Raw genomic sequence first — 72,089 nt, forward strand, 5'->3', positions numbered from 1 at the left:
TTAATTGTCTTGTTTTTGTTTGTTTTTTAAATTGTCAACATCAAGCTAGAGTTATGTGGGAAGAGGAATCTCAATTTAAAAAAATGCCTCCATGAAATTCACTGTAGGAAAGTCTGTAGGACATTTTCTTTTTTAAATTAAATTATTTGTTTATTTATGTATTTATGTATGTATGTATGTATGTATGTGTGTGTGTATGTATGTATTTTACATATCGACCAGTTTCCCCTCCCTCTTCTCCTCCCATTCCTTACCCCAACCACTCCACCACCTGCCCAATCCACTCCTTCTCTGTTTCTGTTCAGAAAGGGGCAGGCCTTGCATGAATATCAACAATCATGGCATATCAAGTTTCTGTAAGGCTAAGCACCTCCCCTTATTAAGGCTAGGCAAGGCAACACAGTATGGGGAATAGGTTTCCAAAGCCAACCAAAGCATCAGGGACAGTCCCTGCTCCCACAAGTTGACCAAGCTACACAACTGTCATACACACACACACACACACACACACACACACACACACACACACACACACACACACAAAACCCAGGTCAGTCCCATGCAGACTCTCTTGTCGGTTCAGTCTCTGTGAACTCCTATGAGCCCAGATTAGTTGTTTCTGAGTTTATTTTGTGATGTCCTTGATGCCTCTGGCTCACACAGTCCTTCTTTCCTCTCATCAGCAGGATTCCCTGAGCTTGGCTTAATTGGCTGTGGGTCTGCATCTGTTTCCATCAGTCACTGGATGAAGGTTCCCTAATAAAAATTGGGGTAGTCACCAATCTATGAGCATAGCAGAATATCATTAGACAACATTACCTTGACATTTTTTTTTTCTCTAATCATGTTTGGTTCTATCCTAGGTCTCTGGGCATTCCATCCTATTTGTCCTAGCACCCTAGGCAGTTCCAAGGGTAGGCTCACTCTCATGGCTGGTCCAATCATTGGTTGGCCACTCCCACAATCTCTGTACCACCCTTAACCTAGCACATCCCACAGGTGGGATAGACTGTAGGTCAAAGGTTGTGTGGCTGGTTGGTTTCCCAATCCCTCCACTGGAAGTCTGCTTGTCACAGGAGATGGCCAATTCAGGCCATGTGTCCACTGTGTGAGTTAACTCAGACCCAGAAAGACAAACATGGTGTGTACTCACCTATAACTGGATATTAACTGTAAAGTAAAGGATAACCATGCTACAATCCACAGACCCAGAGAGCCTAGGTAACAAGGAGTTCCAAAGGGGGAATGAGTGACTCTCCCAGTAAAGGGAAAATTGAACTGTGTGAGGTTGGGGATGGGAAATGAAGGATTGGATTTGGGAGTGGACAGACAGGGATAGTACTAAAATGACTGGAAAGGAGTGTTGGGATAATATACAAGCCTAGTGCAAGGAAAACTCCCAGGAATATGTAAGGATGGCTCCAGCTAGGATATTTCTTGACTGATGATTAATGGGGAAAGGGCTGGATCATTGCGGGTGTTACCACCTATAGGTAGGTGGTCCTGGTTGGGTATATGAGAAAGAAAATTGAGTAAGCCAACGGGAGCAAGCCCATAAGCAGCATTACTCTGTGGCTTCTTTTTTTTAGTTTCTGCATCCTGGTTTCTGTTTTGGGTTCCTGTCCTAATTTCTCTCGGGCTTGATTTCTAAGAATCATAAGACTAAATAAACCCTTTCCCCGCCCCCCAGGTTGCTTTTGCTTGTGGTGCTTTATCAAAGCAAAAAGAGGGGAGAAGCTAAGACAATGCCTCTACTTATTCAGTGGAGTATGAGCTATCATAGTCTGAGAGTTTTGGAAGGTCTGCTCCCAGCATTCATGTTCCCAAAGAGACGTTAAAATGCTCATAGCCAGTTGTATTTTATGACTCATTTTTTATAAATAGTGTTTTTCTCTTTTTATCCAAATATTTTCATCTCTAAGACATCCTTTATTCTTACATCCATTCATACACGTTTTAGACAATTTCTTCATTGTCCACAAATTCTTATTTTTCTCATAACTTTTTCTCGGGTGAGGAAATTATTTTTTATATTTCTAATTTAGCAAGCTGTTTTACTACTTTACTATATAGTCCTTTATACTACAAATATTAGTCATGTTTTTCTGAGTATATGAATACAATCACCTCTCATGAGTCTTCCCTAAAATAAACTATATTCATATGAATTTGTTAGTAAATTATGAGAGTTAAGCTTTTTTCGTGAGATTCTCTTCTGAGATCATCTGTTTACAGCACTGATATACACTTACAAAATTGTATATCTATCAGGGTCTTCAGAAAGTTAAAATGCCACAACAGTTATATTTATAAGAAGAGACACGAATGTGTATTTTTAATTAAAATATGTAAATTCTCACCGGGTGGTGGTGGCGCACGCCTTTAATCCCAGCACTTGGGAGGCAGAGGCAGGCGGATCTCTGTGAGTTCGAGGCCAGCCTGGACTACCAAGTGAGTGCCAGGAAAGGCGCAAAGCTACACAGAGAAACCCTGTCTCGAAAAACCAAAAAAAAAAAAAATATGTAAATTCTCAATATGACAAAAAGTAATGAATTAAATTTTAAGGTAATTTAGTATATGTAGCCATTATCATATAACATGGACATTATTGTTTATTAATAACTGCTCAATCCTTGACTGTAGGAAAAGTCAACATGTACAGGAATTGCCAATATGCCAATTTTTATTGTTGATTATTTTTGAGATTGTAATTTAATAATAACATTTCTACCTTCAGTTTCCTCCCACCAACCCCTCCCATTTATTCCTCATTGCTCTCCTTCAAATTTGTGGCCTCTTTTTCATTAATTTGTTACTGCAGTCATATATGTAACATATATGTAAAACTTATATTCCTAAATATAACATTCTCAGTACACATAATATTACTTGTATTTGTGTTTTCAGGGCTGACCATTTGTGACTGGACAAACAATTGCTGTGCTCGTCACCAGGGAGGATCACTTCCCCAGCTCCCAGCTTTATGCACTTGCCTACAGTTCTTTGAGTTGGGTTTAGGCCATATGAGCTCTTCCACATCAGATCTGATATATTCATTGGTGTTGTCCTTGTTCAGTTCAGGTTTGGGTGGTTATATTAGTAAGATTCTGTGGGTGTAGCTTTTTATGTTATTAGGAGATGTAACCTCAGTGCAAACTCCCTGATCCTCTGACTCTTCCAATCTTTCCAGAACTTTACAAGTGTGTCTAATGACTGAAACAGTAACAAGAAATGACAAATTTCTTATGTAATAATTTAAATGGTCAGCCAATACAGGACATAGTTCTATTTATTGTCAGAGGGACTCACTACAGTTGTGATAGCCTCTTCTCTCTGTGATAATTGCAGTTAAACTGTTTCTCATGGCTTCTGTGCCAGTTTGCATACACAGCAGGGCATTATTCTGGACTTTCTTGGAAGTATATAATTTGAAGCCAAAAGAATTCTGACAGCATTATTTCAGCTAATGTGCTGTTTTAAAGAAATAATTTTATTTGTTGTATTTATGTAAACATTCAAACCTCTCTAAGCTAGTTGGTCTCCTAATTTCATGAGAACTGTTTCTTTAAGTTGGAAACAATATAGAAACATCTGAATGTTTATGTTCCTTCCTACAGGAAACCATAATGGGATTACATATAAATACATTCATATATATGTATATATATTCATATACTGAATATATTCAATATTCACCTATGTGAATGTATAGAAAATATATATTATATTCAGTAAACTTGTAATTACTCTGTGCTTTGCTCTCTCTGATATGCAGAGGAACTAATTGATCTGGAACACTGTGTTGGATGAAAAACCTAGGGAAATTGCTGTGGGCAGCAACATTTTTCAAAATGTTTCCAAGGATAAGGGAAGGACTAGGATTGTAAATTATCTGCTTAATAGCTACCTGGTATGAGCTGATATGCAGTACTCATCCCACAGATAATTTCCTCTTCACCTTCAGCAAGATGTTAGATGTTTTCAAATAGCAATTTTGTACTGTTTTATTGGTGTTAACAGAACTATTATGGCTGTTACTGGCTATCTTTATTGCCCTTTGATGGCTCACACACACAACATATATGTCTGGCTACCAAAAACACCATTGATCATAGTTTAAAGCATCATCTTTAGATGATAAAATTGGTGATATCATTGAATGACAGATTTGAAAGTATCTATCTTCAAAAGCCTCTCAAACAGATGGCAAATATACCACTGTTTACATTCCTTAAATGAACACTACAGATGGGAAGAAATTATTTCACCATGTTTAATAGGAAAATCCCACAGCATTTCTACAAAGGCACTTCTATTTTTATTGCAAGAAAATATATTCAGTAATTTAGCTACCAAGCATACTTTTGCTTTCCAAATTGTATATTGGAAGCATATGGGAAAGATATCTAAAGAGCACGTTTTCATTTTCCCCTTTATGTGGCCTTAAATTTATTGGGTAGTAAAAATAAATAAGAATGAGAAAAATGCATGAATGTGGGTTTTGTTAGGGAAAATCATAATAATTCTTTAAGGTATTTTAGACAACTTACTCATTTATTTAAAATATATTGTCAAAATTTTGGTTAAAAGAAAACTTTTGAGTGTCATGTTAACCTTCTAAAGAATATCACTTTAATATTTTACTATAATCCTTCTACTACATACTAAATTCATGCATATTGTAATAAAATGATGATACTTTTAACAGAATGTTATAAAAAATAAGAAAACATATAAATTAAACAAGATTTGAAGTGAAAATTTAAATATTTTATTTGATTTTGATTATATATCTGATCATAGTACCGTAGATTGTCAGGAAAGCACAATCCACTTAATTCTGTTCTTCTAATAGAAAACAGTTGCTGTTGGGCAACCACTAAGATGACTTAGTGGTTAAGAGCACTTGCTGCTCTTGACTAGGACCCAGTTTGGTTCAAAGCACACACTTGTGGTGGTTCACAGATGCATGTAACTCCATCTCCAGCGAGGCCTGACAGCTTCCTTTAGGCTCCATGGGAATTTTTAAATCTCAATTTAAAACTTAAGAATCAATGAATCAATGGGTTTCTCTATAATCAAACTCATTTTCCACACTTTTTTCTTAAAAATTTAATTCTTCTAGAAAGACTTCTGGTGGAATTTCAAATTAAATTTCTATTTTTCAGCCGGGCGGTGGTGGCGCATGCCTTTAATCCCAGCACTTGGGAGGCAGAGGCAGGTGGATCTTTGTGAGTTCGAGGCCAGCCTGGGCTACCAAGTGAGTTCCAGGAAAGGCGCAAAGCTACACAGAGAAACCCTGTCTCGAAAAACCAAAAAAAAAAAAAAAATTTCTATTTTTCTGGTTAATAATAACTCTCAGGCTGGTGAGACAGCTCAGTGGATAAACACGTCTGCAGTTAAGCTTGACCTGAGTTCAATCCCAGAGAAACCCATGGTTGGATGGAGAACCCACTCAGGCAAGCTGTTCTCTGACCTCACCATGTATTCTGTGGCATGCTTGAACCACTTATCCAAACAAGGAAATCAAATCATGTAATTAAAGTAAGAATAATGTTTTAAAATGTACAATGATTAGAGCTTTTTTTTTGAGATAGGGTTTCTCTGTGTAGTTTTGGTGCCTGTCCTAGATTTCACTCTGTAGACCAGGCTGGCCTCGAACTCATGGAGATCTGCCTGGCTCTGCCTCCCAAGTGCTGGGATTAAAGGCATGCTCCACTGCTGCCCGGCTAAAATGTGCAATTTTTAAAATTTAATAATAAATTTAGCCTACTTGAAAATATTCTTATTTTTTACATAGCCTTTGAACTGTTTATGACTTACGGGCTTAGGATTGTTCCATTTTGAAGGACAAGTGGTAACGATCATCCAGTTGTAGAATGAAAAATAGCCTATGACATTTGGGTTAGTTTCTAAGATGTGGTGCTTTCTTGATTTCTGGTTGTTTGTCTACATGATCTTGAATTTATATGACCTTCTGTGTATATAAAAACCAGTCAGAATTAAAAATCTATTATTTTTTGAAACAGTGTAGAAGTTGAAATATGTAGAATTAGAAAATTCTAAATATGATAAACCATATATATTGCAAAAAAATTAAACTAAGCAATTTATATTGTGACATAGTGTTTCCCAGTGGCTTACCAGAGATAACACAAGGCAACTGCCTCAGTGAATCCAAACTAAAATTTTCCAAACTTGAAAAAAAAAACTGGTCATTTTGCACATAAGCTTTCAGTCCTTTGTCTATTAATACTCTAAAGTGCCTCTAGTTTAATTAGACATTTTAGCTATTAGAAAACGTGCTTTAGTAACCTGAGAGTACAATTATATTTTGGTAGCTTTGATATTACATTCGCTTTGGCTACTACTGGATATTCACTACTATTGTTTAGTTAAACTCATATGGTGCCAGACTTCATTCTAATATTATGCATATACCCAGAGAATTTGAGGTAACTGGATGGAGCTAGGAAAGCTCATCCTGAGTGGTACAACTCAGACCTACAAAGACAAATATGGTATGTATTTACTTTTGTGCTGATGTTAGTTGTTAAGTCTTTGATTAAACAAGTTAGAATCTGTATAACCACATAAGTTGGGTATAAAGTAAGGTACTGGTGGGGAAGAATGGTGATGTATTAGGAAGGAGAAATAAAATAGAGAGATATGGATGGATGCGGAGCATGGGGAGTGGAAAGGGAGTACCAAATAGAGAGGCGGGGGGAGGGGGGAAGGATGAGGATAAAATAAAGAGAGAGATAGTTAAAACTAAGGGCCATTGGATGGGTCATATGAAAACCCAATTCAGTAGAAACTCCTGAATTATATTCATATATGAAGGTGATCTAAATGAAACCGACAGGGAAGACAGCCTCAACTGAACATCTCTTGTGACCAAATGAAACTTCCAGTTCCAGGAGTGGTTTACATCTAATTGAGTTGTTAGTTAAACATGCACCATGGAAATCCCCCACACACACACAAAAACAGGCTATTGCCAAGACTATTGGTTGCTCCTCCACAAACACATAGTAAGAGCCTATTGCTGAAGACATCTACACTACTCTCTGAATATGGAGAAATTAAACTGGTGCCTATCTAGAGCCTTTACCCTTACTGGCCAGTACTAATAGTACAGGAAGGTACTCTGCACACTACCAAGGAGAAAGGTAAATACCAACCTAGCTACAAACCCTTGGATCTGCAAGGATAGCTTGCCTGCAGATTGTGCTAGAACAATAGTAGCACAAGCTTGTGGGAGTAACCAACCAATGTCTGAATGGATTTAAAGCCCATCCCATGAGATATAATCCATCACTGACACTGCTCATGGGGCCAAGAGCCTAAGACCAGGTAGATCAGAGACTGCGGAAAACCAAGACTGTTCTGCTAAAGAAATATAGCCAAACAATGACTCCTAAAAACATTTTTCTATACTCATATGTCAGTGTTTTACTCCGGCATCACCGGAATTGCTACTTTCTGCTGAGGATGGGAACAAATACAGAGACCCACAGCCAGACTGTAAGTAGAGAGTGAGAGATGTTGCAACACTAAGACCTAAAAGGGATGTCAGACCCTTACCCTTGGGGTTCAGGAGACATTGTGGAAGAGAAGGCAGAAAAATTTTAAGAACCAGAAGGGATGAAGGATAACAAAGAGACAAAACCTTCTAAATACAGCATGACTGATACACATATGAACTCACAGACAGTATCAGCACTTGGCACACGCATACATATGTCTATGCCATGTGGGGACTCAGCACTGAGAGGAGAAGCAAACACCTGGTCCCATCCCTAACCCAGAAGCTATCTCCAATTGATATCCACTCATAAATGAAAATTAGTCTTCTCTGATGGAGTTTCACTGAGAACAGAAACCATTTTCAAGAGTAGGCTCCATGGTGAGCAGTATATGGCCAACACAAAACAAACTCAATGTTTTCTTTGGAGGTTCTTTGTCTCAGAATGTTTAGTCAGGGTATTTATTTGCTTTTTAATTTTTTTGTTTTTACCTCATGGGTCCATGGCCTTCCAGTGCTGTGTTTTTATTAGGATCCATTTGTGTGTGAACATGTCTGTTCGTGCATCTATATGTGTTTCTTTGCCTTTACTTTGGCTTTATTTTTATCTTTTTTTCTATTCTGTTTTGTTTGTTTTTATTTTATTTTATTATTACTTGTTAGATGCCTGTTTGTTTTCTAATGAGAGACAGAAAGGCTGTGGATTTGAGTGGGAGGGTAAATGGGAAGGCTCTCAGAAGAGTGAAAGAAGAGAAACCATATTTATAACAAGCTGTCAATTGATTTTGATGCTGCCGGTGTGGCAGGAATTTACAGTGAACTTTATCATCATGTTGTATACTCACCTTGTCTGTTAGATACACACTGAAAGTGCTGTTTGCTACTCTAGGGTCCTGTCTTATCTGTTTTCCAGTGAGAGTATTGGAGTAGCTGATCATTCATTATCTTCTATTGTACTCCAAAGATGTTGAATATCAATCACTCACACAAATAAAATAAAAAAAAATAAAGTTGAAAGACAAAGTCCTAAAAATAGAATTACCATATTTCTTAACTATACATGGCCATATACTCAAAGATTGGAATCCTGCAAAGATTCCCACATATCTGTGCTTATGACTGTTTTATTCACTGTAGCAAGGAAATGAAACCAGCCTATATATACATTAAAAGATGAATTCATAATGAAAAGCTGACACATGCATATGGTAGAATTTTAATCAACCATAAAGAAAATTGAAATTTTGATATGTTGGGAAATGATTAGAGCTAAAAACTAATATATTAAATAATACAATCCAACTTAAATTCAGAAAACCAAATACCACATATTGTATCTTATGTGTGAATACTAGCTTTAAATTTTTATGTGTTCATACTTGTGGGTGTGAGAGTGATGATAGGCCACAAAACCAGAAGAGGACCATGCAGGGGGAGAGGTTTAAAGGAAGCAGGAAAGAGCACTAGAACACAATAACATAAACATGAAAAGCAGACAACTATGAGTGAAGAACAGTGATGAGGATGCTGGAGAGGAGTGGGAAATCAGACTGACAAAAATAAGGTATGAACATGCCATAAGGAAGCCCATTATTTTATATGCTAATTAAAATAAATAGAAAAGGTATGAATTATCATAATAAAATTAAATAATAGTGAATTATAGAAAACACTTCTGATATTCACATTACTTGTGAACTGATTTATAATTAGAAAACCATCATTGACTTCTATCTATAAATAAGCAAACTGATGCAATAAAATGACCAATTTGCTTCCTCAATTTCATTATAACATGAAAGATGCAACCAGGACAAAATTTGATTTTGTGATTCCAGTACTCAGTCTTTTACAAAAAATTCTTCTTAAATGTAAAAATTAATTGAAGATAGATTATAATTCTTATGTGTACATCATCATTTTGACAAATATCCTCAGAGAACACCTGTTATTCTGTCTCAGAAAATGCAGCACTTCATTACTCTGCAACAATTACTACATAAACAAAAGTATGTGTTTCCTGCCTACTACTCTAGTGCAGATGGGGATTATTGTCCATGTTCAATCAGTTTTTACAGTTAAGTGGAGTATTTGGTAAAAGACTATCAGAATAACAGGATCAAATTTTGTGAATTTTTTTGTAATTAGCTTAGGTCGTTATTCCAGCTTTGGTTATAAAATTATTAGCAAAGCACCTGTGGAGTTAATGTTACAGCTTGTGACTGATGTTATTCGATAGCAAATTATCTCTGAATTCATCATAGTAATTAACACTTATAATCACCTCCATTTTTAAAAGAGATTTCCTAAATTAGTTTGGCCATAGCAAGCGATAAAATATCTTTATTTAACCAACATTATGCCACTGGTGTCTGTGGTGGTATTGTGTTCCCCAAAATATTGTGCACCCTAATAAACTTATCTGGGGTCAGAGAACAGAACAGCCACTAGCTATAGAGGCCAGAAAACGGTGGCACTAACACCTTTAATCCTATAATTCCAAAGGCAGAGATTTGCCTGGATCTCTGTGAGTTCAATGCCACACCAGAAACAGCTAGGCATGGTGACTCATGCTTTTAATCCCAGGAACTGATGGCAGAAAGCAGAAAGGTATTTAAGGCGTGAGGATGAGGAACTAGAGCTGGTTAAGCTTTTAGGCTTTGAGTTGCACAATTCAGCTGAGATCCATTCAGATGAGGACACAGAGGCTTCCAGTCTGAGGAAACAGGATCAGCTGAAGAATTGGTGAGGTGAGGTAGCTGTGGCTTGTTCTGCTTCTCTGATCTTCCAGCATTCACCCCAATACCTGGCATCAGGTTTGATTTTCATTAATGAGACTCTTTAAGATTCATGCTACAGGTGTCTGAGCTGCCAAGGATATTTGTTACATGGCCACACATTTCTCTTTCTTAAAAGATGTCAGAATCAGTCTTTATTTTAATAGCTAGGTATTCTCAAAGCTCAAATTTACACAGGCATCCAAAAACCTTGTCAATCTTTTTGACAAGTAAAGAAAACCTCAAGCATTAAAGGGGTCAAATATTACCTAAATATCAAGGAGTAGTCAATCATTAATTCAGTCTTTGTTGTCAAAAGACATGTTACTTTCTGTTGGTATGATTCCACATTCTAAGACAATAGTTTCAATGTATTTATGAAATTCTCAAGAACAAATAAAAGTTTTAAAGAAATAAACACTATAAACTGTTATAAACAAATTTGAAACAAGTGAAAAGTTCTAAGTACTTAAAACCATCTTTGAAATACAGAACTGTAATTGTTAAAAATGTTTCTTTAATCTGGGTCTGGTTATTTCCAATATTTATGCATGCGGCACTACAGTTCAGCTTTTTATGATAAAAAAAAGATGTTGCAACCTACTTTATTCGCTCCCACATTTCCAGATATGCTTACATAATGCTCAGTATGGGTATTGCGTCAGAGGATATGCATCTGAAAACAGCATTTGTAGCTTTCTCTAGGACTAGGAATTTCACATGTGTAATGTAAAACCTTGTCTCAAAGTTAGAGAACCGTTTAATGTGAGACTTCTGCATCTATTATATCTATGTCATAGATCAGCGCTGGTTACTCAGGAAATCCTGCATTTTTAAAAGATTTTTCAAAAACCTTTCTCTCTCTTCTGAGATAGACGTCAGTGTATTGATTGTAAAAATCGCTGGATAGAAAAAAATGTTAAACATCTATTATTAAACCATCCACTGGTTGCCCCTGAAAAGCAAGTCTGTGTAATGAGAATGATCACAAATACTAATGAAAATCCAATAGGTATGAATTGAAAAGGAACAGGTATTTGAAACCTGGCTCCTGTAGAGTTACCCTGGTGGCCGAGTGCTGCAAGGTTGGAAGTGGCAGGGAAGCATTCTCCAGAGCAGGAAGAGAAGCTTGCTTCTGCTTGCTCTTCATCCTGGCCTTCCTAGGCTTGGTGAAGTGGTTATTCACGATATATTCAGTTACAGCTTCACAAAACTGTGCAGTCGTCAGATGCTAAAACTGAGGAAATCTTAAGAGTCCATAATGGAGTAAAATTCACTTTCTGAACATTAGATACCGCTTTCCATTTAAATATCACTGTAATAAAACCCAATCCATCTGAATAATGTTTTTTTTTCTTTCATACACTTAACCTGGTAAATGTGTTTATAAGAAGCTGGTTTGTGTGGTCGTTTTGTGTAAAAATAGAATTCTTGAGGCCGGGCGGTGGTGGCGCATGCCTTTAATCCCAGCACTCGGGAGGCAGAGCCAGGTGGATCTCTGTGAGTTCGAGGCCAGCCTGGGCTACCAAGTGAGCTCCAGGACAGGCACAAAGCTATGCAAAGAAACCCTGTCTCGCAAAACCAAAAAAAAAAAAAAAAAAAAAAAAATCAAAAAAAAAAAAAAAACAGAATTCTTGTACGGATCACTGCATTGTTAAGAAAGCCATTTTTTTTTTCTATTTCATTGTCTTTTGTTTTTTTCATGTGTTATTTGGTGGGAGTCTGTTGTTGCAACATTTAGGCTTTACAAGCAAATCTGTTTTATAGGAAACACTGGTAATTTTTTTAAGAGATGCTATATTTGAGAGCTTCTGAAGGTGAAGATTTATTGTATGCAATGATCCTGAGAATAGATAATGTGGACTTACCTTAATAAAAGCATGTGCATCCATGGTCAAATACAGTAGGCTAGAATTTATATATAAAATGTCTCTTCAAATATGAGTTAGGGAGACTTGGAGCCCCTGAAGTCTTAGTGAAGATTGTCAACTTAGCCTCATAATAATGTATTTAAATATGAGGAATATTTTAAAATATGAATCTATGTGTAAATAAAAGCTCTAAATATATTCATAATCTATAATGTTTTCCATAAAAATACCCAGAAATAGGAAGTTTAAATATGGAAATGTATTCTTCTGTTTATTTTAGTTCTCAGGTTTTCATTAAGCCAGATAGTTTCCATGTGCAAATTATTTGCTTGAATAGCACTTGATAGTCACCTTAGAATTGATGTTATCTAAATTAAATCTATTCAGCCTATTGGAAAACTTTGAGATTTCACACATGACTCACCTCTATTGTCTGAAATAATTTGGTCAGAAACTAAAATATGGTACATTTCCTTATATAAATACTTTTTTACAGTGAGCATGCATTTGAGAATCACGAAGAGTAATTTTAAATATTTTAATAAGCCATTTGTTTGCTTCAGTGCATAGTACAATTTTAGTGATAATCTGGTGTATCATAATAGAGAAGATTGATCAGTTCTTATTGCCTTTGCTGGAGAAAATGAATATAATTGTATGTGATTTTAATAAAGATTAAGTTTAGAAGAAAGGTATGTCATTCCTCCCCTACTTTATTAAAATCTCATATGACCATGAAGATATTAAGCTTTGCATTAGAGCATAACTGATTTTATAAATTACTTGTCATACTAATGGTCCAATTAATCAAATAAAATGTCAGGAAAGTATGGAAGATTACTCCGCAAGTTGCAATAAATAGATTTGCTAGTTTAGGGATCTTTAAAACTATGAGTACATCTACCAGAACATCTTTCATTTCTCTTCCCGACTGATGGATGGTCCTTTTGTAGATTGGATCCATGGTTAAGTTAGCAAATAAAGGAACCAGCTAGCAAACAGATGCACTGATGCCTTTAGAACTGGATTGAATTTGAAGATTATTAGTCTCTGCGAGTCCTGTACTCTCTACATGGTGTTTAGATACTCAGGAATTTCCCACAGCGATTCAAATTACACTGACCTAAAATGGGGTTACTTTATATAGGAAACACCTGCCAGCCAATCTCAGACCAAAGTCTACCCACAGAGCTACAAACTTTTGGGGTAACATACTGATACATTAATTAACTGCTTAGTTACATATTTGAATCACTATTTTTAATGCATGATTAACATATCACAATACTTACTTAACTATGTTTAAACTTTGAACTAGATTTAATAGAAAACTATGAAAGTTAGGTTATATGTTAGATTTTTTTTATTTCTAAGAGTACAATTATTGTTTTTAACCCCCTCAAATTTGACATTCTGTTTCTTCACATTCCACTGGTTAGGCATCTTTCAAGGACATAGTATTCTTATTAGAATACACTGAATATTATTTCCTTATCTGTAGCTGAAGTTTTCTCTGGTGCTGCCCAGCCCCACGGACCCTGCAGGAACTTATAAAATAATCACTCAGAAGCTTATATTAATTAAAACTGCTAGTTCATTAGCTCAGGCCTACCACTGACTTGTTCTTACATTTAAACTCAGCCCATTTCTGTTAATCTATATGTTGCCACGTGTTCCATGACATTACTTGTGTGACATTACATGCTGCTCCCTGGACAGCAGGCTGGCATCTACTGACTCAGCCTTTCTCTTCCCAGAATTCTTTTCATCTACTTGCCCCACCTATATTTCCTGGCTGACTACTGGCCAATCAGTATTTTATTAAACCAGTGTACAAAAGCATTATCCTACAACATTCCCCTTTTCTGTTCAATTAAAAAGGGAAGTTTTAACTTTAACATAGTAAAATTATATATAACAAAACAGTAATCAAGAATTACAGTTACAATATCTAGTCTATTTGTATTTTGAAAAATTAAAGAAAATATTCTATCTATCCTATATTTGGGAGTCTGGGGTTTCATATCTAACTTATCTTTTACCATGACTAAGGAAAATTATAACTATCTCTTCTTCAACTACATCAATGACTTCAGAAGGATACAATATTATCTAAGTAAACAGAAAAAAGCATTGTAAGCAACTTCCAAAAATCTATAATGACAGAAACAGCTGTCTGCCTGGACATCCAAAGTCCCTCTGTAACATTGAGGCATCTATCTTCAGCCCATAGGCCTAGTCTCTCAGTCAATTTTCTCTGTGTCCTGTAGAATATCTGGCAATTTCTTCTGAAAAGCAGCAACCTTAAGGACCATCTCACATTGCAAAGTTCAGTGGTCACCTTCCTATGGGTCCTGCATGTCCAGTTTATACAACATTTTGTCAAGCAGTCCAGGCAAAAAACAGTTTCTTGCCCAAATGGCTATTTTTGCCAAGAAGAAGATAAACTCTATATAGAGTGTCTTCAAAGCCCATCTTTCTCTTTGAAGTAAATTGGTGCTGCCAGGAGCAGATGTGTCTCACTGTCCAGAAAGTCTAAGTTTTTTTTTTTTTTTAAAAAAACATTTTAAATATAATATTCTGTAGGTCTTTGAAGTATTTGAAGATTATCTACCTAATTGAAATATATCTATGTATACCTAGAACACTTAACATGACTATAAATTTGACTATCATAGAAGACTACTGGCCAATCAGAATTTTATTTATTAACCAATCAGAGCAACACATTCACAGCATACAGAGTGACTTTACCCATCATTCTGGAGCCCCAGTGAGATGCCTAGAGAGTAAACCTCAAGACACGAGGGCTTTCAGAGACCCTTGGAACAGGGAAGAATGTGTTGGTCAAGGGGTTTCTAATGATGCACAACCTGAGATGTTCTAGGCTCCCAGCACTACTTTTGCTCAATCACTGCCTAACACTTTGGGGGAATTTCACTCTTCTACCTCAAAAGGAAGCAAATAAGAAACTCATCTGGTCTGTCACTTCTGAAAGTAAATCTGGTCAAGAGTACCTTCCGTTTGCACATATAGGAGAGGTTGGACATGCCTGCTGATCACTGGATCATGGATCCATGTGAGACATCACTGGGTTCTCTATGCCTGTCTCAGTTATATGACTGTAAAATCTACCTCTGGTTGTTTTTACCTGTGTCTCTCCGTATGTGTGTTTCCATGTGTTTCAATCAGTTCTGGTTCTTGAATTGGCCAGTGGTTTTATCTGGTGTGAGACAATACTCCTCCACCCCTACCACTGCTTAAAACCCATTCTTCATCCAGATTAAACAATGCCCAATGACCCTGGAAATTACAGTCCATATTGCCTGACTTAAAGAGACAAACATACTGGTGCCTTGCCATTGACCCTGGAATATATCTCTTCTGCCTATGAAGAAACATGAGACCTCTGATTTTCATGAGTCTGGTTCTTCCAGAGAAACAGGTGTACACTATCTTGGATCTGAAAGATACATTCTTCTGTTTCCCACTGGCAGACCTGGGTCAACATTATCTTTACTTTTAAATGGACAGACTAGGTGGGAAGGTACAACAGGCAACATACCTGGACCAAGCTAACCAAGGATCTGGGAAAATCAATTACAAAGGGATCACTGAAGGACTGCTACAAGAGTTACACACCTCAGTCTATGGAATTGCAGCTAAGAAAGCCCAACTTTGTACACAAGGGCTAGCTTTCCTGGCTATTAGCTCAGGGGAAGCAAAGGGAGCCTTTCTCAGAGTAGGATGGCTGCCATACTTCAGATCCCAATGCTAAAGAACAAGGTTTGAGAGTTCCTAGATGTGGCTAGGTATTACTGCCTCTGGATACCAGAGTTTGCAGAAATAGTAAGGTCTTTATATACCAGCACAAAGAGGACCACTGAACCCCTAGTCTGGACTGAGGTAAAACAAAAGGCATTTGTGACTGTCAAAACAGCTCTAACTTTGGCTACAGCCCTAGCACTTACAGGTGTTTCTTTTCAATTGTTTGTCCATGAAAGACAAACAACATCATAAGCAGGATTTTAACACAAACTTGGAGTCATGGAAATGTCATACAGCATGTGTTGGACCCTGTAGCCACAAGATGGCCCATCTCTTCTAAGAGCTGTGATGACTTGTACTAGTCAACAAAACAAACAAGTTAACTCTGGGTCAAGATCTTATAACTCACAGCACCCCATGTCACTGGTTGAGGCCCTCCTCCAAGGAACAACAGAACACTGGTGTCTAATGCCTACATGGCACAGTACTAGGCCCTAGTTCTGGGCTACCCTCAAGTTAAGTTTGAGAAACCCACTACCACCCATCCTGCCACCTGTTTGCCTGATTACCCACCTGGTTACCCACAGGTTCTTGTCCATGACTTTTATGGGATGAAAGAATAAACCAGGTACTTGAGACCTTCAGTAAGAATTTTAGCTGAAAGATGTTGAACCTATGCCAGGTGCCTCAGCCCAGAAAGCAGAACTCAGATGGAAAAAAAGAAAAGTCCACAACCATTTACACAGATAGTTGCTATGCTCTTACTGCTGCTGTTCATGTCCACATTATAATCTATAGAGAATGAGGGCTTTTCACCACTGGGGGAAAGAACTTTAAAAACAAATTGAAAACCTTGGCCCTCCTGGAGTCTATTTGGCTTCCCTATGAATTAATATCATCTACTGCTGGGTCACCACCATGGCTTCCTGACAAAGGGCCTTAAGACCAGTAGAGCCCACTGATATCCTGATAGCAGACCCTGAACCAGTGCTGTCTGAGACTCCATGGTACAACTAGGAGGAAATAGAGGATGCAAAAAAAAAAATGGACAGTTCGAACCCACAGATCTGTGGAGGACACCAGAGGGAAAAGTCATTCTCCCAGAAACGAATGGTAGGATTCTGGTAACTGGCTTCACCAGGCTACTCATCTGGGGTCCACAAAACTTTAAGAGTTGCTCAGACCAAGAGAGGTTATACCTACACTGGGCAGCCTGGTGTGGGATATAATAGGCAGATGCCACATTTATGCTCAACTAAATCCAAAACAGAGAGCTCTTACCCAGGAACGGTCTGAATAAGAGTACAATACCCTGGCAAACTCTGTGAAAAGTAACTTCACTGAGACCCAGAATTCTGGGAGAAGATAAAAGTACTTGCTAGTTTTTATAGATACCCTTTCAAGGTGGGTATATGTCTTAACCACCCAGACTGAAACTTCTCAACTAGTAGCTTTAAAAGATCTTCCAGAAACTGTTTCCCTGATTTGGCCTCTCCCTAACAGTAGGATCTGAGAATGGCCTGATCTTCGTAGCAAAAATCTCTCAATTAATAGCTAAATCTTTAGGCAGAGATTGAAAGCTTCATTGTGCATATTGACCTCAGACTTTCTAGCCAGGTTAAAAGAATAAACTGAATGAGAAAGAAGCTCTAATGAAACTCTCATTAGTGTCCAATGAAGGGTGCATAGATCACCTCACTTTGCGTTGAGCCTGCTCCACCCCATGTTGGGAGGGATTTACCCTGTATGAGATTATGTTTGGAAGACTTCTACCACTTCTTCCCTAGCTTAGCACCAAGCATTTGGAAGAACTCTCTAACCGTTCCTTTTGGAATTCACTACAGGCCCTCCAGTGGTCCATGAAGGCTATTCATTAGACTATGTGAGAGACCCAGCAGATATTTGAATCCACCACCAGTTTTCTCTTGTTTGTGTCCCATGATAATGTCTAGACCAAGAAGGTTGCCAAAGGGGCACTGAAACAAAAACCAAAGGGGCACAGTGCTATGGCTGTGAACATAGCTGGCATTATACCATGGATCCACCACACTCAGATCCAGAAAGCAGAAGCCACATAAGTTGCTGCCAAATAGACTGTCTCCTAGACTGTGGACCCATTAAAACTAAGGTTATAGTGGGCCCCAAGCCCTTCAAATCCCTGCCTTTCTACCTCCTCCTGAGTCTTGAGTTTTGTCCTACAGTTATGAGTATAGGGTTATGGTCCAAGCCCCACTACCCTTGCCTAAACCTGGGAATTGAGGAAGACAGATACAGAGAAGGTATTAGTTAATGTGACTACACATTACAACCCATATTCTTCTTGACCTTTTCTCACTGATGCCCTTTTTAAATGGCTGGTTGTATTGGAGAAAGGAAAGATATAGGAATTTATCTCCTGAGATAAAAATTCAGAATTTACAATTCTATGCATGCCCTAAGGCCAGCCAAAAACAGGGGAGTTTTCAATTTAAAAAATGAGGTTGTGAAACTGAGGCTTCCTGAAAAATTCATTTAAAAAGATTCTAGCTTTTGGGAGTCAGACTCTATTGTAGTTGGAAAGTTTCTCCAGTCCCTCCAGGACTCCACAGTCCTATGGCCTGCTTATAAAGAAGCTTATATTAATTATAACTGCTCTGCCATTTGCTCAGGCTTATTACTGACTAGCTCTGACACTTAATCCATAATTTTTATTTATGTTTAGCTACGTGGCTTGGTGCCTTTTCTCAGTTCTGCCTTGTCATCTTGCTTCCTCTGTGTCTGGCTTGCAACTCCTGACTCAACCCTTCCTCTTCCCAGAATTCTCCTTGTCTGCTTATCCTGCCTGGCTACTAGCCAATCAGTGTTTTATTTATCAACCAATGTACAAAAAAGCATTATCCCATAGCACTCTATGCCATGGGAAGGGAGCTGGGGTAGAGGGCATCATTCTTAGATAGAAACTGGTTAAGATTCCCGGTAATGCTTAGACATTAAGCCCCCATACTACACAGGGATAGGAACTAACTAGACTGTCAGCCCATTGACTGACAAATCTCATTGTGACCTGGAAAACTCCCAAATTAACATTAGGTACTTAAAAGAGGCCAAAACTTGTCTAATACCCCAAACTTTAACGTAGGTATTGCCCCTTATTCTGATGCCTATTATTCTGGTTCCTGGGTTAATTTGGTTCATCTGGATAACAGCAATATTACCAAGGCTCTGAGACTACTTGGTGGGTATGTACTAATGATTTGACTAAATGTTCCTGTTATGATGCTTTTCAAATTAAGTAGATAGGTTGATCAGGACCCAAAGACATTAAAAATAACCATTTCTGAATTAAAACAACAGATTCCCTTACAAAAATGGTCCTACAAAACTGGGGATACTGAGACTTACTTCTCATGAGATAAAGAAAACTATGCATGGTCTTTGTATGTATTTACATAATTAATTCTTAGGCCTGAAGTCAAGAGATCTGTGCCTTTACAATATAGATGAGCAAAACAGCCATGATTAGTCAATTTGAATATTTTACTTTCTTCAGAATTTTGAATTCCAGATTCCATAACACTTCAGTCAGTCTAATGTAAACTTTCAACTATACTAATTGAAGCCACATTTGAATTCTAGTTTCCACCCACAAACCAAATAAACTGTGGCTCTCTCTTTCACTTCTTGAACTAAAATACTGAATGCAAATTTCTACTTAATGGCCTTTATCAAGAATTAAATATGCTTTATCTTCATGGTTGTAGTTTATTTTGCCACGATCCTACAATGCTAAGGTTCATTTCCACACAGTGTGCAGATTTCTATATATATCAATTATAACTATCATGTCATGATTTTTGTAAGTGACAAACTTCTTCATAGGTCATCAAGCCTTATCTAACTATAGGTCCAGAAGTTAAAGTTAGCAGTCAGAGTAATTTTGTCGATATTCAGAACTCCTTTGCAAGGCTTTTTACCACAGGAGAATCTAGGCAAGTGGAACCAACCTAGTTAGTGGAAAGACTCTTTACTATAATTAAACATAAAAAAAATCCAGGAGCTTGCTTTCCCCTTTATGATCCTTCCATATTACACTATCACATCATAAACTTTAGGATTTCTACTTATGCACATTGTACTTGAGCAAATCCTCCATAACTGGGAATTCTACTTTGCTTTTTAAGTTCCCATACTCCAAATAAAAATCTGGGTTGATTCCTGGGAAGAGTTAATTTCCATTCCAGCGGTTTAAAGCAAAGATAAACTGGGTTTAAATCAGACATTTTAGTCAGACAGATTCAAAAGTTAATTTTTTTCTTTCAGGTCAGACATAAAAAGTAGAGAAACTTTAATGTCATTTATGAGGAATTTTGGGGGATCTTTGGAGGCCTTCTCTGTTTGTTTGCCCAAATTTGCATATGCAATCAGCCACCAGTTATGGTCTTTTGCTTGATGTTAAATGCTTTGAGGTATCAAATGCATGGTCATCTAGGACATTTTATATATAATATTCCAGTCATGAGTGTCATACACAGCAGCTTACTAACCATATCATGTGATGAGCTGCCAGTGAGTCTCTTTAACCAACAAAATATGGATTCTTTCATCTCTTAAAATCTAGTAAATCTACAGAACCAAGACTGAAAAGCTGGAACTCAGAGAATTCATCCTCAGACTTTTCCATGAACTCCTTCTGCACCCTGATTAGTTCTAAATAAACTTAAATTTCAAAGACATAACTAGTAAGAGACATGAACTAAGAGATTTATTATCAGAAGGAAGAATAAGTTTAAAGACTTATTGCAAGAATCTCTTTGAAGGTGCTCTCAACAAAAGCATCATATCTTGATCTATACCTGATCAAGAAATATATGTTGGAAGGCTGATATACAAGCTGAAGCTTTTATTCATTGCTAGAATTTCTTCTTCCTCTGGGAAAAGTTCTCTCTGTTTAAAGGTCATATCATACTCAAAAGGCTTATACATATTTCTTAAAATAATCTTCTTTAGTAAAATGCAATACTTCATTCACTGTAATTTCTACCCAGAGAAAGCAATATACCAGAATCTAACTCAAAGTTATACCATAATGGGCATTGTACTCTTGAGCTGTAACATAAAGGTATCCATTTATCATGAGCCTAAGTATATACTCTTCATAATTAGAATGTGAGCAATGAGAATATCTTTCTACTAACCTAATAAAGTCAGGTACTCAGTGTCACTAAACTGGAATCAGAGACCAAGGGGAATGTTGTCACTTAAGTGAGATCTGTCTTACATCAAAGAACAGCTTAACTATGAAATCCTCAGTAGAGAGATTGCTGAGGAAGCCAAAAATCATCCCACAGAAACTTATCACATGCAGAGGTGTGATATACAGTGATGAAGGTAACTATTCTTCTCTAAACCCTCCTCAGTGATGTTTTCAGATAGCAGAGGATATGCCAAGAAAGGGTGTTATTCCATACTCTAACATATCGTAAGATGAATTTGACTTTAGGTGTTAAAAACAACAACAAAAGACATCTATAAAATTTGTTGTAATTTATACAGGGCCTTGAGTCACAGGGAATGCTACATGGAGGAATTTGATAAAAAAAAAAGTTAAATTGCTCCCATTTGTACTCTGCCAACTCTGCTCATTCAGTTTCTAAAATCTGGCAGGATGTCATGTTAAGATTTATTCCCCTAAACAAGTCTTTAAAGTGATTAGGGTACAAATATGAAACTTGAGGTAAAATTTGGACTCAGTGAAAATATAGAAAGGAAATGCATTTATTCATATAGCAAGATTCACTGTACATGGTAAAAACATGAAAGTATTTTAAAATAGCAAATATTAAAAATGAATGTTCAAGCCGGGCGGTGGTGGCGCACGCCTTTAATCCCAGCACTCGGGAGGCAGAGGCAGGCGGATCTCTGTGAGTTCAAGGCCAACCTAGACTACCAAGTGAGTTCCAGGAAAGGCGCAAATCTACACAGAGAAACCCTGTCTCGAAAAACCAAAAAAAAAAAAAAAAAAAAAAAAATGTTCAATGATCTAATTTTAAATACTAAATATTTAGAAGGACATTCAGTGGCTTCATCTTGAAAGAAAAACAGTGCATACCAAGTTATTAATATTCAGTGTCCTAAGCATGAAGATATGAAAGAGAAGGCAAAGTTGGGGGGACCTTTACCTCATTTCTATGCTACAAAGGTAGGAACGTATGTATGACACATGATATTAGAGAACCAAGGGGTTGCTGAGCACCTTAGCTTCCTACACACTCTTCAAACACTTTTCATTTTCTTGTGGTACTGATAACTAGTGTGGCTTAAGACAAAGAAATGTTTTATTCCTATGAATTATGCAATAGTAACATTATGCCACAGGTGTCCTCCATTGTCATTCTGGTCAAAGGACCAATGTTATTTACAAAATAATACAAGGTTTAGGTACCAGAAACACATTTTTTTTCTAATCTCCATTTCTAACCATGTAGCTGAATGCCAAAGGCAGAGTACTAATTATTTCCCGGATGTAACTTTGCTGGTTAGAGAGTTGTTTCTGCCCACATAATTGACTCAAGTGTTGACTTCTGTGGAAGGTTTACTTGTTCTCTGGCAAATAAAGCCAAAATAACAAGGTTTGAATTCCCAATCAAACTGAGGTGTATTTCTTGCCCACTAAATTGATGGTTAAAAAATAGACTTTTCTTTTATACAAGTATATTATTCACATAAATTATATGTGATTTATAAATATGATAAAAACTCTTCTACAAAGCCATAGTTCAAGAGAAGATTAGGATAATTAAAGGAAACAGTGAAATAGTTCAGAAAATTTTATATAGGTTCCCACCTGGAAGAATCTAGGAAAAATATGATTTTTTTTTTGGATCTTTTGTCATGAAAAATAAAACCAGCTATTTCCAACATAAATGACACATGCAAGATCTTTGAAGATGATCTTCAAACTATGAAGATGAATTAATCATGGTATTCTCAAGCATACTTAGAGTTCACCTTCCTCACACTATTCCTCTTCACCATCTTCTATTGCCCATCCCTGTGTAGCATTTCTGCCCCCAGCAACCCACATTCCACCTTTGTACACATGTGTTCAAAGCCCTCCCTGTCTTCGCCCTTAAAGCATTTCTTTTCAATTGCCTCTTATGTGTCTCTTTCTAGGTTATTGGCTTCGGTACTCATAGAGATCAGTAAATTCATGCAGTTTAGTTGCAATATTGTGTATTTTGATCTTTTCATAGAGATCAGTAAATTCATGCAGTTTAGTTGCAATATTGTGTATTTTGATCTTTTATTATTGTATAGCTAATTATACCACTTTAAAACACTTTCTTTTTTTTTTTTAACCAAATGGACTTTGGGCTGTATAAATTTGCATTATTTTGAAATCACTATATTATTCTGGAAAAATGTTATTGAAACTAATTTTTATTATTTTTATTATTTGTTTTTAAATTGTTCTGTTTTGTTTTGAGATGTCTTATTTTATATGTATCGAAGGTTGGCCTATAACTCACTGTGTACGATCATCTCACCTGAAACTCATGACAATCCTAGTCAAATTTTCTAATATAGCCTAAAACTTAAGCCTTTTTTATATCATCCCTTTCCTACCTCTACCCCCTCCTAAGTTCACTCCATCCAACTCCTTCCATGCTTCCCCCTCCATTCATAAAGAGATAGTCTCATTTCCTTTTGTTATTACTGTTACACTAAAATACACATACATATAAGCATACACAAATATTTATGTGCAATCTGCTGTGAAGACCAATCTACTGTCTTGGCAACGGCCTAGAATGTTTGGGGATTTCCATGGGACCCTTTAAACCAACAACTCAATTGAATGTAACCCAGTCCCAGTACTGGAAGCTTCATTTGGAGACAGGTGATGGCCAGTTAGGACTCCATCTCCTCCAATATTTGGAGACCTCATTAAGAGCACCTTCATATATCTTAGTAAGTTATCCCTGTACTAAGTTTCCATATTTCATCTCAAGTGCCCCTTAATTTTAGCTGTGTCTCCTCACATTTCCTCACTCAACCCCATCTTCCCTTGCCCTCCCCTCCTGATTTTCCTGCTCCTGTCCTCCTACCCCCAGTCAACCCATACAATCAATTCTATTTCCCTTTCCCATGGAGACTCATGAGCCCCACAGTAGTCCCTTCCTCAATAGATAAGTTTTCTGGATCTATGGATTGTAGTATGGTTTTCATTTACATATTCTAGTGTTTTGGTATGGGGAGGTAATCTTCAAGCTGCCAAAAAGGGAAAAATATACACCAAATCAGCCATAAACCTTTTGAGGTACAATGCTGTCCTGCCTGCAAAATATTCAGAGTAATGGTAGATAGAGCACAGCTTTCGAGCAACCATCCAGTGTCTGATTTGACATAGGGCCTACTACATGAGATAGAATTCATACCCAAAACTTTTTGGGTAACCTAGAATGAAAGACTTGATAGCACAGAAACCTAGCGTAAAAACAAATATTAGTGGTCCTAAAAAAAAGTAGTGATAAAATGATTCCTAATGATATTGTGCTATACTCATAAATCAGTCACTTACTTAGCTATTATCAGAGAAGCTTCCTCCTGCAGCAGATGGAAACACATACAAAGACCCACAGCCAGACATCATGCAGAGTGTGAGAGACCTTGAAACATACAGCTCTAAATTGGATATCTCCATCAAATCCCTGCCCCTAGAGTTCAGTGAACCCCACACAGAGAGTGTGAGAACCAGAGGGGATGGAGGACACCAGGAGAACAAGTCCTTCTAAACCAATTAAAGCTCATATGAGCTCACCAGACTGAAGCAGCAAGCACAGGGCCCACACAGGTCTGTACCAGGTCCTCTTAGTATATGTTATAGCTTTCAGTTCAGCATTTTTGTGGGACTGCTGAGTGGGTCTCTGATTTTTGTGCTCTTTTCCTTCTGTTGGATTGTCTACTCCAACTTCAGTATAAGAGATTTTGCTCTACCTTATATTTTATTTTGGTGTGGTTTGTTGTAATTTCTTAGAAGTCTGTTCTTTTCTAATGAGACACAGAAATGGAGTGGATCCAGAAAGGAGGTGAGGAAGGGAGAAACTGGGAGGAGTAAAGGGAGGGGAAACTGTAATCAGGATATAGTATATAAGAAAAAACATTTATTTTCAGTAAAAGGGAGATTCCAAGTAAGGACACAACTTCCTTCCCTGTCTTAAAGAAGGGTTGGAATCCAATATTCAGTATTGCTTCCCATGATTATTTTACAGTCACTGCCACTCTGAAGAAAAGGAGAAAGGAAACAACATGCTGCTAATAGCACTCACAGAACAGAAAGGGCAACCAACCGCTGCTGCTTTGGTTTAGCAAAGGCCATCCAAGACAGTAAGTCCATAGCATTGCATGTGTTTTAACATGAAGAATTTTCAAGTGAAGTAGTGGGAAAGAAAATATTATTTTAGTAAATAGTTTTAAGAAAACATGCTTTGTTTTCAAATCTAATCATTGCCCCTTTATCAATTGAAATGACTTGCTTTGGCTTGTTCTTGGCATTCTCCTGCAAATACATGTGGTGGATAACCTTTCAAAATAATGTATTAAAATGTCTATTAATGTCAATCTTTACTCCTGTGTGACAACACCTGTCAAGATGACATGTGGTAGATATAAAGAAGTGTCTGTACTATAGCAACTCTTGATTAGAGATATCTTTTCTGTCTTAATTTTTCTATTTGATTAGTCTTGTTGAACATGAGCATCTGCAAATGACAGGAAGCACAGCCAATGGGTTGCATCTCAGTGGTAGGCTGCACAACAGATCAGCTGAGGAATGATGATGTTTATAGGGATCCTGATGAGATGTAGGTGCAAACCTGCCCAATGTGTGTAGACGAATTTCTAAACAGTCTTATTAAGTAAGAAACACAGAGCCAAATACAGGGGTGAAAATTGTAGAGATCAGAGAAATAGTGAGAGACACAAGCTAACCTTAGCTCCCCATGCCATAGCTTCCCAAGAGAGAGAGAGAGCTTCTTCCTGTTTAACCTGAACCTTTATTGCCTTGCTGTTCTGCCTTCTCTTTGACTCTTGGCCCAGCTACCTCACTTCATTGTCACTGCCTGTCTGTACAGACCTCCAGGTCTCTATGGTTGGTATTGGAATTAAGGGCATGTGTCACCATACTTGGCTGTTCCCTAGTATGGCCTTGAATACACAGAGACTCTGCTTGCCATGTGATTGGATTAAGGGTGTATGCTACCACTGCCTAACTTTTGTTTATGGCTGGCTATGTCCTCTGATCTCCAGGTAAACTTTATTTATTAACAAACAAATAAAATATCACCACATTTCAGCACAAATAAAATATCACCACATTTCAGCACAAATAAAATATCACCACATTAAGAAATGATAGAAAAGAGGGTAGATTCAAGAATCTTTTCTATTAAGTGCATGTTTGCCTTTTCCTGGTAAGTTTTCCAAATGTCTAATGTATCACTTTGATATTTGACAGAGAAAAGGGAAAAGACATAAAGCAAAATTCAGTTTCAGCTAAAACATTTCCTTCCCTCACAGAGTTTTAAGGTTGTCTGGAGAAAGTTCAGCAGAGGTTGTTTGACTGCTAACTAGATGTTATTTGAGCACTATAGAATGAAATCAAGCATAATCTGGTTTATGTCACTTCATAATTGTGAGAGTAAGGCAGAAGCACCAATTCATTGAAATTAACAGACAATTGATTCAAGTACTCTAGAAGTAACTTTCCTCACAGAGCACTGCAAATACTAATTCCAGGTGTTTTGTGTGTGTGTATGTGTGTGTGTGTGTGTGTGTGTGTGTGTGTGTGTGTGTGTGTGTGTGTGTGTGTGAAATTTAGGTTATATCTTCTACAGTAGTTTGAAAGCTTATGTAAGTTTAATATTGCATTAGTTACTTTTTATGCTGCTGTGACAAAATACCATGACCAAAAGCAACTTAATTATGAAAATTTGGGGGGCTTACAGTTCCCAAGGAAGAGTCCCTGATAGCAGGAAAGACATAGCACAGGAAGTGGAAGCAGAACAATCATCTCACAATGACATATAAAAAGCAGAGACAGCAAATGCGAAGTGAGCCAAGACTCTAAGCTCTCAAAGCCCACCAACAGCAATCTGCTGTTCCTGCAATGATCCTATTTTAAACGTTCCATAACCTCTCAAACAGAAGCACAGACTGGAGACCAAGTGTTTGAATACATGAGCCATTGGGGGAAATTTCTCATTTAAACCACCACAAGTACCATTCCCAGGAGGTTCCTCTCCATTCTCTACCACATGTAATTATAGTAAGATGAATTCTCATCTGACACTGAGTCCTTTGTGTGTTGAGGCCAAACTTGCCTGGATTCTCAAAGGCATATTACAGTTGCATATAAACCACACACTCTATAGCATTTTATTATAGTAGTTGGGAATGACTAAGATACGAGGTTTTCCTCAGCAGTTATACTTAACTAAAATTGATTTAGATACTATTTATTATCTTATCACCAGATGTGTAGCAAATTACCTACTGCTGCTCCCCTTCCTCTCTGCATCCATCTCTATCAACCACTCAGATCTTTGCCAGAACTTCCCTCTCCACTCTTCATCATCCCTCAACACCCTGTCCCTATGTCTCAGCTCTCAGCTCCCACAGGCATTACCAGGGAACCCACCATCCAAGGTATCCAGGGGAGCAGATAGGCCAGATAAGAGGGTAGGTGATCTTCAGATCTTCACTCTTACACCTCTCCTCTGAAGCCAATTCCCTAGTCTCATCTCCAGCAATGTAGCAGACCACCTGCTGTGGCCTCTCTTCCCTCTCTGCCTCCACTCCTAGGGGACTAAGCAGATCATGGTGGCATACCCTGCTTTCGTTCCATCAGTAGACACACTCAGCACCCCTTTATAATACATCTGTATTCCTAAGTGTCAGATCCCAACACTTAGAAACACATTCTATTCAGAATCCTCAGTGGCCACACCTGGCAAGATCTCAGAATCATTCCTTACCATGTAACTGACAGTCACAACACTCTCCCAAGGAACATAGAGGGCAAAGGAAACCAAGAAATTGAAAACCCACCCAAAAAACACATGACCAGATGAAATTAATATCATCCCAAACGCAGACGCCTAGACACCAGCATAAAAACACAATAAATAACATCCAGGACAAAATGTCTCCCCTAGAGCCCAGCAGCCCTACTACAAGAGGTCTTGAGAAATGCTATATAGCTGAAGCACAACACAAGGACTTCAATGAACATATTACATGTACTTAAATATGAAAGAATGAATCCATTAAAGAAATATATTTAAACACAAACATACCATGGAATCAAGTGAAGAAACCATTACAAGACTTGAAATCAATAAAGAAAACTGAACATAAGGGAACAGTGGAAAAAAATTTTAGAAACTTCAGAGGCAAGCCTCAAAAACAGAATACAAAAGATGGAAGAGAAAGACAAAAATAGAAGAAATGGATAACTTGGTAAAAGAAAATGATAAATCTAATACAGCTTAAATCACATATTGATGCTCACACAGTGATAGTAAGTGATTTTAATACACTCTAGCCAATAGACTGATCATCTAGACACAACTAAACTGAGAAAATCTGGTTATGAGAAATCATAACCAAATAGACCTCACAGATTTTTGTAGAACATTTCACCAAAATACAGAAGCATATACCTTCTTATCATCAGGTCATGTAACTTTCTCCAAACTGACCACATACTTGGACATAACCAAGTCACAACAAATACAAGAAAATGTAAATTAATACCCTGCATTCTATCTGACCATTGTGAATTAAAGCTGGATGTCAACAATAGAAAGATTACAAACTCAAGAAAACTGAACAACTCATTACAGAATGAAAGTTGGGCTAAGAAAGAAATTAAAACTTTATAATGGAAATGAAAACCCAACATACACAAACTTATGAGACAATGAAGGCAATTTTAAGAGACCATTTCATAGCAATAAGTAGCAACAGAAAAAATGGAGAGCTCTCTTATTATTAACTTTACAGAACACCTGAAGTCTCTAGAACAAAAAGAATGAACAACACCAAAGCAGATGGAAAGAAATAATGAAACTGAGGGCTGAAATCAATGAATTAGAAACAAGCAAACAAAAATTGCAAAGAAACCAATGAAACAAAGAGTTGATTCTTTGAAAAAATCATTAAGAATGACAAAGCCTTAGCCAACTTAACTAAAAGGCAAAAAGAAAGAACATCCAAATTAACAAAACTAAAGAGAAAAAAGTAGATATAACAACAGACACTGAAGTAATCCAGATAATCATAACAACATATTTAAAACACATATACCCCACCAACTTGGAAAATCTAAAAAAAAAAAAAGGATAATTTTCTTCACATATACACCTGCTAAAATTAAATCAAGATCAGATAAGTAACTTAAACAGACCTAGAACCACTAGTGAAATAGAAGCAGCAATTAAAATGTCCTGACTGGAAAAAAAAAAAAGAATAAAAGCCCAGGGCCAGATGGTTTTAGGACAGAATTCTACCAACTTTCAAAGAAGAATCATTTCACAAAATAGAAACAGAAGTTACATTGCCCAGTTTGTTTTATGAGGCCACAGTTACCCTAAGACCGTAACCACATAAAGGCTCAACAAAGAAAGAGAATTACAGACTGATTTCTCAAAAAATTTCAATTGTATGAGCGAGAATTGTTGATACCAAGATTGGAAAAAGCACAGGGACAAATAGCCAAATGAATGGAAACACATGAACTATGAACCAATAGCTGAGGAGCCCCCAACTGGGTCAGGCCCTCTGGATAAGTGAGACAGTTGATTAGCTTGATCTGTTTGGGAGGTATCCAGGCACTGGGACTGGGACCTATCCTCAGTGCATGAGCTGGCTGTTTGAAACCTGGGGCTTATACAGGGACACTTGGCTCAGCCTGGGAGGAGGGGACTGGACCTGCCTGGACTGAATCTACCAGGTTGAACTCAATCCCCAGGGGAGTCTTTGCCCTGGAGGAGATGGGAATGGGGGCTGGGCTGGGGAGGAAGGGGGGAGGAAGGAGAACAAGGGAATCCATGGCTGATATGTAAAATTAAATTAAATTATAAAAATAAAAAAATACTTCCAAACTAAATCCAAGAACACATAAAAAAGATCATCCACTATGATCAAGTAAGCTACATCCTAGAGGTGCAGGGATGGTTCAATGTACAGAAGGTCATAAAGGTGATCTGTCATATAAACAGTCCAAAAGACAAAAACCACATTAAATGCAGAAAACACCTTTGACAAAATTGCAGTATCTCTTCATAATAAAAGTCTTAAAGAGATTAGGGATACAATGAATCTACATCTACATGATAAAGGCAATTTCCAGCAGGTCCATAGCCAACATCAACTTAAATAGAGAGACGCTCAAAGCAGTTCCATTAAAACCAGAAACAAGACAAGGTTGCCCACTCTCTTCACACCTATTCAATACAGTATATAAATTTATAGATAGAGCAACAAGAAAACTGGTGGAGGACAAGGGGATACAACCTGAAAGTATCTTTGTTTGCAGATGATATGATAATATACATAAGTGACCTAATAATCCCACTGGGAAACTCCTATTGCTAATAAACACTTTCAGTAAAGTAGCTGGATACATAATTAGCTTCAAAATACCAGTAGCTCTCCTATATACAAATGTCAAACAGACTAAGATTGAAATCAGGGAAACAACACCTTTCATAATAGCCTCAAATAATATAAAAAATGTTAGGTAACTGTAACCAAGCAAGTAAAAGTCTTGTATGATAAAAAAAAAAATTAAAGTGTAGAAGAAAGAATTTGAAGAAGATATCAGAATATGTAAAAATCTGCCATGTTCATGGATCAGTTGAATAATATAGTAAAACTGGTCATCCTACCAAAAGCAATCTATGGATTCAATGCAATCCCCATCAAAATTGCCACCCAATTCTTAAAAGGACAGTTTTCAAATTCATGTGGAAACTCAAAAAAAAAAAACCCAAGATAGCTAAAATAATTCTAAATAATAATTAAAAAACTGTTGAAGGTATTACCACCTCCGATCTCAAGTCATAGTAAAAAGCTATAGTAATAAAAATAGCATGATATTGGAACAAAACAAACATGTTTATTCAGTTGTTTCTATTGGAGTTCGAGATATACATTTTCTTAGTTCATAATAAGTATAATTAAAAACATATTTGTCTTTATCTTTACTACAAATATACTGCAAAGTATTTATTTAGGAATTAAATGTTATGTTTATCTCTTATTGTGTATAAGGTGCCCTTGAGAATTTATTTGCTATTCTGATAATATTTTCATTTACTCAATATTTTAGTTTATCATATAATATGAAAATCATTCAATAGTTTTCTATTTTGGTTTTATTTCTCTTTCTCCCTTTCATCAGCTGATGAAACATCCAACACTAAACATAATTTGCTGAAACAGACACTTTAAATTCTCTATATGCAAATATGCCTTTAGTTCTTCTAATAGTCAAGGGAAGCAAGTGGTGTTGGAGTCTCTGTTTTGTGAGCTTTAGGCACCAAGATTATAAATACTTGCCCCAGACCACAACTTTGAACACAAACTATGAGTTCTTGACCACCGTGATGTTTACCCTTCTAAATTATCCCTCACTGAAATTTTATAGTTTCTCAGAAGTAATGGTGTCATTCGCAAGGGCTCTACCCATGATGATAAAAGAACAAGGGTCAATTTTTCATGTTCCTTTCAAAATATGTATCAAATATGATAGTCCTTTGGGGTTATTGTTTTCAGTGCTCTCTTAACTAACAAAATCATTTGTCACAGATAACAGGCTAAAGAAGTAAGACATTCTCATTGACACAAGAGCCTCTTGAAAATAATTACTTAGCTGAAATGAATGAAATAATTCAAGTGGTTCCTTTGAAAATGTGAGTATTCCATACATGAAAATGTTTGTGTAAATACAATATGATAACAAGTACTTACTTCAGGTTTATAATAGAAACACACAAAATCCACCTCTCTTTCCAACATAATCAAAGTAAGAATAAAAAAATAATTTTTTTCTGATATATGTTGACATACAGAAATTCAAAAGGTAATCATCAGTTACTTGTAAAATTTAAATAAATGTACATCTCTACAAAAGTGGGAAATATACTAAATATAGATGTAGATGCTATTTGTGTTTTCTCTTCCTTTCCATCTACTGTTAAATATCGTCATTCCCTTTATTGTTCACTTTGTATCCTGTAATCATAATATCTACTGTCTGAAATAACAACTTTCACATTTGTTGTGGTTTAAAAATGATGTCTCCATAATTAATACACTTGAATACTTAATTTCTACTTGATGGCTATTTGAGGAGGCTTGGGAAATATGGCTTTACTGGAAGAAGTATATTACTTAAGATGCACATCAGAGTTTCAAAAGACTCACGCCATTGCAAGTTCCAAGTTCACTCTTTTTCCTAATTGTGGTTTGAGACATGGATTTTCAGCTTTCACATTCCAGCTCTAGCTGCCATGTCTACTTCTTACCGTTCCCACAATATGGACCTCATTTAACCAACTGAAAGTATAATCTCGAAATAATCCCTATATTCTATAAGTTGCTGTAGTCATGACGTTTTATCACAGCAACAGAAAATGCAGAAGTCATTACCAGGAAGAGAGATTATGAGAGAGAGAGAGAGAGAGAGAGAGAGAGAGACAGACAGACAGACAGACAGACAGACAGACAGACAGACAGACAGACACAGAGAGACATGCTATAAAAGCACAAAATGCAAAAGAATTGTGAAGAAAAAAAGAAAACCCAAGAAACCATTATGAGACAAAGACACTCCTAAAACAGCACTGAATTTCTTTTGTGGTGGCCCTCTGTTGCTGAGTGTGGGTCCTGGCCCTGTAGTTTACATTCTTAATGAGACTTCATTGGAGAACTGATTTTTCATTTGCTAGCATGTTGTGGAATATTGTTTTAAGACATGTTACATTTGTTTATGATGTGGAACATTTGTTTAATGATACAAAGATGTGTTGTTTCTTTTATGGCGCATTTGTTTAACTCTGTGAAGCTACTTTACCTGTCCAAAACACCTGATTGGTTTAACAAAGAGCTAAATGGCCAATAGCTGTGCAGAGAAAGGACAGATGGGTCTGGCAGTCAGAGAGAATGAATAGCAGGAGAAAAAGAGGAATCGGGAAGCAAGAGAAAATCAAAGAACAGGATATGGAGGATTCCAGGGGCCAGCTACCCAGCTACACAGCAAGCCACAGAGGAAGAAGTAAAGAAACATATACAGAAATAGAGTTAAAGTTAAAAGCCCTGAGGTAAAAGGAAGATGGGATAATTTAAGTTAAGAAAAGCTGGCTAGAAACAAGCAATGCTAGGGCTAGGCATTCATAAGAAAGAATAAGACTCCATGTGTGCATTTATTTGGGAGGTGGATTGCAAGCCCCCCAAAAGAGCAAAAAGCCAAAAGAGTAAAGCAACCAACAACACTAGTGATTATCAATTGGAAATAGCTTCTGGGTTAGAAATAGGGGCTTGCGTTTACTTCTCCTCTCAGTGTTGGACCCTTGTCTTGTGCAGACCTATTTAAGTCCTGTGTTTGCTTCCGCAGTCTCTGTGAGTTCAATCTGTATCTCAGTCCTGCTATGGGGACCTCTTTTACTTATGTGTTTCAGCCCTTCAATATCTTATAGTCTCTCCAGATTCTCTTCCACAGTGTATCCAGTAATAGACCCAGGGTCTTCCAGGATCTATTACTCTCTGTATATGGTCCAGTTGCGGATTTATGATTTAGTTCCCCCCACTACAGGAGGAAGCTTCTTTGATGATGGCTGAGTGACATGCTTATATATAGATATAGCTGAAAGTGATTAGGAGACATTTTATTGCTATGTTTGGTAGAACAGTAGAATTTTGTTTTCCTCTAGGTATGGGAGGCCAGCTCCCACCTTTTCCAGGGTTCCTATGAGGAGGAGAGAGGGATAAGAAATATTAGATAGAAAGATAGTGAAGAGGACAAAGACAGAAACACAGGCTAGCTTTCGGAGAACCTGGGTCAATACCCAATGGTCCCTTCTGCCTCTTCAAAAAGGGCTTTTTATAACAATGTCAAGGGGCAGGGCAAAAGACCCCCCCCTTGCTAGATCAAAGCATACCACACAGACAAGTACAGACCCTTCTAAACACCTGGTAACCATGCCCTCGGTCAAACCATCACCTTACGCAGCCTTGCTGGGTAAAGCAAGCTCAGATTCTCAGACTCTGAGTAATTTGTGCCTCCATACCTAGGTCTCCGGCCTATCTAGTCTCAGGTTATTAGCCACCAGAGCAGTATCAGGGATGGGTTCTATCTCATGGGGTGGGACTTAATTCCAATTACATATTGGTAGAGATTACAATCCCACAAGTTTTGTGCCACTATTGCACAATGTCTTATAGGTAGGTCACCTATGTAGATCAGAGTCTGTAGCTGGGTTGGCGTTTACCTTTCTCCTTTGGTAGCATGCAGAGAACTTTTCTGTACTGTGAACACCAGTCAGTAGAAGGAAAGGCTCTAGGTAGGCACCAGCTTGACTTCTCCATGGTCAGTGAGTTGTGTAGGTGCTGTCTTCAGCAACAGGGCCTTACTGTAAGTTTGTGGAGAGCAATCAATTGTCTTAGTAATAGCTTGTTTGTTTGTAGCTTGGGACATTTTGGAAAACAAATCAATTAAATGTAACCCATTCCCAGAACCACAGGCTTCCTTTGATGATGAGTGATGTATAGTTGGGGCTTCATCTTCCTTGTTATTTGGCAATTCCATTCATATCACTGTCAGCTTTGTATATATATTCTACTCTATTGGGTTTCCATATAACCCCTCAAAAATGGTCCTTAGTATTTTCTGACCTCCATGTATTCTCTCCATGGCCCCCTTTTCTCCCTACCTTTTAGATCCTCCAATTCCAGTATTCCCCCATTCCCCCAACCCCATCCATCTAAACTACCTATTATATTTCCCCTTCCTAGGGTGGTCCAACAACACCCTAGTATTTACTCTATACCTGACTCCTGCGGTTATATAGATTTTTAACTTGCTTATTGAAGATTTAACAGATAACATCCTTTTATAAGTGAATAAATACTTTTTTCGAACTGTGTTACCTCTAACAGGGAGATTTTTTTTCCCAGCTACATCCATTTACTTCTAAATTTCTTTTTATAACAGCTAAGTAAATAATTCATTGTATAAGTGTGCCAAATTTTCTTCATCCATTCATCTGCTAATGGACATTTATTCAGTTTCCAATTTTTGGCTATTATGAACAGAGTAGCAATGAACACAGCTGACCAATCATCTCTGTAGTAGGATATAGAATCTTTTGGGTATATGCTAAGCATGTTAAAACTGGATATGGAGGTAGATCTGTTTTCAGCTTCTTGAGTAACTGTAGTGATATATTGAATACCCCAATAAAGCTTACTGGATCAGAGGACAGAGCCAGCCTCTAAATTAGACATAGAGGTCAGGCAGTGGTGGCACACACCTTTAAATCCTATCACTCAAGAGGCAGAGGTCCATCTGGATCTCTGTGAGTTCAAGGCCACACTGGGCTACATGAGAGAAACAGAACCAGGCAGTGGTGACACAAGCTTTTAATCCCAGGAAGTAATATGGCAGGACACAGAAATGTATTTAAGGTGTGAGGAAACAGGAACTCGCTCTCTTGAGGTTGAGGATTTCATAGAGGTAAGCTACTCACTGGCTGTTCTGCTTCTCTGATCTTTTAGCTTTCACCCCAATATCTGACTCTAGGTTCTTTTTTGTAGACCTTTTAAGATTTGTGTTAAAAGGAACTGTCACACTGATTTCCATAGGGGCTATACAAGTTTGCACTCTCATCAGCAATGTATTAATGTTCCCATTACTCTATATTCTTGCCAACATGTGCTGAGTACTATCTTTGTTTTATTGATCATTGCTATTCTGATTAGACACATAATTTATTTAAAAATATCAACTCCATTTCTTTTTTTCAATGCAGGAATGGCAAAATATAAGATATTCAAGAACATGGCCTACAGAGCTTTCCTAAACTATGTATGAACTAATGAGTGTTGCATGTGGTCAGAATAATGTATGAACTCAAAATTTCTAGATTGGTCTATAAGGTTGTCAAATGGAGAAAATATAAAGTCATCAAAATATTATCACACTTGAAACTATTTAACTAAATCTAAAATTTGGAGGCAAATAATTCCACCAAACTATGTGCTCTTGTTGCAGCTCTCCAGTTATCCTCAACATGGAATGCCTTGTTTCCAGCAAGCATCTAGATCATGTGTGACTGTTGCTTGACACTTTATAGAACACTCTGTATTATTACAGTACCAGCATTGTTTCAACATATACTTTCAATGGGTCATTAATTTGGCATTGTAGAAGTAAAAGAAGAAAGAATTACAAAGAATGAAGAAATTAGTAGATGTACTGGGTGTTTTTGTTTTTGTTGTTGTTATTTTTTGTTTTGTTTTTTGAGGCAGGGTTTGGTTAAGAAAGAATAAATAAAGTCTTAATTGTAAAAAGAGCATAAGCACAATTAGATATATACTTAAGTGACAGAAAAGGACTGTAGGTTAAGGCATCAATGGTAGAATGCTTTTTAATCCCTGTGGATTTTATATTAAAGCTGACAAAATAATGAGATGATATTCAAAGCTCATGGACAGGGTTTCTAGTAATAATTTAGTAGTTTACATTAAGTCAATCCTCATGAAATTAACACAAGATCTGTGAAAACATCTCAATAACAGATAACTGAACCAATCTCTGGCAAGAATAAAATATAAGAAAATCAATATACTGAAAAGAAAGGCAATTTGAACCCCACAAAGAATTACTATCATGTGATCACTGGACACTCAGTGTCCAGTTTAATCAATGGGCCAGAAGGATTACTGAAAGCTGGGTTTTGAAGAGCCTATGGGAGAGAATGACTGTCAGAAAAAAAATTAGAGGTGATATAGGAAAGTAGGGAATGGACAGATTTATGTCAGATTGACCTGAATTGACCAATCTAATCTAATAAGTGAACCATTATCCTAGCATATATTGCATGCATTATGTGGCACATTACAGAGTTCTTTGAGATATGTTATTTCTTAACAATTCCTTACCCAGATGTTCCTATTTTCATTTTACAACCTAGAATATATTATATAAGAATCAGCCTCCTCAGAGTCATATCACACATAAGTGGTCAGACTAGTAGTTAAATTCTGGTCTTCAAATTCTAAATTGCAGCACAATTTTCACAATAGCACAGAAAAAATTGAAGTGTAGTTAGACATATCAAAATTAAGCTACTTGAAACCAAAGACAAGAAACAATCTTGAAATCTCTGAAGAGGAAAAATGATACATTATTACATAGTGAAAAACAACATGAATTACCATGATTGTCTCATCAGAAAATACATAGGTGAGATTCAGTAGAATAACATAAAATTTATTAGAATAAAATAATTATTTTTAAAGAAATACCAACCCCAAAATTCTACACTTATTAAAAATATTCTCTATTGGTGTTGTTTTATATTATATCATTAGAAGGAAAATAAAACAAACTTTCTTACTGTATGGTATGTGTAAAATGTGCCACAAAAGATTTAGTTAGGACAAAGTGATACCAGAGTATAACTTGTATCTTTAATTAATGAGTAAATTAGAAATGATAATAATCTAAGAAACTAAAATACTTCTCTAATCGTATCAAATACATACAAGTATGTGAAGTAAATATTACAAAATGAGAACTTTCATTGCATATGCATCTAATATTTATGACACCTGGAACAGAAGGGGAACTGGGTTGTGAGAGATGTTTGTATGATTTCAAGCTGTCTACAGTTAAAGTGAAGCTAAGTAATATTAACTCCAGCTGAGTTGTAAAGGTTGGAGACAGAGACTGAATATTTAATGAAGAGGAAAGGACCATTATACTGCATCCTAAGGGCACACTTTATATACAAAGTTTTAGCTAGACTGAAACTAAATAGGATAAAACAAATATACTATGCTAACAATAAAAAAGTTTAAGTGAAAAAATTCATATGGAATAAAGTATAAGTCAAATGTGGCCATTAACAAAAATATGACTTTGTAATAAAAAGTAACAGTAACATGTGGAACAAAATAATTATTATAAGTATATTAGTGTCTGATAACAAAGAACTAAATTTCAAAGACAAAAGAGAGGTGTTAGGAATCTTGGTAGGAGATTTTGACATTCTTCTTTCAGGATAACTAGGAAAAACAAACAAAGAAACAAAACCCCCAATAGATAAAGAAGAGATAGATACATTTATCAATCTTTAATGGCATTTAGAGAACTTCCAATAACTACACAAACCCACCTTCCCCAGTATGTACTACATGTCCACCAAGAAAGGCCTTAGGCTGGGCCTCAATTTATTTTATTTTATCAGAATTCAAAGAATAAATTCTTGCAGAGTATTTTTTCTTACAGCAAAGGAATTACACTATAATTCCATAAAAATAAGGCATCTAAGAAAATCTCACCTGGATTTGAGACAGAATGCTCCTAAATGACTCACAGACCAGTCAGATGGCCCTGTGCACTGAACCAGAGGAACGTGTATTGATCTACACCAGTTTAGGAAAGGAACATATAGTAGCAAAATGGCATAAATAATTTTGTTGATGGTGTATTTTGAACACGTAAGAAACGTGGATATTTAAAAGGACTCCTATTGATAAAGGAATGAAATAATCATGAAGCACACATATACAAGATTTAGATGTGTGTTTGTATGTATATATATATATATACACATATATATAGCATACTGTGATGTCTTTAATATTGACTTATAAGAATTCCTTCTACATACATTTATAGTAATAAATAATCTAGATAACTTCATTATTAAAAAAAGGACAAGAGCCTTTGAAATTGTTTTTATATACAAATTAATGGTTTTAATTAACTGTAAATAAAAGAATGATAGTCCCATTAGTACTGATGGAAGATTATTTTTAAAACTAATGAACCTGGAAGCAGATAAAACTAAATGATGAAGAATTTGTTTTAAACTATTTAATCTTTCCTATAGTATGAAGTTCTCGAGCCTTCTATATTTCCCCACAGCAGAAAAGTATATAATGATTTCATGTCTCAAGCTCAGGATATTTTTTCCTTGGCTCCCTGCTCAACATTATTTTTGTGTACTAATAGCTGATACTTCATAAGTATTTTGTGTCTTGTGAGCTATATTTGTATCTCTATTGTAGAGTAGCTGATTTTTTTAATAATGCTTGATAATGTTTTAAAAATATTCTCCTTTTATAAAAATGTTGAAAATTAGAATTCTTTTTCTTTTCTGCATGTATTCAGTCCATTTGTGGAATGCCCTATTTGTAAATGGATATTTGGCATGAGAGAGAGAGAGAGAGAGAGAGAGAGAGAGAGAGAGAGAGAGAGAGAGAGAGAGAATGAGAATGAGAATGAGAATGAGAGAGAGAGAGCATGAGAGAGAGAGGAGAGAGGTAAGGGGAGAGAAAGAAAGGGAAAAAAGGAAGAGGGGTAGGGGAGAGCAGAAAAGGAAAGGACATGCAACTGCTTGAGAAAAGAGGGGTCATCATTAGAAATTAGAATATTTTAAATTATCTCTTAATGTGGTGTGTGGAGATACTGGTTTTACATTTACAAGATTTGAGATCATTTAATAATATACAATAAAATTTCTTTTCAAAGTTTCTCTTGTTCATGTATTGCCAACATTACAAACACTATTTAAATTCCATAATAAAATCTTATTTGGTTTAATTGTTTTCTATTTTGCTTCTAAGACTTCTTTATTTCTGAATTCTTCCCACTCTCATAAGACTACATTAAAACTTTTTGTTAGTTCTAAGGTCAGCCAACAGTGTTTTGTAGGATTGTACCTATCATTAAGCAAAGTGAAATGTGAATTATTCATGAAAATTTTTTATTTAGCAGATAATTATGCTCTTTAGGGAATTGTTTTGTACTTTAGACTTACTCCACTTCTTTGTCTGCCTTGCCATCTTATTGAATTTAAGGGATTGTTCTATGACAATGCACCTTTCCCCCACATATCTTGAGGAAATTATCTACTTTGTAAATCCAATGAGTCTTTTATCTAAAAGTGACTTACTTATTCATTACATACATAATTGTATTGATGGAGATCCAAGGAGGTCCTTCTGTAAAGTTGGTAGGTGTCCTGTTATTTGCATTTAGTTTGTAAATGATATCTAAAATTTAATTCTCAACTCTTTCTGACTGTACTAAAATGATAATAACATAAAAGAATATGGCAAAGGTGTTCTAAAGATTTATATATTTTTTCCTTTAGAAAAAAATGAATAGAAAGTTATTTCATCTCTGTTCCTTGATGTGCATATCTCCTCATTTATATGACTATATTTTCTCTTATCAACATTTTCTCTTTCTTATCCATCTTTATCATATAAACCTTTGGACAATTAATTCAACGGATATTTATTGGATATGAAATATACTGTGCATCAGTGCAAGGAGCCAGACTGCATTCCCAAGTCTAAGTTCAGGACCTCTACTGTAGGGGCACATAGGAAAGCAAATGGCAATTATAACACAGGGAAATAGCGGCAGAAGTTGTCAAAGGGCTGGAGAGGTGTGGGAGTGAAGAGTCCAGCAAATGGCTCAGAAAACTGCACAGAGGACAATGTTGGGCAAGTGTTGGCATGATCAAGATTAAAGTTCCCATTTTTCATTTATTTTCTTCAGAATGATTTTTCCTTGCAAATCGTAATCTTTGGTTAAGATGATACAATTAAAACCTAAAAATGTTCATTAACATGTAGTTAATACAGAGGTTTATGCAAAAGCTCTGGTACTATATGCAAGAATCTATTGCTTTATAACTTCTCAATTATATTTGTAGTGTGATAAAATTATTAGTGTCCTCTGCATGAACATATCACCACCTTTACAGAAACAGCACACAGTTATATACTGTTGTGAAATCTTGTCTACTCAACAGAGCTTGGTTGACTTGGAGCTAAATCACTCAAGGGATTGGTGAGTACCTTACAAGTAGATCAAAGTGTTCCAAATCTACCTGTAATGCTATCTGCAGTACTGTACTGAGAGGTCATCTAACCTGTGTGATGAGTGCCTCTCTCTGGAAAATATTCTGACCCAAACCTTTTGCCTTCCATTTAGCTATACAAAAATAGTCAATCTGAGACACAATTCTGCAAACCCACACATAATGAGCTTTAGCCATTAAAGCTAGCACATCCCACCACCGTGATATTGCCACATGTATTTGTTGTCCTGAAAATATTAGTAAGGCTGCTCAAAGCTCCTGCAGAATAAAACCTGTTCTAATAATAATATTATTATTATTTATTATAAGTGTAAATTTTTTGAAGTTGAATTTTAGAAAAATCTAAAAGTATTGTGGATATATGGCTATATGTCATAATTTTATTCATGCAAATTACTTAGATTAAAATGAATTTTTTCACATTAAGAAATGATGAAACTTGAATTTTATGAATAAAGAGAAAAACCAGAGTGCTACAGATAAAATTTTAAGAGTCCATATAAGAAAAACATTCACATTTTATCAATTTTCTTTATAAAAACAATTGGCCTTTTTTGTGGAAACAGGGTTTCAGGTTTTCAGACTGATTATCAGAATGTTCTAGCATGTCTTTTTTGTATGGAACCAGCACTTTCTATGTGCTAGGCAAGCACTCAACCAACAGAGCAATTTTCTCAGTCTGGTAATGTCTCTCACTGAGTAGGCGGAAAAAGATAAGACAATAACTAATGTGCGGTTTTACATTTGAAACTATATTGAGGACTTTGCTTCCACATCAGAAAAGATAAATAAGTGGTATAATATCTTCATCTTTTAAAAACATATGAATGAAGTTTTTTGGATATAAAGTGGACTTCAAGTATATAGAATATGTAATTTGATTTGGGACTTCATTCTGAGACTATTGTCTAAGAAGGCAACTTAAAGAAAGTATCTCTAGCAATACTCCAACTTTCCTAATGGGTACCTGTTTTCTGTGTGAACTCTAGTCTGTGAGCCACACAGTGTCTCCCAACAACACACACAGGCTTTTTGCTGGACAAAAGGCTGTTTTGACATTTATTCCTTCTGGGTCTCTTGAAATGAATAGTCATTTCCTCAATAAAATAAACCTTTTCACTATATTTACTAAGGTGTTCTTTCAATTTGGTATATACTCAAAGACTGTCTGTAGAGCATAGGTATAAAGAATTTACAACCAAAATTCATGCTATCTATTTCCCATTAAAATGTCAGCGTTTTACACTTGACTGTAGATGACTGAGATAGTACTAACATTAAAAAAAATCAGTTGTGAATTTTAAACATTTGTACATCTGATGGCAGAAAAAATGATCTCAGTAAGATAAGAATTGGCTGGATGCTTCAGAATAAATGATTCAAGCATTTGCCGGAAAGCCTGGGGAAAACAGAGGTCAAGCATGAAAAGCTGATAATGAGAAAGTGAAAAAGTCAACCTTATCGGATTCATTATCTAGGCACAAAAACTCCTGTGAAAAGCCCTGTTAGCAATCAATAAATATTGGCCTTTTCCTCACCAATCTGTCTTCTGAGAACAACTGTAGGTGTCTCAATTTGAGATCATGAGAAAAGCAAATGTAAAGGTAAGGACTTATTTTTTTTTTTAAAGAACAAGAAGATGAAGTTCTCATACATATATGTGAAAGTTTACACCTTTGTCATCTTAGAAGTCTGGGCATATGAAAGAAGAATGGCTAATATGCTCATATAAGACCACCCTGTACTCTTTACACTCTCTCACACACACATACATACACACTGCTTTTTTTTTTTTTGAAAATATTTTTTTTCTTTCTCACAGAATATATCTTGATTTTAGTTTCTCTTACCTATGCACTTCCCAGCTCTGCCCCCCCACACACACACACACACAAACAACCCCATCAACCTCTTTTCTGTCTCTCTTTAGAAAACAAACAGACCTCTAAGGGATAATAATATAAAACAAAAACTAATATATTGGAATTGGACAAAACAAACAATAGGAGGAAAAGAGCCCAAGAGAAGGTACAAGAAACAGAACCACTCATTCACACTCTTTTTACTTCCATGGAAACACTAAACTGAAAGCCATAATACATAAACAAATGATGTGTAGGGTAAAGAGAGAGAAGAAAAAATATATAAATAAAAGAAATACTTTAATAATAATAAATTTAAAAGAAGGCAAAGTCGTGATACAACATTATGAGACAAGGAACCTCAAAAGATACCTTTGAGTTCATTTTCTTTTGGCCATCTACTGCTGAGCATGCATTCTACCCTTAAAGTAGTTTGTTTCACAGAAAGACTCCCTTGGAAGGAACTAAATATTCATTTGCAAGTGGTTGTCAATTAGAGATTGGTTTTGGGTTAGGCATGATGGTTAGGCATGCGTCCATTCCTCCTTTCAGCTCTAGGACCCCATCTGTTGCAGATTCATCCAGACCCTGTGCATGTTGCCTCAGTCTCTGTGAGTTCATATATACTTGATTATACTGATTTATAGGGCCTTGTTTTCTGAGTGTCTTAAATCACTTAGCTCTTACATTCTCTCTGCCTCCTCTTACAAGGGGTTACCTGAGTGCTGAAGGAAGGGATTTTATGGAGACATTCCATTTAGGGCTGAGTGTTATATGGTCTCTCACTGTCTGCTGCGGATCTTTGTATCTGTTCCCATGTACTTCAGAAGGAAGCTTCTCTGATGGTGGCTGAACAAGGCACTGATCTATAAGTATAGTAGAATGTCATCAGGAGTCCTTTTATTGCTATATTTTGTTTTGGTCTGTTTGTTTTAGAACAGGAGTACTTGGTTTTATCCACTAGCTGTCTCAGGTCCTCAGTCACCCAAACAGTGTCGAATACGGGTTCCATCTCATGGACTGGGCCTTCAGTCAATGCGGATATTGGCTGCTGCTCCCACACCTTCTGTGCTGCCATTACACTAGTGTATCTCTTAAGCAGGACATCGCCGTGGATCGAAGGTTTTTGTGGCTGGGTTGTGGTTTGTTTCTCCTTTGGTAACATGCAGAGTACCTCCCTATTCCAAAGACACAAGCATGTAAGACAGAAGGGTCTACGTAGCCACCACCAGCTCTACTTCTTCATATTCAATGAGTTGTGTAGATGTTGTCTTCAGCAATACAGCCTTAACATCAGTTTGTGGAGAGCAACCAATAGCCTTGGCAATAGCCTGGTTGGTTTGTTTGTTTGTTTGTTTTGAAGTTCCCATGGGACCCCTTTGGTCACCAATACAATTAGATGTAACCCAATCCCGGTACTAGAGGCTTCATTTGGTGACAAGAGGAGACAAGTTGGGACACTGTACCCCATTACTGGGCAATTTCAATGAGACAGCCTTTATATGTGTATATAGTTTAGGAAGCACCTAATGCACTACATTTTCATATCAACTTACAAATGGTCCTTAATTTTGTCTGTCTCTCTCCATGTTCCCTAGCTCATCCCCCTTTTCATCCCCCCTCCACTTGATCCCCACTTTACAGTCTCTTCCACATCTATCTAAAACTATCTTTTCTATTTCCCTTTCCTAAGGAATTTTTTCTATCCCCTGCCTCTCAGTCCCTTACTCTCTACCTAACATCTGCAGTTCTACAGATTGTAGATTGGTTATCATTGACTCAATATCTAATATGCACATTAAGCAGACACATACAATATTTATCTCTTTGTGTCTGGGATAACTCACTCAAGATGATTTTTTCCACATGATTACCTGCTAATTTCATTATTTCATTATTTTTCACATCTGGGTAATATTCCACTGTGTAAATCTACATTTCGTTAATCCTTTCATGTATTAAGGGACATCTAGGCTGCTTCCTATTTCTGGCTATTATGAATAGAGCAGCCGTGAACATGGTTGAGAAAATGTCCCTGTGGTAGGACGAATATCCTCTGGGTATATGCCTATGAGTCCAATAGCTGGATCTTGGGATAAATTGATTCCCATGTTTCAAAGGAATCACCACACTGATTTGCATAGTAGCTGTACCAATTTGTACATTTTCCAGCAATATATGAGTGGTCCCCTTTTAACACATCCTTGCTAGCCTGAGCTGTCTCTTGTTTTATTGATCTTAGCTGTTCTGACAGATGTGAGATAAAATATCAAAGTAGCTTTGATTTGCATTTTCCTGATGGCTAAGGATGCTAAACATTTCTTTAAATGTTTCTAAGACATTTGAGTTTTCTCTTTTGAGAATTTTCTGCTTAGGTCTGTATCACATTTTTAATTGGGTTATTTGTTTTCTTAATATCTAGTTTTGAATTAATGATGTATATTTGGTAAAAAAAAAAAATTCCTATTTTTGTAGGCTGCTGCCTTGAGTTTTTTGTTTGTTTGTTTTGTTTTTGTTTAATTTTTATTTACATTATGCCTTCCAATCCCACCCACCTCCACCCCCACCCCAAAATAAATCAAAATAAAATTTAAGAGAAAAAGAGGGGGGAAAATGAAGAAGGGGAAATCTCATGTGACATTGTGAGTCATGCAGTTATTTATCAAAAAGAATCACTGGTCTGGTTCCGGGCCCTGGTCTCTGCTGTACCATTGCGCTCTCACTAAGATTCTTCCATTGCTGTCCTGTGTCAAGATCTTGCAGACCTTGGTCCACAGTGCTGACACCTGCCAGGCTCCAGAAGATCACAGATAGGGTGGATGATGGCGTGGGCCAAAACAATGCTTGTTCCGTGACTAGGTAGATGCAGAGTTGGTCAGCCTGCCAACTCTCCCCTGTCTTTATCACCAGGATAGAATATCTAGCATTGCCCTGGGTACTTATGCCCTTGCGGGATAAGCGAGGGGCAGGGCCAGTTTTCCTGCTCTTATGACTTCAGAGCCAGTTCTCCCACCTGCCTCAAGCGTTGATAGACAGCTGGGGGGCACCTCTCCCACACCCGTGCCACCACAAGATAGGTGAGTAATGGGGACAACTTTCCCATGCTTACAACATGGGGCTGGCTCACCCACACCTCTGCCAACAGGGTCAGCTCTACTGTGTTGTCCAGGTGAGGTGCAGGGCCTGCTCTCCTGAGTGGTGTGATACTTTGTTTCAATGATGATGTCCTTTGCCACAGAGAAGCTTCTCAATTTTATTAATTTATTAATTGGGTTTTTTGTGCCTGTGAAAATTTCATGATACTATTTTTTAAAAGTCAAGTAATATTCCATTGCATAAATGTACCACATTTTCTTTATCCACTCTTCTGTTGAGGGATATCTAGACTGTTTCCAATTTCTGGCTATTAATAATAAAGCTGCAGTGAGCATAGTTCAGCAGGTGTCATTTTGCAGGATGGAATGTCTTTAGGGTATATGATCAAGAGTGCTCTTGAGATCAATTGATTCCCAATTTTGAGTAACTGCCATATTGATTTCCATAGTGGCTGTACAAGTTTTTACTCCTACCAGCAATGGATGAGTGTTTCCTTTATTCCATATCCTCAAGAATATGAACTGTCACTTGTGTTATTGACCTTAGCCAGTCTGATAGGTGTACTATGGAATCTCACAGTAGTTTTGTTTTGCATTTCCATGATGGTTAAGTGTCTTGAACATTGTTTTTCTGAGCTATTTGAGTTTCCTCATTTGAGAACTCTTTGTTTAAAACTGTACCCCATTTATAATTGGATTATTTGGTAGCTAGTTTCTTGAGTTCTTTATACATTTTGGATATGAGTCCTGTATTACATGTTTAGTTGGCAAAAAACTTTTCCCATTCTGTAGGCTGACACTGTCTAAATGACAAATGTCACAGTGTACTTTGCCTTACAAAAGCTTTTCATTTTCATGATATCTCATTTATTAATTGTTAATTATAATGTCTTCACTATCAGTGTTCTGTTCAGGAAGTCCTCTCCTGTGCTAATGAGTTCAAGGCTAGTGTCCATTTTCTCTTCTATCAGGTTCAGCGTGTCTGTCTTTACATTGTGGCCTTTGATCCATTTGTATTTGAGTATTACACAGGGTGATAAGGACGGGTCTATTTTGATACTTCTACATGCAGACAAACAATTTGACCAGCATCATTTGTTGAAAATGCTATCTCTTCCTCAGTGGGTATTTCTGTATTGTTTCTCAAAATCCAAGTGTTCAAAGTGTGTGGATTTATGTTTAGGCAATCAATTTCATTCCATTGATCATCATGTTTGGTTTTGTGCCGATATCATGGTGTTTTTATTACTGTTGCTCTCTAGTACAAATTTAAATTGAGAATGGTAAGACCTCAAGAATTTCTTTCATTGTTCAGGGTAGTTTTATCTATCCTGGGTTTTTTGTATGTTTCCATATGAAGCTAAGAATTGTCCTATCAAGATCTGTGAAGAATTGTGGTGGAATTTTGATGGGGGTTGCATTGAATTGTAGATTACTTTTGGTCTGATGGCCATTTTTACTGTTAGTCCTACCAATCCTTGAACATGGGAGATATTTCCATCTTCTGATATCTTCTTCGATTTCTTTCTTCAAAGACTTGAAGTTTTGTCATACAAGTTTTTCACTTGTTTTGTTTGAGTTACCCCAAGATATTTTGTATTATTTGAGGTTATTTTGAAATGTGTTCTTTATCTGATTTGTTTCTCAGTCTATTTACCATTTGTGTTTAAAAGGGCTAATAATTTTTGTGTGTTAATTTTATATCTACCTACTTTTCTGAAAGTGTCACCTATGGGACATCCTTGAGGGAATTTTTAGTGACTCTTATGTACATTATCATATTATCGGCAAAAAAATATATTTTAACTTCTTCCTTTCCAATTTTTATCCTCTGGATCTCTTTCAGTTGTCTTAATTGCTCTAGCTAGAACTTCAAGAATTATATTGAATAGAGGTAGAGAGTGGACATCCTTGTCTTATTCCTGATTTTACAGGAATTGCTTTGAGTTTCTCTCTCTCCATTTAATTTGGTGTTAGCTATTGTCCCACTGTAAATTGCCTTCATCATTTTTAGGTATGTAACTTGTATCCCTAATCTCTGGAGGACTTTTATCAAGAAGGGTGTTGGATTTTGTCAAAGATTGTTTCTCCACCCAGTGAGATGATTATGTATGTGTTTTTCCTTTTCTGTTCATTTATTTAGTGGCTTTAAATTATTGTTTTTTGTATATTGAACCATTCCTGCATCTCTGGGATGAAGCCTACTTAATCATGATGGATAATCTTTTTGATGTGTTCTTAGATTCAGGTTGCAAGTATTTTATTGAGTATTTTGGTATCTACGTTCATGAGGGAAATTGGTCTGTAATTTTCTTTCTTTGTTGTATCTTTATGTAGTTTGGATATCAGGGTAACTATGGCCTTACAGTTCCTTCTGTTTGTTTGTGGACTAATTGGAAGAGTATTAGTGTTAATACCTCATTGAAAGTCTGGTGGAATTCTGAACTAAAACCATCTGCTCTGGAACTTTTTTTGGTTGAGAGACTTTCAATTACTCTTTCTATTAAAACTCAGGGTGGTGGTCTATTTAACCTGTTTGTCTGATCTTGATTTAACTTTGGTAAGAGATACCTATCAATGTAGTTATTTCCTTTAGATTTTTCAATTTGGTGGAGTACAGGCTTTCAGAGTATAACCTTATGATTCTATGGATTTCCTCTGTATCTGTTGTTACATGACCTTTTTTGTTTCTGATTTTGTTAATTTGGATGTTATCTATCTATCTTTTAGTTATATAGGATAAGCGTTTGAATATCTTGTTGATTTTTCCAAAGAACCAAGTCTTTGTTTCATTGAAGTGTTGTATTGTTAACATTGTTTCTATTTTATTGATTTCAGCCCTCAGTTTGATTATTTCTTTTCCTCTACTCCCCTTGGGTGTGACTACTTCATTTTGTTCTAGAGTTTTCAGGTGTGGTGTTCAGTTGCTAGTATTATATCTCTCCAGTGTTTGTTTGTATATTTGTTTGTTTATATGTAGACATTTAGTGCTATGAACTTGTCTCTTAAAACCTCTTTCACTGTTTTCCATAAGTTTGGATATGCTGTGTACTCATTTTCATTAAATCCTTCAAAAGTATTTCTTTATTTCTGTCTTGACTCATTTTTCATTCAGTAGAGAGTTATTCAGATTCCATTAGCTTGTAAGCTTTCTGTCGTTGTTGATATCCAACATTAATCTGCAGTGGTCCAATAGGATGCAGGGGATTATTTCAATTTTCTTGTATCATTTGAGTCTTCCTTTGTGTCCAAAAATGTTTTCAATTTTAGATGAAATTCCTTGAAGTGCAGAGAAGAAGGTGTATTCTTTTGTGTTGGGGTAAAATGCTCTAAAAATAACTCTTAGGTCCACTTGGTTTATAATGTCTGTTAATTCTAGTATCTGTTTTGTTTTTGTCTAGATCACTCCTACATTGGTGACAGTGGGGTACTGAAGTCTCACATGATCCATGTGTAATTATCAGTATATAATTTAAACTATATTAGTAGTAATTTTATGAACTAGGTGCCCTTGTATTTGGGACATAGATGTTAAGAATTAAAAGTTCATATTGATGGATTTTTCCTTGGTGAGTCTGTAGTGTCCTACACTATCTTTTCTGACTGCTTTTGGTCTGAAGTCTATTTTGTTAGACATTAAAATGGCTATACTAGCTTGCTTCTTAAGTCCATTTGATGGGATATCTTTTTCTAATCCTTACTATGAGGTAATCTCTATCCTTAATGTTGTCATATGTTTCATAGATGCAGAAGAAAAATGGATCTGGTTTTGCTTCCATTCTGTTACTCTGTGTATATTTATTATGAAAATTAAGGTCATTGATATTGAGAGATGTCAATTACCAATGATTGTTATTTCCTGTTATTTTGTTGTTGCTTGTGGTTGTGATCCTGGTGGTGGTTGTAGTGGTGTGTGTGTGTGTGTGTGTGTGTTTCCCTTCCTTTGATTTTGCTGATCTGATATTATTTATTCCCTGTAGCTGAAGTTTTCTCTGGTTCTACCCAGCCCCACAGACCCTGCAGCCACTTATAAAATAATCACTCAGAAGCTTATATTAATTAAAACTGCTTGTCCATTAGCTCAGGCCTACCTACCACTGACTAGCTCTTACATTTAAACTCAGCCCATTTCTGTTAATCTATAGTGTTCCATGGCTGCACCTGTGTGCTGTTACATGCTCCTCCCTGGATGGCAGGCTGGTGTCTGCTGACTCAGCCTTCCTCTTCCCAGAATTCTCCTCTCTGCTTATCTGGCCTATATTTCCTGCCTGGCTACCGGCCAATCAGTACTTTATTTATCAACCAGTCAGAGCAACACATATTCATAATGCACAGAAGGACATCCACAGCAATTACCTGTGTTTTCACAAGTATAGTTAAACTCCTTAGGTTGCAATTTTCCTCTTAGCACCTTCTGTAGGGATGAATTTGGAAACAGGTATTGTTTAAATTGGGCTTTATTGTGTAATGTCTTATTTTCTCCATCTATAGCAATTGAACGTTTTTCTGGGTATAGTAGTCTGGGCTGGTATCTGGTTTCTTAGAATTTGCACCACATCTGCCCAGGCCTTTCTGTCCATTAGAGTCTTCATTGAGAAGTATAGTTCTCATATGTTTGTTCTATATGTTATTTGATTTTTTCCCTTGCAACTTTTAATATTCTTTCTTTTGTCTGTATGTTTAGTGTTTGGATGTTTTTGTGTCATGAAGTTCTTTCCTAGTCCAATATCTTTGTGTTATAGATGCTTCTTGTAGCTTTATAAGGATATCCTTCTTTAGATTAAGAAAAAGAAATTTTCTGTGAGCTTGTTGAAAATATTTTCTGGACCTTCGAGCTAGGATTCTTCTCTTTTCTCTATTCCTATTATTCTGGGTTTAATATTTACATAGTGTCCCAGATTTCCTGGATATTGTCTGTCAGGAAGTTTTAACATTTTTGATTGATATGTTTATTTCTTCTATCATATCTCAAAGTTTGAGCTTCTTTCTCCTATCTCTGGTACTCTGTTGGTGAAGTTTGCCTCTGTAGTTCCTGTTCAAATTCCTAAATTTTTTTATTTCTAGAATTTCCTCAGTATGTGTTTTCTTTATTGATTCTATATTCAGTCTCAGGTTTTGAACAGTTTTTTTTTCCTTTCATTGTTTGTTTGTGTTTTCCTGGGTTTCTTTAGGGATTTATTCATTTCCTCCTTAAGGACTTCTATCATCTTCATACATATTTTCCTTATGCTTCTGCTATGTTGGAATATTCAGGGACTGCTATGGGAGAGTAGCTGGGCTCTAGTGGAAACATGTTGCCCTGGATGCTATTGATTGTGTTTTTATGCTGGCATCTAGGCATCTGAGATTGAGATGATTATAGGTCTAGGTGCTGATTTCTGGGTTTGTCTTTGTTAGGTGGATTTTTTTTTTTGCTTCTGTTTCATCTCTGGATTTTTGAGGGAGTGTGTTGCCTGTTAAAATTTTTGTTTGGATCTCATAATTATGACTGGAACTGGGGTTTCCAGATAAAATGGAAATGTGTTTCTGGGTATTGGGAGATGACAATTAGGAATGGGGATAGGCTCTGGGTTGAAAGGTTTCAGGGGTGTTCAGTCAGGATCTGCATGTTTCATCTTCTTCGAATGGAAGGAGACAGTAAAAAGAGGTCACACTGGAAATGAGACCGGGTATTAAATGTAGAGGAACAGGAGGGAGGGGAGATCTACAGAGAGCCTGTCTGCTTCCCTGGTAGGAGTGGTCATGGTTGGTGGATTAGCAGGAGTTGGGGGTCAGGGGGGAAAGCAACAAGTAGGGAGAGGGAAGTAAGGAGGAGGTCTGTGGGATCCACAGGAGATGGGAATGAGAGGCAGGGAAGGCTGCCACAGGTGCTCTGCTCAAGAGCTGGAGATGAGACTGGGGGATTAGATAGGAGGTAACAGAGGGAGAAGAGAGCTGCAGGCAGCCTGCCCTGTTTTCTTCCAGGCATGCTTGTCATTTTTATATAGGAAGGCTACTAATTTTTGAGGTAAATTTATATCCTGATACTTTGATGAAATTGTTTATCAAGTGTAGGAGTTTCCTAGTGGACTTTTTAGGGTCACTTATATATGCTATCATAACATTTTCAAATAAAGATAAATAAATAAATAAGGAAGAAGTCAATTTATTTATTTATTTTTGGTTTTTTGAGACAGGGTTTCTCTGTATAGCTTTACACCTTTCCTGGAACTCACTTGGTAGCCCAGGCTGGCCTCAAACTCACAAAGATCCACCTGCTTCTGCCTCCCGAGTGCTGGGATTAAAGGCGTGTGCCACCACCACCCAGCTGACTTCTTCCTTTTTAATTTGTACACCCTGGATTTTTTACTTTTCTTAATGCTCTAGCCAAGACTTCAAGCACTATATTGAATAGGTATAGACAGTGTGAAGAGCCTTACCTTATTCTTTTAGTGAAATTGATTGGATTTACTCTCCAATCAAGTTGATGTTGGTTATAGGATTGCTATAAACTGGTTTTATTATGTTGAGTCTCTAATCTCTTCAGGACTTTAACATGAAGTTTTGGGTTTTGTCAAAGGCCTTTTCTCTATCTAATGAAATGATCTTGTAGGCTTTGTCTTTCACTGTGTTTATATGATAGATACCTTTATGGATTTATCTATGTTGAACCATCCCTGCATCTCTGGGATGAATTCTACTTTATCATAGTGGATTATGTTTTTGATGTGTTCTTGGATTTGGTTTGTAAATATTTTAATAAGAATTTTTGAATCTATGATCCAGGCAAATTGGTCTGTAATTTTCTTTTCTCTTTTTCATTTTTGTTGAGATTGTGGTTTGCCTATTTTGTGGAATAGTTTGAGGAGAATTTGCATTATTTCCTCTTTGATTATTTGATAAAATTCTGAGCTAAAACCACTTTGCCTTGGGCCTTTTTTTTTTTTTTTTGGTGGTAGACTTCTAATTATTGCTTCTTTTTTCATAGTGGTTATATGACTGTTTAAATTGATTGTCTCATCTTTATCTAATCTAACTTTGGCATGTGGTATATATATATATATATATATATATATATATATATATATATATATATATAATTATCCATTTCTTTTTGATTTTTCAATATTTTATAGTGTAAGCTTTTAAAGTATCTATGTTTCTCTGGATTTCGTCAGTGTCTGCTATGTCCCCTGTTCATTTCTACTTTTGTTCATTTGGATAGTCTCTCTGCTTTTTCATTTATGTGGATAAAGTTTTGCTAATCTCGTTGGTTGATTTTCTCAAAGAACCAACTCTTTTTTCCTTAATCCTTTGCATGTCTTTGTTGTTGTTGTTTTGATTTTAATGATTTCAGTCCTGGATTTTCTTTTCTTCTTTCTGTTGACTCCTTTTGGGTGTGGTTTTATGTTTTTGTTCTTGAGATTTCAGGTGTGTTGTTCAGTTACTAGTATGATATCTCTGCAGACTTTTTCTTGTAGGCATTTAGTGCCTCTTAGAACTATGTTCATTTGTCCTATAAATTTGAGTATGTTGTGTATTCATTATCATTTTTTCTAGAAAGTCTTTAATTTTTTTCTTGACCATTTTCCTTCAGTAGTGACTTGTTCAGTTTCCACGAATGTGTAAGCTTTCTCTTGTTTCTATATAGCTTTAGATTGTGGAGTTGAAACAAGATGTAGGGTGTTATTTCAATTTTCTCATGACTGTTGAAATTTGTTTTGTTTCCAAGTAGTGGTCAATTTTTGAGAAAGTTCTGTGGGGTGCTGAGAAGAAAGTATGTTCTTTTCTGTTTGGATGAGATGTTCTGTAGGATCTAATAGGTCCACTTCATTTACAAAGTCAGTTAGTTCCAACATTTCTGTTTATTTTTGTCTGGGTGACCATCTATTGGTGAGAATGAGGTACCTCTTTCATATGTTAAGGTCTTTTTTTGTGCTTCATCTATGTGGCAATACTCAGTGCCTGCTGAGGTATCTGTGCTGGGCTCTAGTGCATGCACACTTTCCTGACTGTAATTGATTGTGATATGATGCTGTTGTCCAGGCACCGGGGTTTGGGAAGATTATAATATCTGGTCTCTGTTGGGTGGGTGTTTTGATGCTTGGCTTCTGTTTTCCTTTCTGGATTTATTGTTTTGTTTTTCTTTATTTTTGTTGTTGTTTTTCGAGCCAGGGTTTCTCTGTGTAACAGCTCTGGCTCTCCTTGAACATGCTTTGTAGACCAGGCTGGCCTTGAACTCACAGAGATCCAATTGCCTCTGCCTCCCAAGTGCTGGGATTAAATACATGCACCACCACTGCCAAGCACCCTTTCTGGTTTTTAAAATAATGTGGTGGCTGTGTATTTCCTGGTAGAAATTCTTCCAGGGTCATGATCGGTCTGGCCACTGAGCATTCTGGGTAAAATGTGTTCCTAAGCTGACACATAGGAATGGGGATGGGCTAGGGGAGGGGAGCTGAGGAAGTCCACAGGAGAGATAAAAGTCCGGATTTCCACCAAGATCAGCTTAGTCCCCTGGGAATAGGAGAATAACGTGAGGTGAGGCCACCACCAGTCATCTGTTACAGAGCTGGGGTAAGAGTGAGAAGATTGTCTATAGAGGAGCAGAGAGAAAGTGCATCTTACTTACCTCCTCTGCAGGCATACGTCCTTTGCTTGGCAGGCTTCTTTGCTTCCTAGAGGAACACTGCTGGAGCTGGGGGTTAGAATACTAGGATAAGTCGGCAGGAAGGTTGTAGGAGAAGGTCTTCTTGATTAGCTGGAGGTAGGGGCAGAGGGGAGAGGGAGGCCACAACAGGTGCTCTGCTACAGAGATGGGGGTGAGGCTGAGCCATGAGATTTGGAAGAATGGAGGGAGAGATGAAGATCTGTAGCTAGCCTACCTTCTTCACTGGCAGAAGTGGTCTGTGGGTTCCCTGGGGAATGTCTGCTGGAGTTGTGAACTGGGAGAAAGCAGTGAGTGTGGGACAGAAGTTTGGCAAGGAAGATCTGTATGATCCACTGGAGATGGGGCCAGAGAAGGGAGGCCATAGCAGGTTGTTTGCTATAGAGCTGTGGATGAGACTTGGTAGTTGAATTTGGAGGAGCCAAGGGAGAGTGAAGGTCTCCAGTCAGCCTTCCTTCTTCACTGGCCAGCATCCCCTTTCTTCTCCTTTTTACAGCCGTTGTCCCTTAGTCTCAGTGCAGCACATGAAGCTCCTCAGGGCTTTCCCACTATCTTATCTCTCCTCTGACATCAGCTGAGTAACTGAAATTCAGAATATTTAAGTAGAACATTACAAAGAAGAAATGAAACTGACTCTCAGTTTGCTGAATATATTGATATCTCATAGGTTCTAAAGATCCTTTAAGTTATCCTATCTGCTTCCAATGTCCAACTAATAGTCATCAAATCCAAAGCTTCCTTCATTGACATTTTTTTTCCTTTGAAAGTCCCTGATACTTTTGTTGCCTGAGATTCGCCCCTAAAGCTCCTCTTACTGAAGCGAAAATTTTACAGAATATTCTCTTTGCTTCACTAATGCGTGAATAGAAAGGGAATGTCACCTGTGATCTTCAGTATTTTGATTGATGTCCTCAGGAGCGCCAGCTTTACTACCAAGACAGCCATGGCCACTCTCTGCATTCAGACATGGCTTCTGGCAGGTGTACAAGTTAGGTAGCATTTGTTGTCCTATTGCTGACAGACACTACCTGTGGTAGTCTGAAAGAAAATGGTCCCCATAGGCTCACAGGGCGTGGCATTATAAGGAGGTGTGGCCTTGCTGGAGTAGATTTGGCTTTGATGGAGGAAGTGTGTCACTGGGGGTGGGCTTTGAGGTCTCAGGTGCTCAAGCCTGGGTGGTGTATCACACAGTCGCTTCCTGCTGTCTGCCAATCAGGATGTAGAAATCTCAGCTACCTCTCCAGTACCATGTCTGCCTTCATGCCTCCATGCTTCCCACCATGATGATAATGGACTAAAACTCTGAGACTGTAAGCCAGCCCTAATTAAATGTTTTTCTTTATAAGAGTTGCCATGGTCATGGTGTCTCTTCACAGCAATAACCCTCACTAAAATACTACCTAAAACTGGAAGTAGATGAATGAACACAGGGAAAACATCATTTACTAGAGCATTCTGATAAGTTCTGTTCCACAGTTGTTTATTTACTCATTGGTTCCCCGTGATTCTAAGTTTTCTGTGCCAAGGACAAAATGCAAGGAGAATCCCACCTCTGATGTTCCAGAATCTTCCATTCTTTTCACATGAATTTGCTTATTTTGTATCTGGGAGGACTGCATGTGTACAGGGCAGATGATAATTTGGGAGAGTCAGTTCTCTCCTTCCTCATGTGAGATCTGCAGTTCCATGGGGCCATCTCACTTAACATGGAATCTGAATAAAACTTCACAGGTGAATCTGTGGAAAATTTAGTCACACAAGCAGGTATGAGACAGAAATAATTAACTTTGAATGGTGTTTATCAGAGAACTTTTTACTTTGCTTGATTTATTTATGAAACTAAAGACTCCTTTGCTGATCAGAAATGTAACATGCTTGAAAGTTGTTTGAAAATGGCCATTTCATTTTTTCTTTTTTGTTTTCTTTCTTGCCTTTTATATCTATTTCTTTTCAATTTTTAATTATACTTTTAGTAGTATTTTTAACTTATTTAAAAATAATGTTCTCATTTTCATTCCCTTCATTTATTTATGATTTTTAATGCATTTTATTCTATTTTCTCTCTATTTCCATTCTTTACTTTTGTACTCATCTTAGATCTAATAGAAATTTTAGGAAGGTAGCAAGATACAGAATTTATATAATAGATATAAGTCAATACCGTTTCTATATAACAAAAACAAGACCTGCCAAAAAAGAAACCAGGAAAAGCATCCCATTTTCAATAGTGTAAAAAGTAAACTATATGAAAATAAACCTACTGAAGGAAATAAAATAACTCTATAACAAAGACTTCAGAACACTGATAAAAGAAATCAAAAAAGACACCAGAAGATGGGAAAGAGCTCCTGTAACTTGAATTGCTAAATGGTCTTATTAATAAAACAACAACAACAACAAAAACTGGAGCCAGATATTCATCCAGGGTGATAGCTGAAAGATCAGAGAAGCAGAACAAGCCATAGCCTACCTCTACTTACCAACTCCTCAGGTGGTCTTGTCTTCTCAGAATGAAAGCCTCACCCAAATGTCCTCACCCAAATGTATCTCAGCTGAACTACTTAAAAGGCTCTAGTTCCTAGTCCTCACATCTTATATATCTTTCTGTTTCCTGCCATCACTTCCTGGGATTAAAGGTGTGTTGTTCCCAAGCAAACACATGAGATCTTAAGTGATTGGATTAAGGGTGTGTGCCACTAGTGTCTGGCCTCTATGTCTGATCTAGTGGTTGGCTCTGTCCTCTCATCCCCAGATAAGTTTTATGTATTAGAGCACAAATAAAATACCCCCACAATCTCCCATGATCATGAATCTCCAAAATTAATATTTTAAAAAATGGCTACATCACTAAAAGCAATCTGGAGATCCAATGCAAATCTCATAAGAATTCTACTAACTTCTTTAAAAAACTACAGAAAGATTTTCCTAAAATGCACATGGATGCACAAAGACTAAACAGTTCTGAGCAAAAAGAACAATTCTGATATTTTTCAGTATCTGATTTCAAATTATACTATAGAGATATATTTACAAAAATAGATTGTGTTTTGCACAGAAACAGATAAGAAGATGAACAAAATATACAGAGGACTCAGAAATAACCCCACATACCCAGGCCTCCTTATTTTTTACAAAGCGTAGAATGTATATTAGGGAAAACTAAGAATATTATCTACTATAAAAGGTTCCAGGAATCTAAGAAATCCATAGGCAAATAAACAAGACTCACCTCTTTCACACTATAAAGAATCCATTCAAAATTCATCAAAAAAAACCTTAATGTAAGCACTAAAACTGATATTTCTAGAGAAATAAATGGGAGACAACTTCAAAACATAGATGCAGGAAGCTATTGTTTGAAAATAAAATGTTTGTGCTCTGGAAAAGAAACAGTAAGTGGAGTGAAGAGAAATCTTCCAGAGCAGGGGAAAACCTTCACCAACTTATAACAGGCTGAGTAATTATCCAGAATATAAAAATACAAAGAGAAAAACAGCATTCAAATCATTCAATTTCTAATTATACTAATAAATATAGGAGGCAATTTACAAGTGAAGAGATACAATTCCTAATAAATATTTAAGATAGTAGTTACTCTCATTGTCAGCTATCAAGAAGGTGTAAACTCAAACATTTTTTGAGATTAAATCTGACAATCTGTGAGGAAGTTGAGATGGGATTCCAATGTGCTTGCTAATGGAAATGCAAAGTAGTACTTATACTGTGGAATTAAACACAGAGGTTTGTAAAACATCTAAGCTGAATCTTATATGAGTTATTCCAATTCTGAAATATACCCAAATGATTCTATACTTGCCTACCACAAAACACTTGTACATTTGTGTTTATTGCTATACTACTCACAATAGCCAAGATATGGAACCAGCCTAAATGTCTATCCCCAGGAAAATTGAGAAACAAACCTTATTGCATAAATGTGACTGATTTTTATTTGACTGTTTTAAAAAAAATAAAATTACAACATACACATGAAAATGAATGGAATGGGGCATTAACCATACTCAGGAAAACATCTAACTTTCTCTCTGACGTAGAATGTAAATTTACATACAAGCATATAAATGTAAATAAGTATATACATATGTTGTGTATATATGTATGTGTGTGCTTTTGTATGCATGTATGTATGTGTGAGAGTGCATGGAAGTGAAAAGGGGAAATGAGAGGGGATAAAGCAGTACAAGGAGTAGAGGAGTTTGGAAAAAGAGAAAATAAAGGAATATATATGTCTTGAGGGCAGAAGAGCTAAGTATTTGGGGACGAGAAATAAATGAAAAGGGAAGATTTGGGAGGGTAGTTGGTGGGGGCTAATAAGAAAAAAGGACAAATATGTATACATATGGACACACACATACATATATATGTATATATATATATATACTATTTTATTATATGCAAATAAGAATTAAAAATAACTAGCATTCAAAAGCAGCAACAAAAATAGAGAAACCAGAAAATAGTTCTTATAAATCAAAATTATATTTGCAGTCCAAAAATCATCCTTAAATGTTTATATATATATATATATATATATGTATGTGTATATATACATATATGTACCAACATGTTTTAAATGATACATCCTAGAATAGAAGCTACCATAAATCTTAAAAAGGCAAAAAATAAGAGGTTGCACATAATCATTTACTTTTGATACTCCAAGGCATAAATATAGACAGATAACTTGCCACAAAAAAAGATGGCAAATAAAAGAAATTACAAGTTTTCAGCAAATAAAGATAAGCTCAGAAGAGCAATGAAGGGACCATCAGTTTTTAGGTATTCTAAGGGATTTGGGGGCAAGGAGACCTTTGTTTACTGCTTATTCTTACACATTCTCAGAGCCCACTAGTTGGTCTATGCTTGTCGGATCTCTTCCCAGTTAGTTACGGATGCAAATTTAGCAGATACCTAATGGTAAAAATCCTTAAATTCAACAAATGATCGAAGGTCCAAAGAGCTGGTCAAGCCCCAGCCATGGAACATTGAACATGTACTATTTAACCGGCACAAAACAACCATCAAAATTATATGATTTCCAAATATACTTGGTTTCTAACAAACCACTTTACAAACTGATGCTATAGCACAGGGGACAATGTTTCCAAGAACAACATCAGAATTTTTGACAAGTTGGCTAGGATCATGACATAAACAATAAAAAAGATTGAGGCACAACTAAAGAGTTTCCCAGGAAATTTCCATATTGCAAAACCAAATAACAGTGTATTCCTCAAAATGAGCCTGGAAGGGGGCATTTTTTTTTGTAAGTAATAGTTTTATGAAACATATGAAATGAAGTCTGTTGACTTTAATTTTGAAAGTATGAATTGTTGAAGCTACAAGAGGAATAAGTTAGGGGGACCCAGCTACCACAGATGTGCCTCTTCCAGGCTGACCCCACACTGTGGGAACAGATCTACCACACCAGGTCATCACAGTCCTGGATTTGGCTTTGCACACTAATACTGAAACTTTATTCCTTTCAAAATCACTCTAAGATTGTTCTAATCATTCACGTTTGTTACTAGAGGCTGTTGACTTTGTCCTCTAAAGTGTTTGTTTTTTAGACTATAAACTATATTTATTTGTACATTAAAGAAAAAATTTCATTACAGCCTTCTTTCAAAATTTGATGAATGCAGTGTGGCAACTATCAGTACCAGGAAGGCAATCTTTGAGTGCTCAGGTACACATCTGTGGATTTTCTGGGACAGGTACATATACCAGGACAGGGCTGGCTCAGCTGGACTTCAGCGTGATTTATTTTAGGGGTGTTGTCACACACACTCTCACTGCAGGTGTGTTATGCAGAGCACTTCCTGTGAGTTTTGAAATATTGCATGCTGCCTCTCGTGTTTCAGTGTATGTGTCCTTTATTCAGTTTTTCCTAGAGATTCCCTTCATCAACAGCTCTTGGACTCCCAATATCTTTCCCAGAAGCACAAACAGCAAAAAAGTTATTTGAAGGTTACATCCCACCCAATTGTCCACTATGCGGTCAATTACTAAAGCGGTCAGCTTTTCAAAACAAGCACATGTCTCTCATCTTGAATTCTGCATGTGACTCTCATAGCAGACCTACCCTCAAGTCAAGCAAATCTCTATTTTTACAGACTGTCTTCAGCATCTACTTTGTTAACACACCCCATCTAAACATGCCAACTAACCGCTCAGATAGAACTGATATCAGCAGAAAGCTCCTCAGACCCCCAGCCAGGTCACTTCTCCTTTCTAAGTCACTATGTCACCAGCTCACACTGATGGATACATTTGATGTATGTATGTCTTCTTTGCATTGGTTCTTTGTTTCTTATTTAATAAGACAGTTGGTTACATCTACATACTCCCAACATACATAGATGTAACCAACTGTCTTATTAAATAAGAAACACAGAACCAATGCAAAGAAGAAAGCCAAGAGGTCAGAGCTAAGAGCTAAAAACCATACCCTTCCTCTCGCAATGGTCCTACCTCTCCGAAAGAGACCTACTTCCTGTGTGTCTGTCTTTATAAAGACTTTCTGTTCTGCCTTCTCATTGGTTATAAAACCAACCACATGACCGCCTCGTCACTGCCTGTCTGTACAGACCTCCAGGTCTTCTATGGTTGGTATTGAGATTGAAGGCATGTGTCTCCAATGCTAGATATATCTTTGAACACACAAAGATCTACGTAGCTCTGCCTACCAAGTGCTGGGATTAAAGGCGTGCACCACCACTGCCCAGCTTTCCTATGGCTTGCTAATAGCTCTGACCCCCGGGCAACTTTATTTATTAACATACAAATAACATTTTAGTACAAATAAAATATCACCATAGGAGAAACTTGTTTAAAATTCCATCTTCCTTGACAGACAACCAGATCCAGGAGGAGAGGGACACATCCTGGCATGGGACAAGAAGAACCTAGTGATTCTGCGGGAATTGTCTGGGGTCAAAGTCATGAAAGAATGAAATTCCCGCTGGTCAGAGCTCTGCCAGCTATACAGTCATCCATCAGTATTACCTCATAGGAAATACAGTTCTGTCAATTTTTTTTGGAGTAATTTTTGTGCTTCTGATCATCAAACTCAGGACCCCACCTGCCAAGCAAATGTTAACTCAGTTGATGATCTAGTTTGAAAAACTTTACCTCCAACATAGCTAAAGTGAAAGTTGCCATGTACAAATAGTGCATTGTCAGCCATGTGTAGTTGTGAGACAGTGAATGGCGAGACACATGAAAATGATAGGATTCATGGGAGTTATATCAACTACAACATTCTACCACTCATTTTCAATAAATTTAACTACTTAAGTAAGACCCATTGTTGTTTGGTTTTGCTCTTTTCTCTTTTAGGGGGCCTGCCACCCAGCTCCCAAATAAATCACACACGGTAATTTATTCTTAATTATGAATGTCCAGCCTTAGTTTGGATTGTTTCTTGCCAACTTTTCTTAACATAAATTATCCTGCTTACCTTTTGACTCTGGGATTTTATCTTTTTCTATTCCTGTATACCTTTTTTGTTTCTTATTCCATGCCTGGCTGTGTAGCTGGGTGGCTGTCCCCTGGAATCCTCCTCCTTCTTTGGCTACTTTTTCTCCTCCCAGATTTCTCCTCTATATTCTCTCTGCCTGCCAGCCCCACCTATCCTTTCTCCTGCCTTGCTGTTGTCCACTCAGTTCTTTATTAGACCATCAGGTTTTTTAGACAGGCAAAGTAACACAGTTCACAGAGTTAAACAAATGCAACATAAACAAAAGTAACCCACCTTAAAATAATGTTCTACAACACCTGTTAATAACTTCATTGCTTCTGTGTGTCTGAAATGTTACAAAATTTTGCTAGGCTTTCTTCTTCATTCCATTTATAATACTATGCTCAATCAATTAGAAAGGTTTGCTGCCATGTTGAGGTGTAACTCAGACAGCATTCATGTCCAGGCTCACTTAATGGTTATTGGTAGAATTCAATCCTTTGGGGGATGTTCTTACTTTCTCACTATCTGTTAGGCAGAAGTCTCTCTCAATTCTTTAAATATAACCACATGAACTTCTTTAAAGTGCTTTAACAGAATGGAAAAGTTGTGTGTGTGTGTGTGTGTGTGTGTGTGTGTGTGTGTGTGTGTGTGTGTGTAAGTAAGAGCGAGAAAAGAGAGAGAGAACTGCCCAAAGGAGACATGGTCTTTTACAACCTAACCACAGAGGTTAGAGCTCTTCATGTGACTTACTGCTTTGGGCAGTGAGGCTCAGTGCAGCTGACACTTGAAGGAGGTTCCTTAGGGCACAGATATTTGATGGAAGCAGAACTGTCACCAGGCCTGCACCTGCTTGGCAGCTGAGAAGCAAATTAGTTGGGCTGTTGGGGCTGAAACTTGCTTGTTCTGGTTTCCTTTCATTAAACACTTTAATAACTTAATTCTTATTTTCATAGAAAATGCAATGAAGCTGATCATTCAGTCTGAGGAAGAGAAGTGTGTATTTGCTCATAGATAACTCCTAGAAAGCAGTATAGGGAAGAAGTACTAGTAATAGTGTGATCATTGGAATAGATTATGAAATTCTGTCCTGAAAAAAAAAACACAGTTTAGAAAGTACAGAATCCCTGCTGCTGCTGCCTGACATTTAACACTTTCTGAAATGTTCAGATAATTTCCTTTTTTTTGCTCAATCTGGCTTGACCATTGGAAGGTATTTTATGGTGGTCTTCTCTGAAAAGCCCTGTGTCTACTTCAGTAGCTCTAATATGAATGAGCTTGACTCTTAGATATTAATGATTCATCAGTTCTTACCATGCTCATGCTGGCTGCTTTGGCTCTCAACTCACTAATATAAGGATTTCAAATACTGAGTCCAGATGTTCCCCTGGGATAAGCAGGACAGGCAGAACCCCAGTGCATTTAAGAATGAGGTTTTATTTCTTCTGAAATTTTAAATTAAATATGTATATTTAGGACTATAGTCACACACTGCTAAAGTATGGAGAGTAGTGGCAAGTGGTACATGCAGCCCTGTTCTCTCCACCACCATTATTGTGTGGACTTCTGCATATTTTTGTATTTTTATATTTATTCTTCTTTCATACAATACGTTTCAACAGCAGCCTCCCATAACCCCTTCCTCTCCTTCCAACCCCCACCTCCCCTCTCCTCCTGATCCACTGCTTCTCTGTTTCCCTTCAGAAAAGGCAATTCTCCCAGTGATATTAACCAAATATGGCATAAACCCTCATATCAAAGCAGGTGTAAAAAGTCCCATAAGCAGGCAAAAGAGAGACATTCCCTCTCCCATTATCAAGAGTCTAACAAAAACCCTAAGCTAAGCAACCACCGCAGGTATGCAGAGGGCCTACTGCAGACCCATGCAGGCTTCATGCATTATGTAGGTAGTAAATATGCTAGTCAGCAATCCTGCCAGGGTAGTCATTATTTAGAGTTTGACCTTCCACCTGTCTTAAGTTTCAGAGAGGATTGAGAAGTCTCTGCCCCTAGAAGTTAATAAGAAAACCAAGTGGCATTAAATAAAAAGTAGCTACTCTGTGTATGCCGTATCGAATGGCCATTGATGCTCACTGATTCAGGATGAGCTGTAAGCACCGCCAAGGACCATGACCTTCTTTTATTTTCATGTCTGCGTGAAGGTTATCACTGTAATTTTTTGAGTTGCTCAAATTTGATTTTAAATTGAATCATGACTATAGTCATGCATTAATTTAGTATTTGCGCACATATAGGTGTATGTGTATGTGTGAGCGTGTATGTTTTAAAAATAATAGTAGTAAATTGAAAGACTTATTTTGCACAGAATTTTAAAAAGTACTTCAAACCTAAGGTACTGTTACCTAGCTAGAAACTCACATAGCAGAATAAAATGTCAGAGCTCCACAATTCATGTAAACACACATAGAAGTAGCCTCGGAAATTCATTATTTTACTGGGGAAATGCAGTCTATCTTGGCTGCAATATAATTTATGCAACTGTTTAGTGGATATAACTTTCATTTTGTCTAAAGGCTACCAAATCTGACAACTGGAAGACATAGATAAGAACAGCACTTGTATCACACTGTGCGTCCCTCACTATCTCCAGAGCTTCTGGAAAAAAAACAGGTGGAATTCTAATCTCTAGCTATGGTTCTGACTCTCCCAAGTGAAGCTGAACAAGAAGTATGTTCTGTCTCCCACCTCATTTAGATAGTTCTCATGACTACACAGTGGATGGAGAAAGATTTGGGTGGTTGAGACACTAGGATTATTGATGAGCTGACAAACTAGGTAAGAACATCTGGCCTATTCCCAGAAGTCTAGCAAAGTCTGTTTCAATGGTCTATAGTTTATCTTCCATTTCATAAAATGTATTTATTTTTAATTTTTCATGCAATGTATTTTGTTTCTATTCTTAGAAATCAATATATATCTGATTTTTTAAAAAAAAATTGATAGATATTATTTAATACAAAGAGAAACACTTTCACGTGTGTACTATGCACACTAAATTCTTTTAAAAATCAGAACCATGCTGTAGCTATAATTTATAAACATGTATATAAAAATACATTCTTTTTCTTTTTTCTTTTTTGTGCTGGGCACTGAATCGAGAACCCTGTGCATGCTAAGCTTCATCACCAAACTATACTTTCAGGTCTTGTAAACTAATTTTTAAATTTGAAATGCCTTTCAGATTCAGATTTTTGTAGCCACTTTTAGAGGTCTACGCAATGCTTCTCCCCTCACTGTTGCTACAGCCAATGCCTGAAAGGTAGAAAGAAGGGATCCCCATCCAAGGGATCAGGTAAGGACTGGTGCTGCTACTCAAAACACCCTCTTCTCTAGCCTTCCAGTCTTGTGAGCAGGTGCAGGAAGCACATGAAGCAGTCCACACCAGACAGCCTAAGGAAAGAGACCTGGAGGACTGCTGGCCATGCTGTGCTGCACTGCTTAAAAAAGATGGACTGTGCTGTCTCACCTGCGGCCATGATGATGTCTGTGGGCCGTACTGCTGCTGCTGACCATTTCTGAGTCCAAGCTCCTATTGCACCCAATGCTTGTGTTGATGTCGATGGCGTGTGTTACCACCAAAAGCCATGTGGGTGTCTGCAGCACTAATCTTAAAGATCTTATTAATAAAAACAAACCTGATGCCAGGTATTGGGGTGAATGCTGGAATATCAGAGAAGCAGAACAAGCTATAGACACCTCAACTTGCCAGTTCCTCAGGTGATCCTGGTTCCTCAAACTGGAAGCCTCTGTGTCCTAATCTCAATGGGTCTCAGCTGAACTGTTGCTCAAAAGCCTAAAAGCTTAACCATGCTATAGTTCCATGTCCTCATGCCTTAAATACCTTTCTGCCTCCTGCTATCACTCCCTGGGTTTAAAGGCTCTTGTTACCATGCCTGGCTGTTTCTAGTGATACTTTATACTCACAGAGATCCAGAGGATTTCTGACTCTGTAATGCTAGGATTAAAGGTATGTATGCCACCATTTTCTGGCCTCTATCTCTAGTGGCTGTTCTGTTCTCTGACCCCATATAAGTTTATTAGGGTACACAATATTTGGGGAACACAATATCACCACATTTCCCTTTTTTGTCTAAAATTTAAAAAAGCTTATAAGTAATACAAGAAAAACTATATCCAATAAGTATATATAATATATACAGTCAAGAATTACATTAGCAATGTCTAGTCCATTAACATTTGACAAATTCAGACAAAAAATCCATTACATATATTAACAATGTCCAGTCCATTTGATAAACTTGGACAAAAAATTTCATTACTTATCCTATTTAAAAGTAGTTCCGTTTAAAAAGTAGATTCAATAATCTCGCTTTTTATCTTATCATACCCATATTTCCTTCTTTCATAGATCCAAAAATCTATCTTTTATCTTATCATTTCTATATCTTCCCTTTTTTCAGAGTAGATTCAATGATCTACCCTTTTCTATATCTTTTTTCTTCTTCTTTAAAACAAGAACCCTGTATCTAATCTCCTTTGTTTAGCTTTTTTCCTGATCATTAACAATTAACAGCTTGTAACCAACCATCATAAACAATGACAATATCCATAACTTATTAAACAACCAAAAACCTCCCATCCCACCTATTGGGAATGTGGGTATCATTTGCTTAAAATTACTTCCTGCTTTCTGGGGGTGAAGGCATCTTTAGGGAATCCTGACAAGAAAATTTTTGGGGTTAATTGTCAAGTCCTGAGAGATTTAGCTGTATCATTTTCAGTCTCTGCATTATGGGAAAGTTCAGGAATTGTCTCAAATCCTTGTTTTAGTAGTCTTTGAATCTGGATCATCCTAGCTAGCCATCTCAAGATTGTCCTGAGTAGTTTGTAACATGATGGTTTTGGCAATTCTTCTCTGAACAAGCAGTAGTAAACCCTTTATCCCAGGTAGCAGCAGCATCAACATGAAGAGAAGCTGCCAATAACTCGGAGCAGCAGCCGCTGCCTCCATGGTTCCACCACCATTTGTGGCTCGACCCTGGCCGAAGCTTCTGCTTAGGCCAGCCTCAAACTCAGGAACCTCCTGCCTCTGCCTCCTTCATAAATCCAACCAGTGTGCCACTACAACTGGCAACGTGTAGCTTGGGCCTGAGCTGGGGCCCACAAAGCCACAGGAAAGCTACTTTTTTGTGAATTCATACCACTAACTTTGGGTGCCAGATGTAGCACAAATCTTAAAGGGTCATATTAATAAAAACCAACTTGATGCCAGGTATTGGGATGAATGCTGGAAGATCAGAGAAGCAGAACAAGCCACAGACACCTCACCTTTCCAGTTCCTCAGCTGATCATGTTTCCTCAAACTGGATGCCTCTCAGCTGAACTGTGTTCAAAAGCCTAAAAGCTTAACCATGCCTAGTTCCTCATGCCTTAAATATCTTTCTGCTTCCTGTCATCACTCCCTGGGTTTAAAGGCTCTTGTTACCACGCCTGGCTGTTTCCAGGGTGGCTTTGAACTCCCTCTGGAATCTCTGGATCTCTGACTCTGGAATACTAGGATTAAAGGCGTGTGTGCCACAATTTTCTGGCCTCTATCTAGTTCTGTTCTCTGACCCCACATAAGTTTATTAGAGTGCACAATATTTTGGGGAACGCAGTATCACCACAAGTGTCCTTGGTCTGTGCTGCTGAAGCTATGTGGATGTCCATGATTGCTGCCCCCACTGACTGTGAAGGGCAAGGTGCTACTTTCACAGTGCTGTTGATGACTGCATTCTCACAGTTGAGAAAGGGGGACATAACAAAGCTTCTGTTGCAACCCCAACACCCCACTCCAAAAAAAAGTAACAGTCTAGACAGAAAGGCATTGAAGGGAGCTCTTAAACATCAGAATAAGGATGCAGAAGTGTAGCTCTCCACAACTGATGGTACAGGTGTGGGAGGAGTAAGATTCAGTTTTCTTTAAGGGACTGGCCACTGGGAGTTTGATTATGCTCCAGTGAGTATATGGGCAACACAGATTGGACTCCTGTTTTTGTTTTTTTGGGGATTTTGTTAGTTTGTCTGTTTTTTTTTCCTTTTTCTTCTTTCCTTTTGGAGGGGGAGGTCACAAGGGTGAGGTTATGGTGCAGACCTGGGAGAACTGGTGAGTGAGTAAGTGAGTGTGATCGGGGTTCATGATGTGAAATTCCCAAGGAATAAAAATAATATGTCAAGAAGAAAGATGAACACATTCAACGTGGACCTTTTTATCTTCTTTTTTTATTTATTTATTTTTTTATTATTTTACAACACCATTCAGTTCAACATAATAGCCACAGATTCCCCTGTTCTACCCCTCTCGCCCCCGCCTCCCCCCAGCCCACCCCCCATTCCCACCTCCTCCAGATCAAGGTCTCCCCCGAGGACCAGGATTGGCCTGGTAGACTCAGTCCAGGCAGGTCCATTCCCCCCCTCCCAGACCGAGCCAAGTGTCCCTGCATAAGTCCCAGGATTCAAACAGCCAACTCATGCACCGAGCCCAGGACCCGGCACCAATGCACAGCTGCCTTTTTATCTTCTAACTGAAACACACATGTGAGAGCTGGTACTTTAGGGCCCCTTTGAGAACACAAGGATACATGCCAAAGACTGCAGACACTGTACTGGCTGGTTTTGTGTGTCACCTTGACACAAACCAGAGTCACCAAAGATAGAGGAGCCTCAGTTAAGGAAATTCCTCCATTAGATCCAGCTGTAAGGCATTTTCTCAATAGTGATCAGTGAGGGAAGGCCCAGCCCATTGTGGGTAATACATCCTCGGGCTGGTGGTCCTGGGTTCTATAAGAAAGCAGGCTGAGAAAGCCAGAAGAAGCAAGCATCCCTCCATGGCCTCTACATCAGCTCCTGCCTCCAGGATCCCACCCTGTTTGCATTCCTGGCCTGATTTCCTTCAGTGATGAACAACAATGTGGAAGAGTAATATGAATAAACTGTTTTCCTTTCCAACTTGCTTTATGGTCATGGTATTTCATCACAGCAGCAGAAACCCTAACTAAAGGGGGTTGGGGATTTAGCTCAGTGGTAGAGCGCTTGCCTAGCAAGCACAAGGCCCTGGGTTCATTCCTCAGCTCCAAAAAGAAGAAAGAAAGAAACCATAACTAAGCTGTCTGCTTTTCTCCAGATTCCAGAATATAGAACAATAATTGCAGTTGTTTATTCTGTCATTTATAGCCAAGTATGACTTTCATTTTAAGCCTGTCATAACTTTTCCTTATGCCTAGGCTACATTTCACTAGTGTCTTGACTATAGTAACTAATTTCCTATTGTTTAACACAAGGCAATAAGTCCTGTTGATATTAGAGCAAAAACTGCATTCCACTTCATTTTCTTTCAATGATTCTAATCCTGAAGACTCAAGTATGACTGCTGTGGAAGAATCCTTCTGTATAGTATGAATATGTGTCTCTCTCATTGGTTGATAATATCATTGTTTGGGCCTATAACCTGGCAGAATAAGGCTAGATGGGAAAGTCAAACAGAGATACAGGGAGATGAAGAAGAGCAGAGTCAGACAGATGCCAGTCAGCCACCAATGAAGCAAGATGTGTAGAAAATGAGGGAACAAGCCACGAACTCCATGGTGAAGCATAGATAAGAAATATGGGTTAATTTAAATGTAAGAACTAGCTAATCATAAGCCTTAGCCACTGGCCAAACATTTACAATTAATATAAGCTTCTGTGTGTTTGAGACCAGGTGATTGGGACAGAAAGGCTCCACCTCTGGTTACATATGACAAATTAATTTGCATCTTGATAATCATCATGTTGTATAATATCCATGTAGACTCATTCACTAAAATCAATATTTTTGAAATTTTGATTCTGCCCAACTCACTAATCTTTTAGAAGAACAAAGAAAAGCTGTGTTTGACTATAGAGAGGCAGCCTTTATACTACATTTGTTCTTGAGAGAGCACAGCTTAGTCAGTTCAGAATTCTGTGACAATGTTGCCCTAGACTTTGAGGCTTATAGAGATGAGGTTTAATTTTCACAGCTCTGAAAGTTAGAATGTGGAGGTCAGGGTGTCAACATGGGCCAGTTCTGATAAGGTCCCATCCTCCTTTCACAGACTGTACACTTCGTACTATTGTCACATGGCAGATCAGAGAGGAGATGTAATGCCCTCAATATACTTGTAAAGGCATTCAAGAATACTGTCCACTCAAGGTCCCATCTAATCAAAAGTTCTCAAAAACCTCAACACCTAGTGCTATCACATGTGGGCATATGTTACAACACGAATTTTCAGGAAATACAACGTTCTTTAGCATATGTGGATAAATATTTACATTTCTATGCATGTGTTGGAGTCCACTTGATTAAACTTTAATCATTACTTTGTATAATTCTTAGCTATAGGGTCTATTTGCATTACCCTGAGCATTAGCATCTGCAAAGGATACTCAGATGAGGTCTTGGGGAGGCCTAAACCATGGTGGCCAAATTCTTCTAACTAATGAATATAATGACACCAATCAACCCATTGCCTAATTATTTGTGGGAGTCTGGTAAGGACACCTGTCTCTTTCAGAGAACCTGGAAATTTTCTTCATAAGGAACTAAAGTGATCATTGTAATTATTCTGTTATTTGTTGTCATATTTATTGCTTTATATTATATTCTTACATACTCTTGTATATTTTCCATGAAGCATTTCAACTTATACTTATTCTGAAATTCTTAATTGTTTTGTGATATATACTAGTCAGATGGCCTAAGTTCAAAAATTAACTCCCAACATCGACAGCCCCCAGGACCACATTGAAATCTTAGCCTTATAAATGCAAAGAGTGCCAGCAGAGTGTAGGGTCCTAATTTCTGATAGTGTTTTGAAGAGGCCAATGGATTCATTCAAGAGGCAGCTCCCAATGGTACTCCAGAGCCATCTAGCTGAGTTTGTATTCAGATTTTCTACATTTTATCTATCTGTCCCACCCTGTCTGAGCTCCTCACCTCTGAATGCTGATCTCATGAAACTGGTAACATTTAGCTGTGGTTATATGAAGATTAACACCCTCTCTATGTATGCTTGTTCTTATAACTATGTTCATTTTGTAAAGAGTTAAATGAATGGCCTGTACAAGTTTTTGTCCTTTATTTGTCTTTCTTACAAGTTCTTACTTTTATTTCCTTTCTTTTACCTCTTCCCATTCTGTCCCTCCCTCCCTCATTTAGTTTTTTTTTTCTACCTCTGAATCTCTAACAAATAAAGCTTGCCTGGGGATCAGGGTACAAAGCCAGCTACTATATTAAACATAGAAGTCAGGCAGTGGTAGCCCACACCTTCAATCCTAGCATCTCTGTGAGTTCAAGGCCACACCAGGAAGAGAGCTAGGCATGGTGGCACACGCCTTTAATCCCAGCACTAGTTAACCATAGAGGTCTGGAGGTCTGTACAGACAGACAGGAAGTGATAGAGATGAGTGGAAAGAGGAAGTTATGTAGCTGGGTGGAGAGAGGAAGTAAGATGGCAGGACACAGAAAGGCATACAGGCATGGATATACAGGAAGTAGCTCACTCTCTTTGGCTGAGGATTTCCTAGTGCTAAGACATGGCTGGCTTCTTTCCACTTCTCTGATCTCTCAGTTTTCACCCCAATATCTGGCTCCAGATTTTTTATTAATAAGACTGTTTAGCAATTCATCTTACAGAATCTTGTATAAAAAAAAATTTCTTTTCCTTTTGGTTATAATCACCACTTATACATGTGTCCCCCGCGCCAAAGCATACTATAATATCTTTTCTGTGATAAAATATTTAAATAAAGTAATATACTATGTACATTTTAGTGACTCCATGTTTCCTTTTAATATTGTGTTTCAAGGTTCAGACATGCAACAAATTCAAGTGAACTGTTACACAAT

This window comes from Peromyscus maniculatus, chromosome 14, assembly GCF_049852395.1.
Source record: "Peromyscus maniculatus bairdii isolate BWxNUB_F1_BW_parent chromosome 14, HU_Pman_BW_mat_3.1, whole genome shotgun sequence".
Lineage (NCBI taxonomy): Eukaryota > Metazoa > Chordata > Mammalia > Rodentia > Cricetidae > Peromyscus > Peromyscus maniculatus.